Source organism: Ambystoma mexicanum, chromosome 3q (assembly GCF_040938575.1).
Source record: "Ambystoma mexicanum isolate Mex_15411 chromosome 3q, UKY_AmexF1_1, whole genome shotgun sequence".
NCBI lineage: Eukaryota > Metazoa > Chordata > Amphibia > Caudata > Ambystomatidae > Ambystoma > Ambystoma mexicanum.
In genome coordinates this window covers 505567266-505639354 of record NC_090926.1, presented here as the reverse complement: position 1 = coordinate 505639354, position 72089 = coordinate 505567266, and positions in this window count along the sequence as shown.

The window sequence follows — 72089 nt, the reverse complement described above, 5'->3', positions numbered from 1 at the left end:
GCGTAGTGCTCGTGCCCGATGGGTCGGAATTAGCCGCACTTTACTCCGTCGTGCAATGGCGGAAACGCTATTTACGCTATGGCGGTCAGGTCAGTCACTTTCCGCCAGGGTCGTAATGAGGGCCATTGTCTTTTGCTGAAATCCTATCAAGTTATTTTCTGTACTGCATTTCATTCCACATTGCATCCACTTGAAACCATAAAAGTATTGTTGCTATCGTATCCATCCTATAACCACTCATCATTGATTATAACGAAGTGTGCTAGTGCCGGACTATCCATTATTGATTACTGCTCAGATTAAGTGTGATATTCAATTATTAATTTATTATAAAGTGTGATATATATATATATATATATATATATATATATATATATATATATATATATATTGTTTAAATTATCAAATAAACTGTTTAAACTTGCAAAACAGAACTACTTCGTGGCTCAGTGGGGTCAGGGGGATTCCAAGAGAGGGGTGTTATATAGGGGTAGTCATCCAGAACGCATGAACTGGACGTAAAGATATATCAATAAGGGTTTCCATTCAGTATCCCAGACTAGGCATTGACTTAGCTGTAGTGTTGAATTGAATCCACTTACAAATTGGGGGCTCGAGCCGGGATATTCTGGGTTAGATTTACCATTTGTGCAGATTAATACAGTGTGCCAGCTGACCAGATACACATATCCGGTCGGATCACCACGCTGTGTTACGCTGTAAAGCACTCCTCAAAGGAACGCTCTAAGAAAAAGGTCTGTTTTGCAAAAATAAAACACTAATTTCTGTAAGTCAGGACAGAGACCAATCTCTAGAATGACGACCTTAGTAGACATGAAAATAGCCAGAGAGCACTTCTTACATAAGTTATTTGTGAGAGGTGAGTGGACTCACCAGGACCGCATGGTCTGGTTGCAGGCCATCACGCAACAGGTCACTGAAACAGGGTCAGATATATGGAGAGATCAGGGTCCCTTACATGTGGCCCTGAGTGAACTATACATGGCTCCTAAAGCTAAGGATGAACAAGACAAGATGGTTAGGATAGCGGCATACCTGTACCTATATATGGGAGACATGCAGGATAAATGTACTGAAAGCCAAGATCTGGCGAATAAGCGACAGATGGCGTTAGAGAAGGTCCAATCTGACCTGGTCTCTTCTGAGCAGAGTCTGCAGGAAAGCCAGGAGTCCGAAAATGAGAGTAGACAGCACATCATTAAAATAAAGAAGGATATGGATATCCTGCAACAGGAAAAGGCTGACCAGGATACCAGAATTCTGGCTTTGCAGAAGGAACGCCAAGACAGTTTGGACTCCCTACTGCAGAGCCAGAAAAAGCTGGAGCAACAGATCAATTTCAACAGGACATGCACAGAGCAGGTAGCCACCCTGCAAATCCAACCAGACAGAGAGAAAGAGGAAAGCAATAAACTGATCCTGAAAGACCTGGATACCCAGGCAGAGTTTGATCAGGAGCGCCAGAAAGCTGGTGCCTTCCAAAGGCAAAGGGACGACCTGGCGTCACAAATTCAGGCTTTAGTCAGGAAAGGGATACCTTAGGCCAGGAAGTCTGCCACTTAAAAAGGAAAATGGAAGAAAATCACCTGGCCCTCCAGGGACTGGGTGACCTCCAAAAAGAACACCATAACTTGTTGGAGCACACCAGGCAGGTGGAGGATGCTCTGGCAAGAAAGGAGCAGGCCAATAGGGACACAGCTCAGGAGGTAACCCTCCTGCAGCAAAGACTGGCCCAGTGCTCCAGGACCAATCAGGAAACGCAGAGAGAGAATGAGGCTCTCTGCCAGCACAATGATAGACTCCAACAACAGGTAGCGATCCAGGAGAGACTGATAGAGTCTAGTAAGGCCTTACCTGAGGAACTGAAGGCGCAGGCTCTTGCATTGCAACAGGGAGCAGGGGCGGATAGAGACCAGGTTCGCTGGGAAAGGGAAACTCCTGAGCATAACCTCAGGAGCCCTAATACCAGAGGCCTTTATCTCTCTCAGTCCCTGGACTCTGCCACCCCCCTGTCCCCTGGCGCACATGAGCACCGGGCCACAGGGATGGCAGATTACTATCCAGCCAGAAGCATGGGGATCATAGGCCAGTACCTCCCAGGAATGGATGGGCAGGCATCCGGGTATGGGCACCCAAGCACAGTGCAAGTTAGTGGGGAACCCCAGGAGAATAGGCCCATTAAGGGCATCCTGAAAACTTCTGCCCAGTTAGGTCAGTGGGGGGGGGTACCCATCAAATCCTGGCAGCAAGGAGGAATCTGAAGACTCCTCTGAACGGCGCAGGACACAGGAGACCAGGTCCCCACATTCTGCCAGCCATTCCCAGGCTCGCAGAATCCGGGAAAACCTGGAAGATCAGACAGGAACCTCTGGGAGCAGTGCCTCTGAGTCAGAGGATGAATGGACCAGGGTTACCCGAACCAAAAAGGCCAATAAGGCAAAAAGGGCCTTGCTTAAGGACCCATTGAAACAGATTAAGGCAATCAGGAGTGTCATCACGCCTTATCATAAGAACGCCAAGTACTCTGTTTGGGAACACTTGGAGCTCTATGAGCAAATGATGGAGACTTTTCATTTGAAGGACAGCCAAAGCTGTATCCAATATGTAAAGTGGACCTTCTCACCAGAATACTCCAGTTTCTTTGCGGGGTTGGAGGACCAAAATCATTTAAGATGGTCCACCTATAAGGCGGCCATCTTGAAACATTTTTCTGTTCACAGAAATCCACAAGAGGCTCGCAAGGCAGCCTACAATTTGCAATGTGGGGAGGATCAGGCCCCACAAGAATTAGTGCAAGAACTGAAACGTGCCTTTGCGCAGACCACCAGAAGGGTGCGCACAGACAGCAGAGAATTTGTCAATACATTTTTCCATGCCTTGCCCAAATATATAATGACCCAGCTCGTGAGAGATTTTCATGAGAAAAGATCTTTAGAATGGGTCATTGAACAAGCCACCCGCATCTACGAGGTGCAGAAACCGGTGGAAAACAAAAACCAGCCCAAAAACCCCAAAACCAACAGCACCCCTGCTGCTGCCAAGGTGGCAGAGGTAAAGGTTGCCCCCGTTTTGGATTTGGAGATGGGGGGGCCTAAAAACCTACCTGCACCTAATAATGCTAGGCCCAGAAGTTCCTCGGGCCAGTCACAGACAGGGAGCCAAGGAGGCAGCCCCACAAATGGGGTCCCTCGCTCTCCTGATTATGTAAGTCCCCGTTACAAGGGAAATCGACCCATCCTGGGTTATGTGTGGACTCCTCCAGCCCAAGGGGGGGATCCAGCCAAGCACCTAACCCAGGGAACTTCCCTCCTAACTTCCCACCGGAGGGCAGAAATTCTCCAAATCCTGGGCAGAACTTTTTCCCCAGGTATCCACCCAATTTCCAACCCCAAAATCATCCATCCTTCTTTCCCCAATTCCCTGAGCCCAGACAACCTAATCCGGGAGAGGGGAGGCCAAGGGTGGAGGGGTACCAAAATCTTCCCAACCCGGGGTACTACCAGAGAAGGGATAGCTACCCTTCCCGGGCTCAGCCCAGGGGAGAAAATAGAGCCCCGTATCAGCCTGAGCGGGTTTCCCAGTTAGAGCGCCAGGTCCAAAATATGGCACGGGATCTGGGTCACATACTGAGGGCTCAACAGAACCCTCAGATGAGCGTGCCACCGCAGAATGCCCCAAACTCTGGACCTGGTACTCCAGAACAATGACGGGGGCAGCACCCCGATAACACACCGGTTCCTAGGGAGGAGGCACAAGGGGAAGGGAGGTGTAAAGCTTTGGAGGAAGCTTCCTTCCCAACTTGTAAACAGCCCTTGGAAAACCAGGAACCGGAAACAAAATCTCCTGCCCCTGAAAGCCTGCCTCCCAAGGAGCAGAGGGGGGGTAGGAGAAACAAAGGACCCAAACAGACCCACTTTGTGGAGGAGGTACAGGTCTTCCAATTTGAGGGAGAGGGATCCTCAGAGGATCCTGGGGAAAGGACCTTCTCCTTCAGAGATGGGGAAACTCCTCCCAAAGAAAAATGGGTCCCAAGGGATGCCAATTCAGACTGGGGAGATATGGAGACTGAGCTACCGCCGCCCATCATCTCATCCCAGAACCCACAATACCAAAATCCCCTGGTTCAAACCCATCCTGATGACTGCCTCCAAAAAGGGGGGGGCGGTCCAGAACCAGAACCAGGGGAACCCACAATGGCTCTGATCTCCAGTTGCCAACTTTTTCTTTCAGATTCCCAAGGCTCTCCACAGAATTCTGCCCAAATTTCTTCTCTTGCAATGTCCAAAACCAGAAAGTTAGCCCACCAGTTGTCCAAAAATGTGCATTATCTGTGCCCCCTTGAGGAGAAGGAGGGAAGATATTATGCCCCGGTACAAGTACAAGGGCAGGGTACGATTTCAGCGCTGGTGGACACGGGATCTCAAGCTACCCTTCTGTCCAGAAGGGCCTTTGATGAACTGAATGCAGGAAGGGGAGGGAATTACCAAATTCCTCTCACCTCACTTCCTGGACAACTCCAGAACTTTGACGGGAAGGAAATTCCCGTCGAGGGGACGGCAGATTTGGACATTAAAATTGGGCGACACAAGTTGAAACACCCAGTCATAGTAGTGACTCCAGAGGGCACCCCTTGTTTACTAGGGAATGACCTCATGAGAAGGTTGTCACCCCTAATAGATTGCGTAAACAAGGTCTTCTGGACCCAGACTAGCCGACCCATAAAATTAAAACAGAGTGTCAACCATGTTAGTTTAAACGGCACATGCCACATGGTTGAACAAAAATCTGACCAAGTAGAATTTCACTTTCAGAACAACCAAACTCCCGACGTGACAGTAATAGCAGTAGGACAACAGACTGGTGATGGGGGGTCCTCTCTATTTCTGAAAATCAACCTTCCTTCCAGTTTAAAGTGGTACTCCACGCTGGAAGGAAACACTTTAAAATTATTTACTAATCCACAATCAGAAACTCCCACTCCTATAGTCCAGAAAGATGTGAAATCAGCTCAGAGCCTGGCTGATATTCAGCAAATTGGAGAGCAGTTGTTCATCCCTGTTCAGTTAAATGATGGGAAGGACTCTGTTCTCGCTCGAGTGTGTGTGAACAACGGTAAGAGCTTCATCAGCGAAGCCATGTTCCGCCAACTCCCAAAAGATCCAGCCATTCCCACATTCAAATAGATAGACAAATGGGAAATGGACCTGGAAGCACCTAATTCCAAACAGCTCCTGCCAAGCAGGTGTATGCTCAAAATCTCCATTGGCAACAAGAGTATAGTCCATAATTGTTGGGTCGTGCGAGACGTCACTGCCGCCTTTTACTTAGGCAGTGACATTCTCTATCACTTTGCCATTAGTTTGGACCTAATAAACTTCAAAGCTTGGTCCCGATTAGCGGATAATCCCATGTGCTTTGATGATCCAGAAAAAGCATTTAGGTCAGCTCAATTGCTACCTTATGCAGTTGAAATTCAGATTAAAGAGGAAGTCACCATCCCAGAAAGGACCCGACAATTCTCCCTGGAAGTGAAAGTTAAAAGAGGACAATATTTGCAAAACCCTGATGCTTATATACATCTAAATGCTTCTCTCCAACAGCAAGGGTTGGGGGTAAACCCAACTCCATTAGTCAACATAGAACATGACACCATTCTAATAGAGGTGGATAACAGCGACTTAAAGAGTATTACTCTAGCCGCAGGCACCATTATTGGAATGGTGGTTGATGACCGACATTTTTCCATTGATTTAGGTAATGAACTGTTAGGGCCAATCCCCAAGGACTGCTTTGACAGTGACAGTGATGACAATACAACACCAGACAGGATTTTTACCCGCCATGGGGGGAACTTCCTGGTGTACACTTCTTGCCCTTATAGTAAGGAAGATGTGACTTGTGACTTCAGGAGGGATGAGGTGATTTTCCAGGTCCATGAGGGCTGCCTTTCCCACCTGAAGCCTCCAGTCCAAATCAGCACTCTGACCAGGGACTTCTCCACCCAGCTGGAGGAGGCCGCTGAGATAGCCAAACCAGAAGTCTTTCCAGGCTTCAGGCAGATGGTGGAAGAGAGAGTCAACCTAGCTGATGCCTGTGTGACTCTGGAACAAAAGCAAAAGTTGAAACAAGTTTTCTTGGATTTCCAAGATCTCTTTGCGGTAGACTCATATGACTGTGGTCGCACTGACATCCACACAACAACAATCCCCACAGACCCCGGCATGACTCCAGTGTTTGTGAAGCAATATCATTTGCCTCTCGCATCCATGGAGTCCCTTACTGAAATAATTAAGAACCTTGAGTCCCGGGGAATAATCCGTCCCGTCCACAGCACCTTCAATAATCCGGTGCTGGGAATATTAAAGCCAAACGGCCAGTGGAGACTCTGCGCTGACCTTAGGGAGCTCAACAAACGGGTCCATACTTCCCGATGGCCTCTTCCCTACATTGACCAAGGGCTGGCCCAGATTCAAGGGTCACAGGTATTCACTGCAATAGACCTGACCAATGGATACTGGACCGTGCCGGTCAGTAGGGAGGACCAATACAAGCTGGCTTTTACCTTTGGGGGCCAGCAGTATACATGGACCCGGACTCCCTTCGGATACCTCAACTCCGGCAATGAATTCAACATTTTCCTACACAAGGCCATGCCCGACCTGGGTGCAAGGGGTAACCTGGCTTATGTAGATGATGTCCTCATCAAAAGTTCATCTGTGGAGGAACCCATAGCGGAGATCCGTTATGTTCTGACGCAGTTGAGGGCCGCCGGAGCAAATCTTTCCTTTCAGAAAGCACAGTGGTGTAGAACCCGTGTTAATTTCTTGGGGCATGAGATTACTCCTCAGGGTCTCTGTCCCCAGGAAAAGAAAGTGGAAGCACTTCAGAAACTGAAAGACCCCACAACTCTGCGGGAACTAAGGAGCCACCTTGGACTGACTAATTACAGCAGAAAGTTCATTGAGGGCTACGCAGAGATCACCAGACCCCTGATTTATCTCCTGAAGGGGGGGTTCAAGTGGGAATGGGGTCCAGAACAAGCCGAGGCGGTAAAACAACTCAAGAGAAGCCTCTCACAAGCGCCTTGCCTAGCTTACCCTGTCAGAAACAAGGAGTTCTTCCTGGAGACGGGGTTCTCTAATACGTGCTTGACGGCGGTATTATACCAAAAGCATGACAAGGTCAATAAAGTAATCTCCTATGCGAGCAAAACTTTATCCTCTGTGGAGGAAAAATTCAACGATTGTGAGAAGGCACTCCTGGCAACGGTGTGGGCATTGAAGAATTACCGCCCGTTTATCCAGGGGGAACACATCATAGTGGAGACCCCACACCAGCCTCTGCAATATCTCCAAAGTGACAGAATCCGGGCCGGAAATGTGAGTAATTCCCGAATTACTTCCTGGATTCTGTCAATGCAAGGCTTTCCTGTGGAGGTCAGATATGGCCAAAACAAGAAGAGTCCCCTCGCGCAAGGTCTGGCTGACTTGCATGATTGTGCCAGAGAAAACTGTCTCGAGGACGAAAGTCTAAAAATCAAGGACAACACGGAGGCATACCTTAATTCCCCACTCAAAGTCTTTGAAGAAGACAAGTGTGAGGGAATGCCCACTGTCTATGTGGATGGATGCTCTTACCATGTTGACAACGACGGGGAGAAAGAACTGGTGGCTGGCGTAGGGAATGCATGGGTGAAGGAGTTTCCAGAACCCTCCGCTGGATACACAATTGGTCCCCGAAGTAGTCAGGTGGCAGAATTGATGGCTGTGCATCAAGCCATCCTCACTGCTGTCCAACATCAATTCCACGAACTGGTCATAATCACAGATTCTGATTATGTACGGAACGGGTTCGTGGAGCACCTGGTTAATTGGAAAACCAGAGGCATGTTATGTGCTAACAACAAACCCTTGAAACATGGGAAGTTGATCCAAAACATTGACGATCTGGTCACCTCGAATGAGATGACCATCTATTGGAAAAAGATCAAGGGTCATTTCAAAGTAGAGGTACCAGACAAAAGTGGAAATGACTTAGCTGATCAGCTGGCCAAAACCGGGGCCATCCAAGGGGATCTAATTGAGATTGAGTCCCTGTAGGGGGTTTCACACAACACTGGAAATCTTAAGAGAGGTTGCATACTGGCCACACATGGGCCAGGACCTCAACCAATACTTGAAGGGTTGTCTTGTGTGTGCACAATTTCAGCCAACATCCCTCACACACCGGGCGCCTCTCCAAAAGAGGGGGATGACACTGCCATGGTCAGATTTACAAATCGACTTCGTAGGCCCTGTGATTCGCTCGTCTAGAGGAAATAAGTACATGTTGACTGTGACATGCTTGTTTACCAAGTGGGTGGAATGTCTCCCAGCCCCAAATTGCAAGGCAGAAACAGCAGCTGCCCTGATGATTAACCACATCTTTTCCCGTTTTGGTCTACCTCAAAGGATTGAGTCAGACAGAGGTAGCCACTTCACCAGTGAAGTAATGACAAAGATGTGGGAAATACTGGGGGTCAAGAGAAAGCTACACATTGCTTACAGGCCAGCTTCTTCTGGAGCAGTGGAGAGATACAACCGAATCATTGTGAGCATATTAAAGAAGTTTGTGGCAGATTCTGGGCCAAGTTGGGATATCTGATTACCTCTGGTCCTAATGGCCATCAGATCTACCCCTTCATCTGCAACCAAAATGTCACCATTTGAGTTGATGACTGGACGCAAGATGGTGCTTCCTCAGCATTTGCTCTACAGAACCCAAGAGCAAACGTTGATAAATGCCTCCACAACTCATGAGTATGTGGAGAATTTAAGGAAACACCTTCAACATGCTTTTGCTTATGCTCAGCGGAATCTAGAAAGATCAGCTGAGAGTATGAAGACCCACTATGACCTGAAAACTTCCAGGAAGGAATATCAGGTGGGGGACCGGGTCTATTTATACAATTTCCAAAGGAACCAGGCCAAACAGCGAACATTTTTGCCTACATGGAAGGGACCCTTTGAGATTATAGACAAAATCTCCCCTGTGGCCTACAAGATCCACATCCCCAAAGGCGGTTTGGCAGAGGGGGAAGACAAGTGGGTCCACATTAACCAGTTGAAGTGTTGCCATCCCAGGCACACTCTGCAACAACTGGAGGAATCCTCTGGAATCCTAGAGGGTACTGTCTCAGATTAATTCAGTTCTAACTTAAAATATCCTATATATCGCCTATCAAATTCTGAGTTTCTCAATGTGGGTGTTTTCGTTTTTGAATGCAAAAAAAAATGTGCATGTTCATATTGGTTGAGTTCTAAAATATATATGCCACCCCACTATATCAATGGTGGGGGAGAAATGTCCACGAATAGGTATTGCCGCTCTTCCTTTGTCGTCCTAGGAGAAAGAAAACCTTGAGACTGGCCAAGGAGGAAGATCCGGAGACCGGGAGCAGAGACGCAAGGGGCCCAGGGTACCGCCCAATATTCTCATCAGGACCGACGAGGAGAACCGATCGATCAGTACCGGATGGAGGAAAAGATGCTGAACTGTGCCATTTGCAGAATTGGAAGAAGATTATGCGGACAGACCAGTGCGTGGGTTAAAACCCTTGTGCACCCGACTCCCCATCGACTCAAATTCAAAGGGCAGTCACGTGGGGGGATTTGTTGGGTGTCCTGACCCACGTTTGAGCTATCATGCTGCAACATTTTGTGCTGTGGGCTTAGAAAATCCAAGATGGCCAAAAAGCCCACAAGTGCGCCAGAATCCAGGAGAACCACGCAGTTTGTGCGCACACCAAAATGGTTACCTCACTTGCCACCCACCAGTGTAAAGAAAGATCTTTGTTAACAAAATCCACTGTTACTGATGTCAAAAAGTTGCTGAAATCGTGGCTCACCGGACCACTTTAAAGATTCAACCCTTTTGTGGGGTTCCACATAACCATTTTACTGTAAGGAGCCCCATCAAAACAACTTCATTTTAATTGAAAATTAGCCACCTGCTGTTCGCAGAGGCCAGAAGCCTGGGAAACCCTCTCACCTCAAGAGATTCACACCACAGCCCAGGATATCACATGGTCATAATAACCAAATGCAAAGTGACCCCCTGGTCTGCTGACCTCAACCTCCTGGAGACCACACAATAGGCTATTGCACTTGAATAGAATATGTTGATTTTGACTGTTTCCTGTCAACAAAGGCCTGCCTGCCAGAAGACACATGTGATCACTGACCCACCCAAGTCTTGGAGGCGGACTCCAACACTCTGAGAACTGAATTGAAAGCAAAATATATATTTTACAGAAACACTGATAACTCTTTGTAATCAAATGACAGGAATGTATAACTTTGAGAGCCTTCATTTAAAAAATGTACCTTCGATTCAAGCCCAAACTCCAATTTGTGTGATGTTGTGGGGCGAAACCCTGCTATTTATGTATACTACAGACTCTGTGTTTAAGCTAGAGACATGGTAATTTACTGGAGTATGTATGGACAGGCCGTGTACATGTGTATAAATCTGGAGAAAAATCCGATGTTGCAAAACCCACTAAAAAGCACCAAAGGTTGCCATTTCTGAATGCAAGCCCCTAGGAAGAGCAGCTTTGGGACAGAGACTACCTCATGTGATAGGTAATATGTACATGCAATGACAAACCACTATGTATTTGAGAAATGTGCATTTTGAATCAAATATAGATTTGTGGGCAAACTGACCAGGGGAGGATCCTCTGACCCATAAAACCTACAGCATCACTCTGACTCACAGTTCCTTCCCCAATCATGGGAGAGGGGAGAATTGGGCCAATGACAAGTTGAAAGAGGGGCTGGCTAGTGATGCTGCACACACACCCACTTTCAAAACACATAAAAGCAGACAGTCAGGACCGATAGAGACATTCAAATCCATTTGCTGCGGAGCATGCTGCCGGACCATACAACATCCAGAGATCCAGACTTCAAATCCATCAATCTCCAGAACCTGTAGCAGTACCTAGAAAGCATCCAGAGAGGCTAGACCAGCAGAGCAGAGCTGACCCAGACCGCTGTTCGCAGAACCAGAGAGCTGAACCGGAGTCCAGTCCAAAACCTGTTGACCAGATCCGTGGCGAGGCCTATTTCTAAATATATTGTGAGTACCTAGCGGAACTGTGCAGAACCAATCTCTTAGTTAAAATAATATAATCCAAACTATTTTAATATAAGTAGAACTGCCTCCTAGTTGTCACCTGTCATTTGCAAAGCTGTCACCTGTCATTTTCTATCTGCAAGCTGTAACCTGTCGCTTTGAACTTTTAAAATTTCAAATCCGAAAAACTACCTTTATTTAATCGTCCGTATCTCTGGAACCGTTAGGAACTTGGTTTAACTTTCCTCTGAAAGCTTAGAATCTCAGCTTTTCAACAAGCTTAGAACCGACTTGCTACTCCGTATACTTTTGCCGTAATCACGATTCTCGCACTAGCGAATTTTACAGCGATTTGCGATTTGGTTAAAAATCCAGCCACGTGTGAAAACAGCAGCTTCATTGCTTTCCTTTGCCAAAAATTTGTTTAACCTGCTAGTTACTCCTAGATCCTTGCTAAAGTGGGCCTGAACTCATCCCAAGTATATTTCACTCACCCTGAACCTCCTAAAGGGAATTAAAACCATTTTCAGCATATTTCTCACTGCATTGTCACCATATTCAAAGCATTTTGCCTGTGTTTCAAAACTCCTTTCTGTTGTATAAGCTGCTGGGGGGGAATTGAACTGAATTCTATTTGATTGCATTCCTAAGAACTGTGTCATCTTCATCTCCTTACAGTGCATAAAAGGGGGGGGTGAATTGTCCAAGAAAGTGATTACATTGTCTTTTGCTGAAATCCTATCAAGTTATTTTCTGTACTGCATTTCATTCCACATTGCATCCATTTGAAACCATAAAAGTATTGTTGCTATCGTATCCATCCTATAACCACTCATCATTGATTATAAAGAAGTGTGCAAGTGCCGGACTATCCATTATTGATTACTGCTCAGATTAAGTGTGATATTCAATTATTAATTTATTATAAAGTGTGATATATATATATATTGTTTAAATTATCAAATAAACTGTTTAAACTTGCAAAACAGAACTACTTCGTGGCTCAGTGGGGTCAGGGGGATTCCAAGAGAGGGGTGTTATATAGGGGTAGTCATCCAGAACGCGTGAACTGGACGTAAAGATATATCAATAAGGGTTTCCATTCAGTATCCCAGACTAGGCATTGACTTAGCTGTAGTGTTGAATTGAATCCTCTTACAACGCAATGCATCCACCGCAGTGGTCCGGCACATCAGTGCTTCCATGCATTTGGTGTGTGGCCATCGTACCTGTTTACTCCGGCCCACCACTGTCTCCCTGGGGCAAGATTCCAATGCATGGGCATCAGGTTGCAGTTGTGTCACGTTCACTTTCCCATTGATAAATGTCATTCATCTTGGTATGTGTCTGTACAATGCCCACTTGGTGAGGTATTTACATGTATATGTGTCATGGCTGTGGTTTGCATCGTGCCTGGGTTGTTGTGTCTGTTTGGATGTCAATTGCATGTCCGTGGGTGGGGTTGTGGATGTTGTTGGGTTTGCCTTTGACAAATCATGTCTCCATGACTGTTGTTGCTGCTGCACCAGCATCAACCCAGTGCACTAATGTTGTTGTTGATGAAGAGGGCAGAAGGGTAGCTGTGAAGCATGGATGCGTGGAGTCCTCCATCAGACAAAGGGGCAGGCCCCAGCCAATCCCCTATGAGAGCTCATCTTTGAGAGGCAATGTCGCTGAGGTAGCACCTGTAACATTGGGCATGGCAGCTGGGGGTAAGTCCATGGAGGTTAAGATGGTAGGGGACTCCTCAGCAGTGGTGGGACAGGGTGATGGCACACAGGAGCCATCCACGATGGAAGACACCCTGGAGGAATCCAGGTTGATGGAGGGGGAGGCGGTAGAGGTGGCTGTGGCAGCACAACCGATGGGAACAGGTGGGGGTGTTGAGGAGGAAGCGCATGCTGCAACCCTGTCCCGCTGATGTGTCCATTACGGAGCATGAGCTACCCCTGCTGGCGGACTTGACAAGGTGGACCAGAGGCATGCATAATTTTGGACAGGATACTCATGACCAGCTTGTCCATCATCACAATGAGCTGTTCCATGTTATTGCCTTGCTGGCAGCAGACCTGATCCCTGGTGGACTCTGTGGGCTGTTCACTTCTGTAACCTCCTCCTCGGCTTCCTCCTTTATATGTCAGTTGTACTCGGGGTGCCATCCAGGCCAACTACCAGCACAGCCCCCTATGCACTAGTCTCACCCACAATTTCCCATCTGGAGGAGCTTGTATCCCAGCTCGAGGTGGGAGTACTGTTAGAACATCTGAGGCAGTCACCATGCCTACTCAGGCACCGACATGACCACAGGTAATGGAGGGACAGCTGGCAATGCAGCACAGTGCAGGTGCTCCACAGCCCCAATGAAGATCATCAAGTCAGAGGGCGTAGCAACGCAGCATACACAGGGCTCAGCAGCAGCAGGTGGCAACAAGGAGGAGGCTAAGTGTTACAGGGCAGTCTACCACTATGAGGCAGGCAGCAACTTCGGGGCAGGATGACCATGCAGCAGCGATGAACGTGATATCTTCTATGTTCCGTAGGTACCAGAGGTGGCTGTTGGTTAGAGAGGCAGGGGGCATGGGAGGCACACGTGATGGTGGTCAAGGCTTAGGTTGCAATGCGTCGAGAAAGGAGACCTGCCATCCTGGAGGCCACTGACAGGGCAGCGTTGGACGCTGAAATGCATATGCTTTCCACCCTGCAAGCCCTCCAGGAATCAACAGAGGCCGAGCTGCTGGAGGAGGATGTGGCATTTGACTCAGCCCTGGTCAACAGGTTGTGGAACATCAGTGATGAGTACAAGTATGCTGCCTTTGTAAATAGTTCTTTAGGTATACGTTTCTTAAAAAAAAATATATATATATTGACTTTCCTTCCCGTTTTTCATGTATATAGTTATTTATGTATAGGTTTCCTTTAAATTCTCCTCATTTCCCCCGGACTACTTGCACCTTCATTCCCAATTTTTGTGTATATAGTTTCTTTTAATACAGGTTTTACATGTTTTAATTCCACGCTTCATGCAGTTAATTTGTGTGTCTGCACCTTTGATTGTTGACATTTCACACAATGTATCTCTACTTTGCATGCATGTCATGAATATTGTGGCATGCCTGTGTGTGTGATGTTGTTACTGTGATGTTTGAGGGTAGAGGGTTTAAGATGTGCCTGACATGTGAGGGTGGGGCCATTGGAAAACTGGAGACTGCACTGGATGTTTTCATGTGTATTTAAATGTGCCGCATCACAGTGTGTTTAGCGCCAGTGTGTCAGTGTGGTTGGGGATGAAGATTCTGGTGTGTGTGGGATTCCATACATCCGTCATAGGTTGCAGTGATCTGTAAATATGTTTGGCATTATTTGTTTAACTGTTATGGAGGGTGTGATGCCACCTTTTCATGTATGTTGGCAGACTTTCACATTGTTTGGCATGAAGGTCCAATATTGGTCATGTGTCCCCTTTGCACATGTTTGTGATTGTGTATGTGCACACACTCAATTGGCTGTAGTGTGCATTTGGCATTATGGGTGCTGTAATGGGTGGTGGTGTCAATCTGTATGGGTGTCCTGCTCATATCACTTGCAGGTTTATTTTTTCTTTGCTGTGTCACTCCCATGTAATGCTCACAGGACCAACAATCACCCAAAACCTGCTCTCATGTCTTGCTCACCCTCTGCAAATGTACTGCAGTTGTGTGCCATGTTTGCTCTTTCTGTGTGCCAGCCACATTTCCTGTATCACTGAGTCATGCAATCTCTGACTGCCCTCCCATCACCCATGCACAGGCCTGTCATGCTGTTGTCCCTGACAGTGAGTTTGCCAAGCCTTCCACCCGGGGTTGTGATGTTCAATGTGTGACACACCTGTTAGGCAGAATCATATGCAGTATCCTTTAGGAACACCACACACAATTAAGACTAAGAAGTGACAGTGCATTTTCACCTTTGCTACACGCCTGTACTACACAGTAAAGTGGTAGCAATGTCTGAGCAGCCAGACTTATCTCAAGAGTAAAGTGAACAGTATCAGAAGTTACACAAAGGACAATTGCTGTGGTTCAAACAAACACTGATTCAAGGTTTCTGAGTAAAAGGATACAGATCTATTTACACAATCATTTGTAAAACAGATCGCTAAAGTAAAGCAGCAGAAAATCACAATCTTAATATACCACACCACACCCAATGAATTCTGGACAAGTTAAGCTCAAAATGAAGTGTGAGCAAAATGGCACTCCAGCAATTTAAAAAGGGAGGGAAAGACAAGGTTATTCACAATCAAGCAGCACCAACAATTAAGTAGGCAGGGCAATCTAGAAAAGGCTTGCTGCAATGAGGATTCAAATCAATAGGCCTGGGCCAATGTTAATGGTTCAGAGTCTTTGCAGAGGATCACACAGTTCAGAGTAGTTTGTGGTTAAGTATTTGCCAAGAGTTTGAAACGTAGTTGGTCGGAAGAAAAGTTACTTAAACGAGTACAGAAGGGCACGCCCTCGGATTGGCGAAAGATTTCAAACACTTTCACCACAGTCGGACGGAATGAACGACTGGGTTTGCACAGTACCTTAATAGAAGAAGAATGCTGCAGGCTCTCGGTTCCTGAAGTGACTGTTGGACTGACACGAAGGAGGAGATCTGGAGGGTCCTGCACTGCCCAGGGAAGAAACCAGCAGCAGAGCAAAGCGACTAAATAAAAGATGCACTCCTTAAAACCCAAACCAGGTCCAGTCCTCCTGGCTATCCGGTTCACTGCAGCGATGCAAAGCAAATTCGACCAGGGGAGGGAGACCTTGCTTGGTGTTTGGCAAACTGGTTGGTCCCACCAGCTCAATGGAAGTAGATTCCTTGCAGATCTTCTCTGTCGTCAAAGTGTAGGAGATTCGGACCCACAGCAGGGCTTACCCGGGAGATTCAGCAGTTGCAGCAGTCCTCTTCCTTCAGCTTCTCTTCGGCTTTCTCGATCCAGTGGTAACTCTGCCTTCCAAGTCCCAGAGACCTGCTTTTTATGCAGTTTTCCCCCAATCACACAGCCTGGCTGTCAATCAGACAGCAGGGTGGCAGTCCTGGCGGGACAGTCACCTAGCCAATCAAACAGGATTGTGATTTGGGTCTCCAAGGAGACCATGTGCAGGGGGGCTAACACCCCTCCGTCACATTCATCCCACCCAGACTCACGGGCACCTAAGTAGGGCTTCTGAGCAGAAGCCCACCAAAGGACGTCGAACAAAGGAACCAAAACTGGTTTGGCGTGCAAAGTAAAACATGAGAAAGACCTTCACAAAAAGAAATGGTGAATAAACACAGCCGGAACCAAATAAAAGTAATCGGGGTCCAGCTGGTTAAAGTTTGAGGCTACTAACTTAGCCTAAAACAGTACCAAGGCTATTTTCCTACAGTAGATAACACTGCCACCAGCCAAATCTTAAAGAAAGGGGAACAAAATAATGTCCCATGAGAAACAGACAAAAAGCGATAACTATTAACCCTTTCCAGTACTCTATGGAAGTTGGTTTGTACTGGGTCTGCGGATTTAAAAAGACTAATAAAGTAAATGGCAACTTTACATGTTCTGGGGGACAATAGTCAGTCCCAGAAAAATGGAGTTTAGAGTGGGAAGTCTGAAAAAGACAACCCTTTGTCACAGAACTAAAGGTGCTGTGTGACACAGTAAAAAGATGATGATTATGGAGTAGGTGAGGCTCCACAGTCTAGGAAAACAAACAATGTAAAACACCCAGCAAAACACATGTAAGAATGGGAAAAAGGCTCACACTCTTACCAGGTGAAAACAATAAATCTTAGAAATCCAGCAAAACTGCTGAGGGACTCAGTGGGTCAGGGAAATTAGCCATTCTGGAGAATTCTCCCTAAAAACACCTGGTCATTATTAGTGGATCAGGACAATGTTTGATTTTGTTTACTTCTGTACTCAGCACAAATTCAGTGGCTGTGCTTTGATGCCTTTGCAATAACTTATGTCCAATATGCACATGCCACTTCCCATTGCATTCACTTGTAACATGGGTATGGGGTGGCCACTGTGCGGTTTGTGCAATATAGTGCTGTATGGTTATGATGCTGCATATTCAGGTCTGCCAGGGAATGACAGAGGATGCTCCGCTCCACGATTTATTTGCATTTCTTTGAGGTGATCGTGTTAGCAGTGGACATGTTGGAAGGGTTCTTGGGACTAGACCACAGAGGTTCAGGTGAGTTGCAGCCATGCATTTGACTGGTTTTGTTGCTGACTATCAGGATGCCGGAGATGTGGGGTAGGTGCGTTGTCTCTAGTCTTCAGGAGGCTGCCTAGGGGGGTGTCAGAGGTGTGGGCAGTGTTGGGAGTGCAGTCTACTGTCAGGGGGCTGGCTGGGCTAGTGTCAGAGGTGAGGGGGGCTGGTGGGGGTGATTTGAACTTAAGGGGGCTTCCTAGGGGCACATCAGAGGAGAGGGCAAAGTCGGGAGGGGAGTGTACTGTCACAGGGATTGCTGTGGTAGTGTCAGAGGTAAGGCGGGCTGGTGGGTGATTTCTGGGCTTGAAGGAGCTGCCTGGGGTAGTGTCGGATGTGTGGGGGGTTGGTGGGTTATGTCTGGACGTGAGGGGGCTGCCTGGTGTAGTGTTAGAGGTAAGGGGGGCTGGTGGGTGCTGTATGGATTTCAGAGGGCTGCCTGGGGTAGTGTCGGAGGTGAGGGGGCTGGCGGGTGCTGTTTGGACTTGAAGGGGCTCACTGGAGGTGTCAGAGGTTAGGGCTGTGTGGGGAGGGCAGTGTACTGTCAGGGGCTGGCTGGGGTGGTGTTGGAGGTGAGAGGGGTTGGTGGGTGGTGTCTGGACTTGAGTGGGCTACCTGGGAGGTGTCAGAGGTGACGGAGGCTGGTGGGTGGAGTCTGGGCTTGAGGGAGCTGCCTGGGGTAGTGTCGGAGGTAAGGGGACTGCTGGGTGGTGTCCGGACTTGAGGGGAATGCTGGGGTACTGTCAGATGTGAAGGGGGGCTGTTGGGCAGTCTCTGGACTTGATGGAGCTGCCTGGGGTGTCAGAGGTGAGGGATCTGTGGGGAGGGCAGTGTACTGTCAGGGGCTGGCTGGGGTAGTGTTAAAGGTGAAGGGGAATGGTGGGTGGTGTCTGGACTTGAGGGAGCAGCCTGGGGTAGCCTCAGAGGTGAGGGGGGCTGGTGGGTGGTGTCTGGACTTGAGGGGGCTGCATGGAGTAGTGTTCGAGGTGAAGGCAGTGTGGGGCGGGGGAGTATACTGTCAGGGGTCTGGACTTGAGGGGACTGCCTGGGGTAGTGTTGGAGGTGAGGGTGAGTGGCAAGTGGTGTCTGGAATTAAGGGGGCTGTCTGGGGTAGTGTCAGAGGTGAGGTGGGCTGGTGGGTGGTTTCTGGACTTGAGGGGGCTGGCTGGGAGGGTGTCATAGGTGAGGGCAGTGTGGGGACTGGAGTGTATAGTCAGGGGGCTGGCTGGGATGGTGTCGGAGCAGAGGGGGCTGGTGGGTGGTGTCTGGACTTGAGGGGGCTGCATGGAGTAGTGTTGGAGGTGAGGAGGGCTAGTGGGTAGTGTCTGGACTTGAGGGGGCTGCCTGGGGTAGTGTTGAGGTGAGGGGGGCTGGTGGGTGGTGTCTGGACTTGAAGTGCCTGCCTGGGGTAGTGTCAGAGATGAGTGGGGCTAGTGGGTGGTGTCTGGACTTGAGGTGTTGCCTGGGGGGGGTCAGAGGCGAGGGCAGTGTGAGGAGGGGAGTGTACTCTCAGGAAGCTGCCTGAGAGGGAGTCAGATGTGAGGGCAGAGTGGGGAGGCGAGTGTAATGTCAAGGGGCTGTCTGGGGTAGTATCGGAGGTGAGAGGGGCTGGTGGGTGGTGGCTGGACCTGAGGGTGCTGCCTGGGGTAATGTTGGAGGTGAGAGGGGCTGGTGGGTGGTGTCTTGACCTGATGGGGTTACCTGGGGGAGGTGTCAGAAAGGGAGGGCAGTGTGAGGAGGGGAGTGTACTGTCAGGGGGCTGCCTGGGGTAGTATTGGAGGTGGGGGCTGGTGGGTGGTGTCTGGACTTGAGGGGGCTGCAGCCTGGGGTAGTGTCGGAGGTGAGTGAGGCTGGCTGTGGTGTATGGAACTGGTGGGTCTGACTGGGGTAGTGTCGGAGGTGAGGGGGTTGTGGGAAGGGGAGTGTACTGTAAGGGTGCTGGATGGGGTAGTGTCAGAGGTGAGGGGGGCTGGTGGGTGGTGTCTGAACTTGAGCGTGCTGCCTGGGGAGGAGTCAGATGTGAGGGAAGTGTGGGTAGGGGATTGTACTGTGAGGGAGCTGGCTGGTGAGGGGGCTGGTGGGTAGTGTCAGGACTTGAGGGGGTTGGTTTTCTTTTGGGGTATATGCTGGCAGATTGGGTTTCTAGAGTATATGGGGATGTATTTGCAGTTTTGCAGGGGTGCAGCCTTGATTTATGTGGAAGCTCTCGCGTTTTTGCAGGGGTGCTGCCTCAATTTACATGGAAGGCTGTGCATTTTCACAGGGGTGCAGCCTCAATTTATGAGGAGGCTCTGATGTTTTTGTAGGAGTGTCACATTGACTTACCGGGTAAGCCGCACACTTTCACAGGGGTGCAGCTTCGACTCACGAGGGAGCTCCTGCGTTTTCACAGTGGGTTCCACATTGACTTACGTGAAAGGCTGCAAGTTTCACAGGGGTACTGCCTCAACTTAAATGTAAGGTTTCATGTTTTCGCAGGGGTGCAGCCTAGATTCATGAAGGAGCTCTTGAATTTTCGCAGGGGGCTCCTCATTGACTTACATGGAAGACTGTACATTTCTGGACTTGAGAGGGCTGCCTGGGGTAGTGTCGGAGGTGAGGGGAGCTGGTGGGTGGTGTCTGGATTTGATGGAGCTCACAGGGGGGTGTCAGAGGTGAGGGCTGTTTGGAGAGGGGAGTGTACTGGCAGGGGGCTGGCTGGGGTGTTGTCGCAGATGAGGGGAGCTGGTGGGTGGTGTCTGGACTTGAGGGGTCTGACTGGGGGGTGTCAGAGGTGAGGGTAGTGTGATGTTGGGAGTGTACTGTCAGGGGGCTAGCTGGGGTAGTGTCAGCGCTGAGGGGGGCTGCTGGGTGGTGTCTCGACTTGAGGGGGCTGTCTGGGGTAGTGTTGAAGGTGAGAGGGGCTGGTGGGTGGTGTCTGGACTTGATGGGGCTGCCTGGGGTAGTGTCAGATGTGAGGGGGTTGGCGGGTGGTCTCTGGACTTGAGGTAGCTGCCTGGAGTAGTGTCAGAGATGAGAGGGGCTGGTGGTTGCTATCTGGACTTGCTGGGGTAGCCTGGGGAATGTTCAGAGGTGAGGGCAGTGTCAGGAGGGGAGTGTAATGTCAGGGGGCTGCCTGGGGGGGTGTCAGACGTGAGGGCAGAGTGGGGAGAGGAGTGTACTGTCAGGGGGCTGGCTTGGGTAGTATCAGAGGAGAGGGGAGCTGGTGGGTGGTGTCTGGACTTGAGGGGAATGCCTGGAGTAGTGTTGGAAATGAGAGGGGCTTGTGGGTGGTATCTGGACTTCGGAGGGCCGCCTGAGGCAGTGTCGGAGGTGAAGGGGGCTGCCAGGTGGTTTCTGGACTTGAGGGGTCTGCCTGGGTAAGTGTTAGAGGTGAGGGGGGCTGGTCGGTGGTGTCTGGACTTGAGGGGGCTCACCGGGGGGTTTTGTCAGAGGTGAAGGCAGTGTGGGGAGGGGAGTGTACTGTCAGGGGTCTGGTTGGGGAAGTGTCAGAGCTGAGGGGGGCTGGTGGGTGGTGTCAGGACTTGAGTGGGCTGCCTGGGGTAGTGTTGGAGGTTAAGGGGGCTGATGGGTGGTGTCTGGACTTGAGGGGGTTACCTGGGGGATGTCAGTTGTGAGGTCAGAGTGGGGAGCGGAGTGTACTGTCAGGGGGCTGGTTGGGGTAAAATCTGAGGTGAGGGGGGCTTGTGGGTGGTGTCTGGACTCGAGGGGGTCGTTGCCTGGGGTAGTGTTGGAGCTGAGGGGGGCTGCTGGGTGGTGTCTGGACTTGATGGGGCTTCCTGGGCTAGTGTCGGAGGTGAGGGTGGCTGGTGGGTGGCGTCTGGACTTGAGTGGGTAGCCTGTGGAAGGTGTCAGATGTGAGGGCATAGTGGGGATGGGAGTGTACTGTCAGGGGGCTAGCTCGGGTAGTATTGGAGGAGAGGGGGCTGGTGGGTGATCTCTGGACTTGAGGGGGCTGCCTGGGGTAGTGTCAGAGATGTGAGGGGGTTGGTGGGTGGTGTCTGGACTTGAGGGAGCTGCCTGGAGTAGTGTCAGAGGTGAGGGGGGCTGGTGGGTGGTGTCTGGACTTGCTGGGGTAGCATGGGTGATGTGTCAGAGGTGAGGGCAGTGTTGGGAGGGGAATGTAATGTCAGGGGTCTGGCTGGGGTAGTGTCAGAGCTGAGGGGGGCTGGTGGGTGGTGTCAGGACTTGAGTTGGCTGCCTGGGGTAGTGTTGGAGTTGAAAGGGGGCTGATGGGCGGTGTCTGGACTTGAGGGGGTTACCTGGAGGAGGTGAGGGCAGTGTGAGGAGGGGAGTGTACTGTCAGGGGACTGACTGGTGGTGTTTCAGATGTGAAGGCAGAGTGGGGTAGGGTGGGGAGTGTACTGCCAGGTGACTGGCTGGGGTGTTGTCGGAGGTGAGGGGGGTTGGTGGGTGGTGTCTGGATTTGAGGGGGCTGACTGGGGGGCTGACACTGCCCTCACCTCTGACACATTCCCCAGGCTTGCTGGGGTGGCCTGGGTGATGTGTCAGAGGTGAGGGCAGTGTCGGGAGGGGAATGTAATGTCAGGGGGCTGCCTGGGGGGGTGTCAGAGGTGAGAGCAGATTGGGGAGAGGAGTGTACTGTCAGGGGGCTGGCTGGGGTAGTATCAGAGGAGAGAGGGGCTGGTGGGTGGTGTCTGGACTTGAGGGTAGTGTGATGTTGGGAGTGTAAAGTCAGGGGGCTAGCTGGGGTAGTGTCATAGCTGAGGGGGGCTGCTGGGTGGTGTCTCGACTTGAGTGGGCTGTCTGGGGTAGTGTTGAAGGTGAGAGGGGCTGGTGGGTGATTTCTGGACTTGAGGGGGCTCGCTGGGGTAGTGTCAGATGTGAGGGGGTTGGCGGGTGGTCTCTGGACTTGAGGTAGCTTCCTGGAGTAGTGTCAGAGGTGAGTGGGGCTGGTGGTTGGTATCTGGACTTGCTGGGGTAGCCTGGGGAATGTGTCAGAGGTGAGGGCAGTGTCAGGAGGGGAGTGTAATATCAGGGGGCTGCCTGGGGGGGTGTCAGACGTGAGGGCAGAGTGGGGAGAGGAGTGTACTGTCAGGGGGCTGGCTGGGGTAGTATCAGAGTAGAGGGGGGCTGGTGGGTGGTGTCTGGACTTGAGGGGGGTGCCTGGAGTAGTGTTGGAAATGAGAGGGGCTTGTGGGTGGTATCTGGACTTGGGGGTGGGGCCCTGTGTCAGTGTCGGAGGTGAAGGGGGCTGCTGGGGTTAGTGTTAGAGGTGAGAGGGGCTGGTGGGTGGTGTCAGGACTTGAGTGGGCTGCCTGGGGTAGTGTTGGAGGTGAAGGGGGCTGATGGGTGGTGTCTGGACTTGAGGGGGTTACCTGGGGGAGGTGAGGGCAGTGTGAGGAGGGGAGTGTACTGTCAGGGGACTTCCTGGGGGATGTCAGTTGTGAGGTCAGAGTGGGGAGCGGAGTGTACTGTCAGGGGGCTGGCTGGGGTAAAATCTGAGTTGAGGGGGGCTTGTGGGTGGTGTCTGGACTTGAGGGGGTCATTGCCTGGGGTAGTGTTGGAGCTGAGGGGGGCTGCTGGGTGGTGTCTGGACTTGATGGGGTTTCCTGGGCTATTGTCGGAGGTGAGGGTGGCTGGTGGGTGGCGTCTGGCCTTGAGGGGGTAGCCTGTGGAAGGTGTCAGATGTGAGGGCATAGTGGGGACGGGAGTGTACTGTCAGGGGGCTAGCTCGGGTAGTATTGGAGGAGAGGGGGCTGGTGGGTGATCTCTGGACTTGAGGGGGCTGCCTGGGGTAGTGTCAGATGTGAGGGGGGTGGTGTCTGGACTTGAGGGAGCTGCCTGGAGTAGTGTCAGAGGTGAGGGGGACTGGTGGGTGGTGTCAGGGCTTGCTGGGGTGGCCTGGGTGATGTGTCAGAGGTGAGGGCAGTGTCGGGAGGGGAATGTAATGTCAGGGGGCTTCCTGGGGGGGTGTCAGAGGTGAGAGCAGATTGGGGAGAGGAGTGTACTGTCAGGGGGCTGGCTGGGGTAGTATCAGAGGAGAGAGGGGCTGGTGGGTGGTGTCTGGACTTGAGGGGGCTGCCTGGAGTAGTGTTGGATGTGAGAGGGGCTTGTGGGTGGTATCTGGACTTGGGGGGCTGTCTAGGGTAGTGTCAGAGGTAAGGGGGCTGGTTGGTGGTGTCTGGACTTGAGGGGGCTGCCTGGGGGAGGTGTCTGAGGTAAGGGCATCGTGGGGAGGGGAGTGTACTGCCAGAGGGCTGGCTGGGGTAGTGTTGGAGCTGAGGAGGGCTGGTGGGTGGTGCCTGGCCTTCATGAGGCTGCCTGAAGTAGTTTTTGAGGTGAGAGTGGCTGGTGGTGGTGTCTTGGCTTGAGGGGGATGTCTGGGGTAGCATTGGAGGTGAGGGGGACTGGTGGGTCGTGTCTGGACTTCAGGGGGCTCACTGGGGGGTGTCAGAGGTTAGGGCAGTGTAGGGAAGGGAGTATACTGTCAGCGGGCTGGCTTAGGTTGTGTCAGAGGTAAGGGGGTTCGTGGGTAGTGTCTGGACTTGATGGGGTAGCCTAGGGGGGTGTCTGAGGTGAAGGCAGTGTGGGGAGGGGAGTGGACTGTCAGACATCTGACTGGGGTAGTGTCAGAGCCGAGGGGTGCTGGTGGGTGGTGTCTTAACTTGAGGTGGCTGCCTGGGATAGTTTTGGAGGTAGGAGGGGCTAGTGGGTGGTGTTTGGACTTGAGGGACCTGCCTGGGGAAGTGTCAGAGGTGAGGGGGCTGATTGGTGGTGTCTGGGGAGGTATCAGAGGTGAGGGTAATGTGAAGAGGGGAGTGTATTGTCATGGGGCTGGCTGGGGTAGTATCAGAGGAGAGAGGGGCTGGTGGGTGGTGTCTGGACTTGAGGGGGCTGCCTGGAGTAGTGTTGGACGTGAGAGGGGCCTGTGGGTGGTATCTGGACTTGGGGGGCTGTCTGGGGTAGTGTCAGAGGTAAGGGGGCTGGTTGGTGGTGTCTGGACTTGAGGGGGCTGCCTGGGGGAGGTGTCTGAGGTAAGGGCATCGTGGGGAGGGGAGTGTACTGCCAGAGGGCTGGCTGGGGTAGTATCAGAGGAGAGAGGGGCTGGTGGGTGGTGTCTGGACTTGAGGGGGCTGCCTGGAGTAGTGTTGGACATGAGAGGGGCTTGTGGGTGGTATCTGGACTTGGGGGGCTGTCTGGGGTAGTGTCAGAGGTAAGGGGGCTGGTTGGTGGTGTCTGGACTTGAGGGGGCTACCTGGGGGAGGTGTCTGAGGTAAGGGCATTGTGGGGAGGGGAGTGTACTGCCAGAGGGCTGGCTGGGGTAGTGTTGGAGCTGAGGAGGGCTGGTGGGTGGTGCCTGGCCTTCATGAGGCTGCCTGAAGTAGTTTTTGAGGTGAGAGTGGCTGGTGGTGGTGTCTTGGCTTGAGGGGGATGTCTGGGGTAGCATTGGAGGTGAGGGGGACTGGTGGGTCGTGTCTGGACTTCAGGGGGCTCACTGGGGGGTGTCAGAGGTTAGGGCAGTGTAGGGAAGGGAGTATACTGTCAGCGGGCTGGCTTAGGTTGTGTCAGAGGTAAGGGGGTTCGTGGGTAGTGTCTGGACTTGATGGGGTAGCCTAGGGGGGTGTCAGAGGTGAAGGCAGTGTGGGGAGGGGAGTGGACTGTCAGACATCTGACTGGGGTAGTGTCAGAGCCGAGGGGGGCTGGTGGGTGGTGTCTTAACTTGAGGTGGCTGCCTGGGATAGTTTTGGAGGTGGGAGGGGCTATTGGGTGGTTTTTGGACTTGAGGGACCTGCCTGGGGAAGTGTCAGAGGTGAGGGGGCTGGTGGGTGGTGTCTGGGGAGGTATCAGAGGTGAGGGTAATGTGAAGAGGGGAGTGTATTGTCATGGGGCTGCCTGGGGGGTGTCAGAGGTGATGGCAGAGTTGGGAGTGGAGAGTGCTGTCAGTGGGCTGGCAGGTGTAGTATCGCAGGAGAGAGGGGCTGGTGGGTGGTATCTGGATTTGAGGGGGCTGGCTGGAGTAGGTTCGAGTTGAGGGCGCTGGTGGGTGGTTTCTGGACTTGAGGGGGCTGCCTGGGGTAGTGTCGGAGGTAAGGGGGTTTGGTTGGTGATGTCTGGACCTGAGGGGGCTGCCTGGGGCAGTGTCAGAGATAAGGGCAGTGTGGGGAGGGGAGTGTACTGTCAGAGGGCTAGCTTGGGGTAGTGTTGGATCTGAGGAGGGCTAGTGGGTGGTGTCTGGCCTTCAGGATGCTGCGTGGAGTAGTGTTGGAGGTGAGAGGGGGTGGTGGGTGGTGTCTGGGCTTGAGAGGGCTGCCTGGGGTAGTGTTGGCAGTGAGGGTGACTGGTGGGTTGTGTCTGGACTTTGGTCTCATCAGGGGGTGTCAGTGTTTAGGGCAGTTTAGGGAGGGGAGTGTACTGTCAGGAGGCTGGCTCGGGTTCTGTCAGAGGTAAGGGGGGTTGGTGGGTAGTGTCTGGCATTGAGGGAGCTGCCTAGGGGGGTGTCAGAGGTGAAGGCAGTGTGGGGAGGGTAGTGTACTGTCAGGGGTCTGACTGGGGTAGTGTCAGAGCTAAAGGGGGCTGGTGAGTGGTGTCTGAACTTGAGGGGGCTGCCTGGGGTCGTTTTGGAGGTGAGAGGGGCTAGTGAGTGGTGTCTGGACTTGATGGGTCTGCAGCGGTAGTGTTGGCGGTGAGGGGGGCTGAAGGGTGGTGTCTGGACTTGAACAGGTTGCCTGGGGGAGGTGTCAGAGGTGAGGGCAGTGTGAGGAGGGGTTTGTACTGTCAGGGGGCTGGCTCTGGCTAGGGTAGTAGCGGATGTGCAGATGGCTGGTGGGTGGTGTCTGGACTTGAGGTGGCTGCCTGAGGGGGAGGGGGGTGTCAGATGTGAAGGCAGTATGGGTAGGGTAGTGCATTGTCAGGGGGCGGGCTGGGACAATGTTGGAGGTGAGCAGGGCTGGTAGGTGGTGCACTTGAGGGGCCTGGCTGGGGTAGTGTCGGTGGTGAGGGTGCTGCTGGGTAGTGTCTGGACTTGAGGGGGTTGGTTTGCACTCAGGGAATATTCCGGCATATTGGGTGCTTACAGTGTAGGGGACTTTTCTCACAGTTTTGCAGGGGTGCAGCCTTGATTCTTGAGGAAGCTTGTGCTTCCTCAACTTACATGGAAGGCCATGCGTTTTTTACAGGGGTGCAGCTAGATCTACGAGGGGGCTGTGGTGTTTTTTGTAGGAGTGCCACATTGACTTACGAGGTATGCCACACACTTTTGCAGGGGTGCAGCTTCGACTTACAAGAGAGATCTTGCATTTTCCCACAGGGTCCAACATTGACTTACTTGGAAGGCTGCCTGTTTCGCAGGGGTGCTGCCTTGACTTACGGGGGAGCTCTTGCATTTTCGCATGGGTTCTGCCTCGACATACGTGGAAGGTTTCATGTTTTCACAGGGGTGCAGCCTCGATTTACGAGGAATCTCTACCCTTTTTCGCAAGGGGTTCCTCATTGACCTATGTGGAAGGCTGTGCATTTCGCAGGGGTGCTGCCTCGATTTACAAGGCAGCTCTCATGTTTTCGCTGTGGTGCTGCCTCGACTTACATGGAAAGCCACGCCTTTTCACAGGGGTGCAGCCTCGATTTACAAGTAAGCTCTCGCGTTTTCATAGGAGTTCCACATTGTGCCTCATTACGAGGTAGTCATGGTGCTATTAGCGCCATGACTACCTCCAATACCGGTACCGAGTCTGCCCTAGTTCAATAGGGGCTTACCGGTCTATTCTGACCTTTGCAGGACTGGTAAGTCCCCATTGAAAAAGCCATTCCCCATTCTCATTTCAGCCCCTATATGGCTCAATGGGAAGGCACTAATAACGGTACCGCAAATTGCGGTACCGTGATTAGATCAGAAGTCCCATAACAGGCCCCGTCCATAACGCCTGGTAAGGAAGGGACCCGCTAAGGGACCTCGGAATAGGGCGCAAAGGGATTACTGGCACCGATGTCCTTAACAGTGCCCGGTATCCCTTTGCGCCCACCTCGTAATGAGGCCCATTGACTTGAGAGGAAGGATGCATGCTTTCACAGGGGTGCAGGATTAACTTACGAGGGAACTGTAGGATTGTTTAGCGTGTTTTGGGAGCACAGAGCGCAGCACCACTGCACAGGATCAATGTATAGCATGTTTTTTTTTAAGTGCAGCGCCACTGCATGGATTTGGTGCATTGATATAATGTGGTACAGCAAGACATGTGTTATTGAGCATTTTTATGCAGCGCCACTGCATGGGTTTAATGCAATTGCTTCAAGCTATGTGTTGCCAGTGCAACATATGGATATGTAAATGAAGACATGCTACACAGGTTAAAAACAAACAATTTTTCTCATTTAAAAGCGCATTTTATTTTTCATAATCAAAATGCACACCATTTTTTCTTTTCATGTAAATGAAGACAGGCTACACAGATTAAAAACAAACCATTTTTCTCATTTAAAAGCGCATTTTATTTTTCATATTCAAAATGCACACAATTCTTTCTTTTCATCTGAAATGCCTATGTTGCAAGAGACCCATTTGAAGATTAATGAACTAATATAATTAACCCTATTAACATGATTCTAACTTCTTAATAATATAATGTGTTCTTCACTGCAAAATGAGGCAGGCTGAAACTCATTTCAGACTGTGTGCAGATTTTTTTTTTTCCTCTCTTCTGGTTTTTCTGTGCTGCTTTGTCCATAGTAGTTGCAGGAAGCAAGGATTCAAATAGCAGGGAATCAGTTTTGTTACAGTTGCTTACTGTAAAAGATTTCTATTGTGTGCAGAGGGTGGATAGGGCATGATAGAATTTTATTGGTTAGGATCCTTTGGTAGGAGGTAACCAGAGTTTTCTTGTATAATCTCGGGGAAGAAGCTGGGGAGAGGACATCTTGACACAGCTCGGAGAAGGACTGGGTTGATAGCTGGGGATGCCTGATTCCTAAAGCAGATTCAACTTGGTTGCAGAGACTGGGATTTCCAGTCAACAAGTCCCAGTTTGAGTGACAGCAAATGCTTGTCCTGCTGGGTGAACACATCCAGAAGGCGACCAGCCGAAGAATTTCACATGCTGAACAGATTAGGTAATTATACAGTGCAAAGTACGGGGGCAGAGTGTGTGAATGCGAAACTATTCAGTCAGTGTAGAAGAAAGAATTCCAGTGTCTTATCAACAGGTTTAATGTTGCAAATTAGACTATTCTCGCCGCTCACAGATAATGTTGTTACTGTGCTATTTCATTTATTTCTGTAAAAAGGGTGAGATTGTGTTTAAATGAAACTTTTATAATACACAAAAATATATGAAAGCAGACGGGTAGTGTGTTTTATTTTCTCCTTCCTTTGTGCATTTACCAATACAGTGCTGATGATGTGGGGAGATGTTTAGACAGTGCAATTGTCATTTTTAAGGTAGCTAAAAATAAGACTAGGCTGCAGCTGTGTGCACAATTTCATTCAGTATGAGCAATTATAACTAACTGTGTGTGTTATAGCTGGCTACCGGAGGTCTATGAGTCGGCAGAAAGAGAGGCCCTGGACAAATGTCACCAAACGTAAATAAGTTGGTGATAAATACCACATGTTAGCTCGCTGTTGTAAATACTTCAGTGAGAAATTGCCCATGGTGGCACACTAAAAATGAAAATGTGGTGTTCCTGAAATGCAAGCCTGAGGTCTCTCTAGTGATCACACAAACAACCTAAACAAAAATAAGGGGTTCTGGATATTGGGGCCACAAAAAAAACAAAGGAATTATGCTCACCAAAAATACCACCAACCACGCATACCAACCACGCATGTCTGTGTACTGAAATAATGCATATCCACTGTATTATTATTATACATAACCCAATCTGAATACAAGGAGTGATTGTTGCTAAATTATTTTTCGGCGGTAAGAAAATACCGCCAGGCCCCAAATCTACACAAAATACCCAACAGAACTCTCGTGTTTTCACAGGGGTGCAGGATGGTGGACCAGTGCTGGACGCAGAGGTTTGATCTCAGGTTGGGATATGGCTTGGATTTTTATTTGCCTGGGTGTGTGTTGTGGGCGTTCCTCACGCAGCACGTTTTCCCACAGGGTCCCACATTGACTTACGTGGAAGGCTGCGTGTTTCGCAGGGGTGCTGCCTTGACTTATGGGGCAGCTCTTGCATTTTCGCATGGGTGCTGCCTCGACATACGTGGAAGGTTTCATGTTTTCACAGGGGTGCAGCCTCGATTTACGAGGGAGCTCCACCCTTTTTCGCAAGGGGTTCCTCATTGACTTATGTGGAAGGCTGTGCATTTTGCTGGGGTGCTGCCTCCACTTACAAGGCAGCTCTCATGTTTTCGCTGTGGTGCTGCCTCGACTTAAATGGAAGGCCACGCCTTTTTGCAGGGGTGCAGCCTCGATTTACAAGTAAGCTCTTGCGTTTTCACAGGAGTTCCACATTGTGCCTCATTACGAGGTTGGAGGTAGTCATGGCGCTATTAGCGCCATGATTACCTCCAATACCAGTACCGAGTCCGCCCTCGTTCAATAGGGACTTACCGGTCTATTCCGACCCTTGCAGGACCAGTAAGTCCCCATTGAAAAAGCCATTCCCCATTCTCATTTCAGCCTCCATATGGCTCAATGGGAAGGCCCTAATAACGGTACCGCAAATTGCGGTACCGTTATTAGCTCAGAAGTCCCTTAACGGGCCCCGTCCATAACGCCTGGTAAGGAAGGGACCCGCTAATGGACATCGGAATAGGGCGCAAAGGGATTACCGGCACTGATGTCCTTAACAGTCCCAGGTATCCCTTTGCGCCCACCTCGTAATGAGGCCCATTGACTTGAGAGGAAGGATGCATGCTTTCACAGGGGTGCAGGATCAACTTACGAGGGAACTCTCGTGTTTTCACAAGGGTGCAGGATGGTGGACCAGTGCTGGACGCGGAGGTTTGATCTCAGGTTGGGATATGGCTTGGATTTTTATTTGCCTGGGTGCGTGTTGTGGGCGTTCCTCACGCAGCGCAAATCCCTTTGCATGTCTGCTAGAAATGCGCGCTAGGATCCATGAATATGCAGGGTGTGTATTTTTTACTCTGCAGGCAGTCTCGTGCAGTGTCCTTCTCGGTGCGCAGCCCCTGCAGGATTTGTGCACACATTACCCTGAATCAGACCCTTAGTAGTTTACATGTAGAGAACAACTAACAGGTCACATGGCAAAGAAACACAATGTTCAGTGCTATTCCACAAGTAGGGGAAAAGGAATTAAAGAGAATAAATCACATTGATCAATACAGTGTTAGTTTATCTGAAATAAATGCTTCAGATTGCCCAAGTGCAGAACGTTAAATACTCACTATCACATGACTTAAAATCTGATAGCGATTTCACTATGAAATGTGAAGGACATTTTCTTCTTGACGCACCGGAAGTGTAGAGGGCACACACTGCTTGGGTGTCGTTATGCCAGGTAGCAATCTCGGGTAGGAAATCATGCTGATGCGACTGATTGCTTTTAAAAAGAAATGGCTCCAAATCTTATTTAAAAAAAAATGAAACTATGCTCATGAAAGGATGAAGTGTAATATGCCCTCAGCCATTGCCAAAAAAGAAAAAAAAAAGTTACCAGAGCTACAAAGTCCACATAATCTCCCAGGATTACACAAACCAATACACATTCCCCTCAAAAAATACAGCACATGGGCAAGGGCATATGTATGTCATCATTAATCAATATTTTAGAAGATGCCTGCTGTCATCCGTGGGTAGACATGAGAGAAGTATGTGCGTTTCTATGTGACATAATTTCAAATATTTTGTATGTGCATGCACACACACACACACATATTACACATTAATTCACTCCAACTAACATAATAAGACATCTGTAACTGTATTTTTTAGATGAATTAATAGAAACCAAAATGTCTTCCTCAGGCATACATATAAGGAAGCACTTGGAGCATTCAAACACAAATCAAGTACAGGCACAGTTTACTAGATCGATAGGAGAAGTTGTTATTTCATAACCTATTAAAACCTCCAACCATAGCTAACTAGCCCCTCAGTAATATTACCAATGGTTGAAGTGAGTGGGAACAGTCGGGAGCTGTGCTCCACTACTTTTATTTTTTACTGTTAGTAGTTCCATTACTTTTTGCAACCATTTTCACCATTCCGTAAGTGTTCTTTATGAAGATAAAGCACACTTCTCCACCTTAACACCGGATATCAGTTACAGCTAAACTGAAATCTATTTCAACTCAACTGGCTGTTAACCAGCGTGACTGCAACCCTTGAAAAAATGTGTTGCACATTGCTCCTTTCCTTCCTACTCTGTCCCCGCCAGAGTCACAGTTGCACTGCCTTTTTCGTACACTTCTATCACTGGATATTACTGACCTTAGATAATGGTGGTGTACGGCCTGTCTAGGGTGTGGTGATAGAAAGAGGCTGAACCTTTTCTAAGCTACAAAGCTTAAAATACAAAGACATACAACTGTGGGTGTCCAGGTAACCAGTTAACACGAAGGAAAAAGAATATTCACTCTCTTTTGAACTCCAATTTCTAAAATTGTAAAAATGTAGACAAACAAAAATGAATACAGGGTATACAGTTGTTATTTGGATATTCCTTCTTATTTCTAGTCGACCGGTTTCAGTGGCCGTTGAAGCGTTGGCACTTTCTTCAGGACTTTCAAAACATATAATTTAAGGGGAAAAATATTCATGCTCAAGAAATATTCTTTCCTATTCTCTCTGGGCATCCATTACATGTTGGGAGACAGATGCAGGTTGGGGGAGACACAGTGATAGATGTTGACTCAGTCAGCCAGCACTCTATTCAATTTTGAGTGGATTTGCTAGAGCAGGACACAGGCGCTTACCCAATTTGACTGACACAACTCTTGCCTGGGCTCTGGGAGGTATGGCGAGGTGATGAGCTGTTTTGAAGGTACAAGTACAGTGATTAGAAGAGTTTGTTCAAGTGCCAAAGACAGCACGGGCAGGCCCTATGGTTAAAATACAGTAAACCAAGTTTGATGGCGATCCAGTTGATTCAAGGTGGTGAAAACAAGGATTCTGGCTGTCTTGGCTCTCAGGACGCTGTGAATCCCAACCCAGGGTTTTAGGAATAATGTAGGTCTTTGTTCTTGGTCTCCCAAACACAATGGTGGCCGGAACCCACCAGCAGGGGTCCTTCAACATGGTGAATTCCTGGGTAACAGTGTGGATGGCAGAGAGGGAGGCCTTGCTCCAGCAGCTGTTTACCCCCAATGTGCCTTGGTTACAGTTAGGGGCAGAGTTTGCCTCTGTTTTGGACATTCAATCTTCACCTCTGGCAGAAGGCTTTGGAAAGGATATCTTCCCTATCAGAGGCCCAATTAATTCTCCTCAGGTGTTTGTTCTAAAGTGAATTCAAGATAAAGTGGGAACCCCTTATTTTAAAGGTAAAAGTCCACATGTGATTGGACTAAAGCAAGTCTGCTTCAAGGACCCCAATCCCGTGCTTGAGACAAGTGGTATTTGGCATCAGGCATCACACCCAAAGTGCTTTGTGCTAAAGGAAGTGGAGGAGACAAGAAGGAAGGGTACTGATGAATAGAAAAAAGATGGTAGACTCTTCCTCCCACTGGACTGAGCTTCCTCTGTCTACATGGAACCCAACCCCTTCCTTGTCAAGAACATCACAGGCCCTTTTGATATATAGCACGCTGGTGTGAATTTAGTACTTTTGTGAAGGGTGAGCCTTTTGTTATATATGTATATATTGATGTTTCTATGGTGCATAGTGCGGTAATATGGTTCTAGGGTTCCTGGATTCTAGAACCTCATGTAAGTGGAGAGACATTGGTTGTGAGAGATGCACCTGGGGACCTTTGATCTGTTACTACGAATAAACAAGTAAATATTACAGATATTTGTGTCTGTGATTAATGTACAACAAATGGCGACGAGAAACGTCCAGTGAAGGACAAAGGTCCCCAGCAGAGAAAGGCAAGTCTGGACGTACAAACGACCGAATCGCTGCACTATCAAAACAACAAAACTACACAAAGGATTACGGCACAAACGAGTTGTGGTGTGCTGGAGAAAAAGTGAGCCCAGCAATGCGGAGAAAAAAGAAAACAGTGAGTCGCATCAAGATAAATATATATTTCAGATGAAAGAAATACATACAATTAATGGTGACTGCATCTGCATCATTTGAGCGATGCGCGAAATTACAAATCGCGTCATATTAGAGTAAAGAACCCTATACAATTTAAGAAAATGTGAAGCAGCCATTTAATGAGCTGAGGAGTTGCCATGACAACATAAACAAATCGTGCATCAACTATCACACGATCGTAACGAGGCAAGAACATCGGTGCAAGTGTACTAAAAAAAAAAAACACAAAAAAGGGAAAGTGCTACCAGACGAGGAACGCATATTGTACAGTGTGAACAAGGTTATAGTAAGCACGATCCATAAATGAACATATACTGCATAAGAACAAGTGCAATGACAATGAATTGGACAAGTGTCATGACAAATGGGACACATGAAAACCAAAGGAAGTAAATAACTGTTGCAAGTATGAGACACATAAAAAGAGACTGTCAGTGTGCCAAATTAAGGTAGTGTCACTTCTACAAGGAACAACGCATAACCCAAAAAAGATAACATGCAAAACATTTCTGCTCTAATCCAATTTTTGGCAAAACCAGGACATCCGATATGTGCATGGAAACAATGGCTGGACAGTTTTCAGGTATACCTCAGAGCAATAGGAGGAGCCAAATTTAATGATGACCTACTGTGTGGGCGCTGAAGCCCTTAGAATATTCAGCACATTGCTAGATCCGGTTAATGTGGATGATAGTTCCGAAGAAGTAGCTGTAACGCTCACCTGACTCCCACGGAGACACTGACCAGGCCTGGGCTGCTGCAGCCTCTTCTAAGGTGATGCGCAGGACTCGGAACACCGACTGGGCCGGACCCTCAAACCTCGCCTGTCTGATGCGTAGGAAGATCTTTCTGTAGATGGGGAAAAGGATTTTAATCACCTGCAGAGTGACGAGTCGAACCCCTCCTTTCCCCTTTTACTCTCTCTTCAAACCACCTCTGAACCTTCCTGTTAATTCTCACCTTAAGATTTGAAATGACGAGCTCTCCATCCTGCTTCTGGTGCAGGGGTGCAGTAGAATCCAGTTACTTCACTGGTTATCGGACGGGCATTCAGGTCCAGTTGCTTCACTGGTTTTTTGGATGAATAAGGCGCTTTCGTAAGTATATGACTTATCAAGTTCAAGGGTTGTTCTCCCTTCCTTTTTGGCCTTTATTTTCAATGGACTGCTTTTAGTCTTTTAGCGCAGGTGCAGAGCGAAGATTCCACGTAGAGAAGACAATTTGCTGTGGATAATTCAGGTGAGCTTATGTTGGGGTGGTTTTTCTAATGTCTGTATGTTCACCCACTAATGCGCGTGTTCTTTTTTCCCCATAGTGGCCGGGGCACGGTACTGCCAAAAGGCGTGCCGACCCGAGATGAGGAAGGATTCTCCCCCACCAATCGCCAGGTAAGCCTTCTGGCAAATCAGTTTTTTCCCAATGTTTTCTCTGGCTCACCTTTTGTTCTTCTCTTTTCCTTCCTAGGTGCTGGAATGCAGCGGAACGTGCGGATGGTCGTAGGAGTACGGAATTCCTTGTGGACAGGTGAGTTGAGCGCAGCGCTGCAACGAGCAACGCGAGGAATCCAAAAATAATGTCTTTTCCTTTAGGATCGTTGGCGTGTTGGCTCCGGATCCCATGCAATATCAGGTAATGTCCTTTATTCACCTTCTCGTCCTCTCTTCTTCCTTTTAGGTGTTCCAGGACTGAAGAAGGCGTGGCTGGAGTCAGGATGCAGGAGCAGACACGGCGAGCGTCCAGCTGCTAGGAGCAGAGCAACGCGAAGCGTAAGCTGCTGTCTGGGCGTGGCTTAAATAGCCTCCAAAGAAGTCCCAGGTATGTATCCTTCCCCAATCAGGTATGTATCCTTCCCTGACCACGCCCGAGTGGCAAAATAGTCCCACAGGTAAAGTAGTTCCTTTCAGGCCTCAAAGAGGTCTGGATCTGGCAGCATGGTCTGCATCAGGTAAGTCCACCAAAAGCACTCCCTTTATGAGCCTGGCGCCTACGGCGCCAGGACTGATGTCCAAAATGAGCCTGGCACCAAAGGCGCCAGGACTGTGTCCAAAGGGCCTCTATTTGGGGTTGCTGGACCTTCCCTTGGGTACCTGATGTGTGCTTCCGGGGCTGCCGGTCTTGGACTGGCTCTCCGGGAGTATGCATCATGACACCACTCCCCCCCAAGGCCCCTCCCAAGATCGTTCTCTCCGGGGGTCTCGGTTTGTTTGGGAAATTCCGGTGGAACCTTTTGACTAACCGAGGTGCGTGCACATGGTCACTAGGCTCCCACGATCTTTCTTGAGGCCCGTATCCTTTCCAATCTATTAAATAGTACAATTTGGACTTTGACACCTTGGAATCCAAAATGTTCTTCACCTCGAACTCAGGTTCTCCATTTATTCGGATAGGTTCTGCTGGTTTGATTAGTCGGGTTCCAGGTTGCACCGGTTTCAAAAGTGATACATGAAAAACAGGATGAATACGCATATTAGCTGGTAGGTCGAGTTTGACGGCCACCGGGTTGATGATGGCCGTAACTGAGTAGGGCCCCACATATCTTGGGTTAAAAGTTTGAGGTCCCTTGAGCGATAAGTGTCTGGTAGCTAACCATACTTGGTCTCCTACTTGGTATTGAGGTGCTTCACTTCGATGTAGATCAGCATTCTGCTTGTACCTTCTCTTGGCTTGCAGTAAATGCACAGTTGCTTCCTTGAAGGCTTGAGTTATTGTAAAATGTATATGGTTTACGGTGGGCATTTCGAGGCTTTGCGGTGAATCAAGGTCTGAGGTCCGAGGATGATGTCCATATATGGTATAAAAAGGGCTTTGTCCAGTTCCCGAGTGTATCGAATTATTGTATGCATATTCAGCAATCCAAAGGATATCTTTCCAATTACTTTCGGATTGATGCAACATACACCGCAGATATTGTTCAAGGGTCTGATTTGTTCTCTCAGTTTGACCATCGGTCTGAGGATGGTGACTGGTCGACAATCTTACGTCAATCTGCGCCAGCTGACAGCACTTTCTCCAAAAATGGGAAATGAATTGGCTTCCTCGGTCAGAGACTAGTATGGATGGGAATCCATGTAAGCGAACAATGTTTTTCAGAAATTCCTTAGCTAGGACTGAAGCTGAAGGCAAGCCTTTTAATGGAATGAAGTGGGCCATTTTAGAAAATAAATCCACTACAACAAGGATAGAGTTATATCCACAGCAAGGAGGCAGGTCCATAATAAAATCCAGTGACAAGGTGTGCCAAGGTGCTGGTGGAATGTCTAAGGGTTGAAGAAGACCAGATGGTCTCCTCTTTTGTCCTTTGTTTTGGGCGCAAATACCACATGACATCACAAAAGATTTAATGTCCTTTCGCCAAGAGGGCCACCAGAATTGTCGTTTTACCTTTTCTTCCGTTTTGGCAATCCCTGGGTGTCCTTCTATCAGTGTATCATGATAACGAGAAATAACTAGTTCTTGTAGTCCTTTGTGTGGCAAAAATAGGCACCCTTGGAATTAAGGTAGATCATCCTTAACAGTAAAGTTAGATCCCTTTAAAATACAATCTTGCACGGCTGTAGGGTCCAGGAGTTGCTTAACTCTAGTTTGAATGTCCTCCAGAGTTTGTAAGGTAATCATACCCAGAATTTTTTGTTCGGGAATTATTGGTACTGGTTCTGCGCTTGTATCTATTTCACCCATTCCTATTCGGGAAAGGGCATCAGCTTTACCGTTCTTGCTGCCAGGACGATAGGTGATTACAAAATCGAATTCAGCAAAGAACAAAGCCCATTGGAGCTGACGTGATGACTGAGCTTTGGCAGTTTTCAAATATTGCAAGTTCCGGTGGTCTGTGATCACTGTGATGGTATGTCTAGCGCCAAGAAGATAGTGCCTCCAAGCCTTAAAAGCGGATTTAATAGCCAATAACTCCTTATCGGTGATTGCATAGTTAACTTCAGGTGCTGAGAATTTTCTGGACCAAAAGGCTACGGGGTGTAGTTGATTAGATTCGGGATCTCTTTGAGACAGAACAGCTCCCATGGCTAAACTGGATGCGTCGGTCTCAAGTATGTATGGAAGATCCGGGCGCGGGTGTTTCAGTACTGGTGCGGAGGTAAATTTGACTTTCAGCTCCTGAAAAGCCTGTTCGGCTTCCCCAGACCATTCGAAGCGTTTATTTTTCTTCAAGAGTGCAGTGATGGGTTGAACGATCCGCGAAAATTCCGGGATAAATCTGCGGTAAAAGTTGGCAAAGCCAAGCATGCTTTGTACGCCTTTCACAGAGCTAGGCGATGGCCATTGGAGGATGGCATCCACTTTTCGTGAATCCATTCAGACTCCTTTAGGTGTCAGGATGAAACCAAGAAACTCGACTTCTGTGGTATGGAAAACACACTTTTCAATTTTCGCAAATAGTTTGTGTTGGCGCAGTTTCTCGAGAACTGCCTTAACATGCCTTATATGTTCAGATTCCGAAGAGGAGTATATCAGAATGTCATTGATATATACGACGACACAAACATCTAGGAGTTCTCGAAGGACATCGTTCATGAAGTTTTGGAAGGCAGCAGGGGCGTTGCACAATCCGAAAGGCATTACTTGGTACTCGAATAGTCCATATTTGGTACGGAAAGGCGGTCTTCCATTCGTCGCCTTCTTTTATTCGCACCAGATGGTAAGCCCCCCGGAGATCTAACTTGGTATATATGCAGGCCTCCTTTACTTGGTCAAGAAGTTTGGGGATCAGGGGCAGAGGGTAACAGTTTTTAACAGTTATCTGGTTCAATGCGCGATAGTCGATACTAGTTCTGAGGTCGCCTTCTTTTTTTGGCACGAAGAACAGGGCAGAGGATGCAGGAGACTTTGACGGGCGAATGAAACCATTGGCTAGGTACTGATCTAAATATTGTCGCAAATGAAGATTTTCAGGTTCCGTAAGAGCATAAATTCTGCTACACGGGGGTTGCGCACCCGGCATCAGATCAATTTGGCAATCGTATGACCTGTGAGGGGGTAGTGTGTTGGCCTGTTCCTTCTGGAAGATGTCTTGAAACTCCATGTACTCCGCCGGTAGCTGTAAAGTGACAGGGGTTACTGTAGCAAGGCCTATCTTTGGATAACAGGTTTGTGCGCAATCAGGAAAGGTTATCCTCTTCGCTCGCCAATCAATTTGAGGATTGTGTGTTTCTAACCAAGGGATTCCTAGAATTACTTGAAACTGCGGGGCCTTGATTACGTCAAACACAACAGCCTCCCGATGCCCGTCCTGACCTACTAGTGTCACCTCTGCAGTGGAATGTGTTACTGGCCCAGAGGCAATTTCGGATCCATCGACTGTGGTGATGACTTCTTTAGTGGTTTTTGGACGAAGAGGGAGGTTGATCCTAGAAGCCAATTCATGATCCACATAGTTCCCAATAGCTCCACTGTCGATGTATGCCTTTATAGCATGCAACTGTCCAGGCTGTTCCGGATTCACAAGAATCATTGGCATGATGAAGTGCGAGGTCTGAGAGTCAGTTTTCAGGCTCGACAAGTAGACCTCTACGCTTGTCGGGCGTGGTCTTTTCCCGAATCCGGTTCCTTATGATTCTTATCCGCGGCTCCTACCGTTTTCTTGGGTGGGTTTCACTGGGCAATCTCGTAAAAAGTGTCCAGAAGCCCCACAATAAAGACACAATTGCATCTGTCGTCTTCTTTCACGTTCCTTTTGAGCTAACGGTCCTTTAACCCCTCCAATTTGCATAGGTTCGGTAACATCGGCATTCTTGGGGTTAACGTGGGTCTTGACTAACACGCGAGTCTCAAACTTGGACCGATCTGCTTTTCTATTTTGAAGCCTATGGTCTAATTGGACCACTAAGTCTATATATTCCAAACAGTCTTGGGGTGGATTTACAACTTGGGCTAGAACATCTTTAAGTTCCCCACGTAGACCTCGATGAAATAACGTGATTCTCTTATCCTCTGGCCACCAAGTCTCCACTATCAACCTATTGAAGGTTGCAATATAGGCTAATAGATCCTGGTTACCTTGTCGTAAGGACAGAAGTTCGTTGTCCAAGGCCTGTCCCTGAGAGTGCTGAGCAAATAATCTTTCCATGCGTGTCTGAAAACCTTGAAAGTCTCGGAGTATCGGGTCGTCTTGAGTGGAACCGACCAACCTGCAGCGCAGCCGCTGAGATATGATAATACGAAGGCTACTTTGGTTTGGTCATTAGGAAAGGCCCCCGGTCTGCAAAGGAAGTGTAATCGGCATTGATTCATGAATACAGCAAATCTTCTGGGGTCCCCCGCAAAACGTTCAGGTGGGGCCAATGGCATATTTCCCGGTAGATTAATTTGCACAGGGTTGCTTGAAACCATTGGGGCGGGAATACCCCACGAACCTGGTAGAGGAGTTTGTCCAGCTTGACCTTGCAACAACTGCCTGGCAAGGTCATCAGTTCGTTCCTTAGATACAATTAGTTCCCTCCTGAGAGCGTTTGTCTCCTGACGTGCGGAATGCACTTCGACCCGTAATTACCCCAATAGGTGGGCCAGCTGATCGGTTTCGGAAGTCTCCATAGCGTCTGGGTGGGAAATTGTAGGAAGGCTTCGCGTTCTGTAACGCTCACCTGACTCCCACGGAGACGCTGACCAGGCCTGGGCTGCTGCGGCCTCTTCTAAGGTGATGCGCAGGACTCGGAACATCGACTGGGCCAGACCCTCAAACCTCGCCTGTCTGATGCGTAGGAAGATCTTTCTGTAGATGGGGAAAAGGATTTTAATCACCTGCGGAGTGACGAGTCTAACCCCTCGTTTCCCCTTTTACTCTCTCTTCAAACCACCTCTGAACCTTCCTGTTAATTCTCACCTTAAAATTTGAAATGACGAGCTCTCCATCCTGCTTCTGGTGCAGGGGTGCGGTAGAATCCAGTTACTTCACTGGTTATCGGACGGGCATTCAGGTCCAGTTGCTTCACTGGTTTTTTGGATGAATAAGGCGCTTTCGTAAGTATATGACTTATCAAGTTCAAGGGTTGTTCTCCCTTCCTTTTTGGCCTTTATTTTCAATGGACTGCTTTTAGTCTTTTAGCGCAGGTGCAGAGCGAAGATTCCACGTAGAGAAGACAATTCGCTGTGGATAATTCAGGTGAGCTTATGTTGGGGTGGTTTTTCTAATGTCTGTATGTTCACCCAATAATGTGCGTGTTCTTTTTTCCCGGTACTGCCAAAAGGCGTGCCAACCCGAGATGAGGAAGGATTCTCCCCCACCAATCGCCAGGTAAGCCTTCTGGCAAATCAGTTTTTTCCCAATGTTTTCTCTGGCTCACCTTTTGTTCTTCTCTTTTCCTTCCTTGGTGCTGGAATGCAGCGGAACGTGCGGATGGTCGTAGGAGTACAGAATTCCTTGTGGACAGGTGAGTTGAGCGCAGCGCTGCAACGAACAACGCGAGGAATCCAAAAATAATGTCTTTTCCTTTAGGATCGTTGGCGTGTTGGCTCCGGATCCCATGCAATATCAGGTAATGTCCTTTATTCACCTTCTCTTCCTCTCTTCTTCCTTTTAGGTGTTCCAGGACTGAAGCAGGCGTGGCTGGAGTCAGGATGCAGGAGCAGACACGGTGAGCGTCCAGCTGCTAGGAGCAGAGCCACGCGAAGCGTGAGCTGCTGTATGGGCGTGGCTTAAATAGCCTCCAAAGAAGTCCCAGGTATGTATCCTTCCCCAATCAGGTATGTATCCTTCACTGACCACGCCCAAGTGGCAAAATAGTCCCACAGGTAAAGTAGTTCCTTTCAGGCCTCAAAGAGGTCTGGATCTGGCAGCATGGTCTGCATCAGGTAAGTCCACCAAAAGCACTCCCTTTATGAGCCTGGCGCCTACGGCGCCAGGACAGTGTCTAAAGGGCCCTATTTGGGGTTGCTGGACCTTCCCTTGGGTACCTGATGTGTGCTTCCGGGGCTGCCGGTCTTGGACTGGCTCTCCGGGAGTATGCATCATGACAGTAGCCTCAGGTTCTGAGAACAACAAGAAGTATGATTTAGCTGTAATTAAGGTGACAAAACATTTTGGAATCAAAAACAATATTGTACTAGAACAATATCATTTTTTTAACACAATGGCAAAACAAAGGAGAAACTGTAGACACATACATGGCTGCTCTAAGGGGCCTAATATCTACGTGAACATTTACAGGAGTAGCAGAGGAATATTTGAAAGATCAATTGGTGTTAAGGATCACAGATTCTCGGATACAACAACGGTAGTGGCAAGCAAAAGACCCAACTCTGGAACAAGCTATGGAAACAGCTAGGCCAATGGAGTTGGGAGACAAATGTATGAAGGAAATGCAAACCAAGATAGAAAATGGGGAAGTAAGATGCATTCAAGAAATCAATGAAGAAAATGCGGATAGAGAGGAAGACAATCCAGTTGCAATGTTTAGGAAAATGTCAAGGAACAACCGTAGGAAAGAGAGAGAACCAAACAATAAGATACAAAGTAAATGCTACAAATGTGGCAGATACAGACATAATAACAATGAGAGAGAATGCCTGACATATGCAGCAGAATGTTATAAATGTAATTTTGGGAAAGTGTGTCAGAATGTCAGAGGAAGAGGAAGAGCTGGAACATATCCTGTGAATCAAATGCAAAGAGAAGGAAATCAAATTGCAAGAAACAGCATGCCGAGTATAAGAGCATTAGAAGGCATAAATGAGCCCAATGGCATAATGTCCATTGTTGAAGAGATGGAAGAACAAGTACAAATCCTGACTTCATCAACAAATGAAGGAGGCATAGGATCATGGGTGTCCATGTTAGTAAATGGTGTGTCATTGAGAGTAATGGTTGACACAGGTTCACCGTATTCCATGGTGGATATAGAAACATTTGAAAAAGAATTACAAGGAAGAACAGAAGATTTGAAAGACATTAGAGTAAGAGCTACTGGTAATGGGAAGACACCCATAAACATAATTTGATACTCATGGGTGCACTTATGTTTCAAAGAAAGGAAGACAAATTGTAAATGGATTCTCAATTGGAGAAAATGTTCCCATTTTAGGTATTATTGACAGAAGTTGTGTAGACAGTGAAAACTTAGCAAACATGTTTCCAAAAGTGTTTAATTAAGCCATTGGTACACTAAAAGGTTTTAAACATTGTATAGTGTTAAAAAGGGGTGCCAAACCAATAGTTCACAAAGTAAGGAACATTCCAATTGGAACAAGAGAAGCTTTGCAGAAGGAATTAGTGAGATTTTGTGAACAAGACATTATGGAACCTATTGAAAGTTCAGAATGGCTTTCACCCATTGTCATTATGCATAAACCAGATGGGTCAATAAGTATGTGTGTGGACCTAAGAGATTTGAACGCAAACATTTGGGTGGATAGACATCCACTACCGAATATAAGCAAGATGCTAATGACAATGAAACCAGCAAAAATGTTTACGACACTGGATCTATCATCAGCCTATCATCAGGTGGTGCTAGATGAAGAGTCAAGGCACCTAACATCTTTTATCATTCCATTAGGAGCATTTAGGAACAAGAGGATGCCTTTTGTTTTGGCGTCGCCAGCGGCCATATTTCAGAGGTTAATGCACCAGTTGTTTGATGGACTACAAGGAGTTCATTATTTTCAAGATTATATACTTATATCAGCAATAACTGAAGAGGAGCACAATACAAAATTATTAGGAGTTTTACAAGTCATCCAAGAAAGAGGTCTCACGCTCAAAATAGATAAATACAAAATAAAGAGGAATTAAGTTCCATAAATGCAGAAGGCATAGAACCAACGAAAGCTCTAATAAAAACAATCCTAGGTATCCTAGGTATTTCTGAACCTGCAAACAAAGATCAACTTCGAAGTTTTCTAGGATTGATCGAATACTATTCAAAATGTGCACATCACTTTTCAGACAAAACGAGACATATGAGGCAATTCATGAGTAAAGGTACACGATTCATGTGGTCCGATTAATGTAAAGGAGAATTCACACAGTTGAAAGAGATCATCAACAAAGCTCCAACCTTCAAAATGTTCGACTATGGCACCAAGAGCATCATTTCCGTGGATGCCAGTAGCATAGGTTTGGGTGGTGTACTTGAACAGATACAAGAAGGAACTTTGGTGCCGATTGCTTTCGCCTCTAGAATGTTGAGAGGAGCAGAAAAATAAATACTCCACCATTGTAAGGGAGGCGTTGGGAGTAAGATGGATTTTGGAACATTTTAAAAGTTTGATTTGGGGTATACCTATTCGATTGAGAACTGATCACAAACCATTAGTTAACATGTTGAGTTCTAAAAGCACACAATTAACATCACCACGGATTAAGAGATGAATTTTGGACATTATGCAATGTAATGTCATAGTGAAATATACCCCAGGAAAGTCCAATGTAGTGGCAGACTTTTTTTCGAGACTACCTTGGGACAGTGATATTGAAAATATGTGCTGAAATATGGATATTGAGGAACAAACAACAGAGTGTGTGATAGCGCAAGTCAACCCTGGTTTTGCAAGAGAAGAATGGACCAGAGCAATGGCTGAAGATATTAAACAAATATGTTTTAAAAAAAAGCTATCAAAAGTGATTGGAAAGACGTTGACCAAAATATTAAGGTTTGAGACAAAATGAGAGATGAAATCTCATGTGATAATACATGCATATACAAGGTGATTGCATCATTCCACCAATATCACTGAGAAGGAAAATAACGGACATTGCCCACGAAGGTCATGTGTGAAGGAGTCTGACAAAAAGGAGAGTGGGAGAAGTGTATTGGTGGCACAATATGTGGAATGAAATGGAACAGTTAGTAAAGGAATGTACAGCATGTGCAATAAGTGATAAAGGAAAGAAAACACAGCCAACACCTTTACAACTGGTGGAAGTTCCTAAGACTATATGGACTAAGTTAGCCATTGACATAACAGGACCTTTTGAAATGCTTGGACCACAGAAGGTGTATATTATAGTGTTGATGGCTTATACATCTAAATGGGTAGAGTGGGGTGTAGCAGAAGATACAATTACTGCTGTCAAAGTAGTGAAATTCCTGGAAGATATTTTCAATAGAGAAGGTGATCCTTAGGAATTAATTTCAGACAATGGTATCCAGTTTGGGTCGTCAGAAGTACAAAAGTTTTTGAGAGAGAGGGACATTGACCATAGAACTACTGCTTTGTATCATACAATGGCAAATTGATTAGTTGAAAGAATGAAGGGATTTATAAAGAGTATAATCCAACTAGCAATCGCAAATAATTTGCCATGGAAAGAAACTTTAAAAGAAGCACTGAACAATTATAGGGTTACCCCACACTCAGTAACGGAAGAAGAGCCTTTAACACTCATGAGAGGCAGACCTGCTTCAAATAGGTTGAGACCTGCTTGGCTCATGTTAAAAAAAAGTAAAGAAATGAATATGGAAGAGATTATGAGGAAAGTAAAAAGGAGTCAAGCTGAATATAAAAGATATTATGATGACATGAAACATGTGAGGAGAAGAAGTGTTGTCAAAGAAAGAGACTGGATTTGTGTCAAGGAACCAAGGAAAGTGTTAAAAGGAGAGTCTAAGTACAGGGCTCCAAAAAGAGTGGTGAAATGTCTGGCAAGTCTATAGTCCTTGATGATGGCAAGAGGTGGTCGTGTGACAACATAATACCATCAAACCCAGGAATTCCTATGTAGAAGGGTACATAGTAGAAGAATTCAAGGATAATGCTGGAAGAAGTGGAATGTCATCGAAAAAAAGAAGGATTATACAAAACTTTAAGAATGATTTTGTATACTACTGAACTGCATGTGGAACTATTTATTTCACATCCGAATGCAAGGTTTGGACACTGGCCCTCATTACGACCCTGGCGGAAATCGAAAAACGATGGCAGAAATGCAATACCGCCATCGAATAGCGCTCGGTGCGATTATGAGCCGTCACCGTAAAGTACGATGCCATTAGCGACACCGTAGTGAACGCCAACGCTAACTGCACCAAGTACGCGCACGCGCACCATGCCAAACCGTAATTACCACCATGGCGTAATGGTACGCGAATTCCGATCCAAGCGGACATGTACCTAACGCCATCAAGCATGGCGAAAAGTACCATTCCGCCATGGTGAGAAGTACGGCTTCGCGAATCAACCGTAAACGGCCCTACTGAGTGCCTGTACACCACTCCCTGGCCACATTGCACAACTCCTCGTAGGTGCAATGAAGACACAAATGCAACCAGTGAAATGTACAAGCCACCCATGCATGCCAACGAACAAATGAATCTAGGGGCTCCAAGTGCCTTGTGAGTGGCCATCCATTTATGCCATGGCACCATTGCCGCACTGATGCAGCACAGGCATGTGAAGGTTCAAGTACAGCAACATGAGCAGAAAAATGAGACAAACAAAAACAGGCCCCCCCATCGACTGACACCAGTGTAAGGCAACATACAAAGCAGAATCCTGAGGGAGACTGCACCAGCCCTGTACTCCTGCCAGTAAACCAACCAACCATCAGCATAAGCATGTACCACACAAGTTGGCAGAGTGACTGAGCAGCCAGGCTCATCTCAAGAGGGGCCAATGGGAGCTGCAGGGCACAGATGGCAAGAATACAGAAGCTATTCCAATGGACATGACCTCAGTCTCCCTCCAAGAAACGCACGCAAACACAGGCACCTGTGACCAGCCATATTCTGATAATCACATCATTCCACCAATCCACCTGGCTGACCGGCATCTGTTACACAAAAGCAAATCCCCCGCCCATGAGCAGGACATCATTAAAACAGTCACAATGGTAGCCCCTATCCCTGACCACACTGGGCTTCGTAGGCAAACGCGGCCAGTACAGTACCACGCAACTATACTCAGAAGCCGGAACCCAATGCAGATCTTCTCACAAAACATCGCACCACAAATAGGAATATGCTACATTACTTGCAAAGAAGAACGCTACACGGTTAAAATCAGAATAGACATTTAATGCACCACAAAATCACCAAGCCCATACAGCCATTAGGTCATGAACCCCAAAATACATTTCATCATTGTGGGCTGCATCCGCAATAAATGACCAGCTTCTTCTTGTGTGACGCCCTGTTCCTTCATGGTACACAGGGGCTACATTCACGTTCAAAAAGGCAACATGGAAGCGCCTACAACCGCAGGGCCGTCCCATTAGGTAGGCACTAGTCCAGCTGAAAGCTCGAAATGTTGCTCCTAGTCACTAGTACTGCGTAAGGGCATGTGGTCCATTGGCGATCGTCCCATAAGATCGTAATGGTGCTCCACTGATTAACTCGAAGCAGCAGGTGCCGGGAGTAAAAGCCATCTGCAGGAGTGGCATACAGATGGCAGCGGCAAAAGGGGAGGAGATACCTGTCACCCAAATGAAATGAAAAAGAATAGTACGCCATCAGAACTTGATTCGTATTACTCACTTCAATGATCACACTAAATCTACAGCCATATGCATGCTAGCCCACTCCAAAGGATTATTCCCACCCAAAAATCACTTGCGAATCATAACTATAAAAATCGAGCTGGGAACACTATTACACACGAGTGCTTGTGTGCATGCGTCCATCAAAACAGAATCCATTCGATGGGATTAGTAACGTGCATAGACACAAGTGTATGAAGGCGCGTCAAGACACGGAGGGTACAACAAGGGCAGATAGACGATGGTCCCACTATGGCAGCTCTGCATCACATAGCGCAGGGGAGGTGGATAGATTCCAAAAAGCCCTGTACATGACAAACTCTCCATTAAATCATCTGTCCATGGATCCATACATCATTTCCTCATTTCCTCATCCCGGTATGAAAACGCATGATTATTTACTCACATCACATGTGAAATTTCCATTGAGTCTGTGCGTAATGCAGTCTGCAAAATGCACTGTGCTCCAGGCCGGGATTCCAGCGTTGTGAAGTAAGATGTATTTGAGAACGTCCTGCCTCATCGTCCACTACGCTATTGCGCATCCCATACTATTCATATCAATCATTGCATTCTCGCCATGGCCCCTGTCCCAAGGACACTAAACAATAGAACGTTATATTTGCAGTCAGACCTGTGGGCGTCTCCTCGCCGCTAGCTGAAGACCGAAAGCGCCGTCCTTCGAATACCTCATTTGCAACATCACGTCGAAAAGGCATCTGTGACCGCTTGAAATCACAAATTCATCCATGTAGTGCAGCATTGTGTGTAAATGCAAACTGGCTTCACTCACAAATGGGACGCCCCGCCCGTCGGTGAACCGCGGTACAGTGCTGCATGAGGGTCCACCGTTAATCGAGTACTACATTCCACTGACCCTTCACAAGTTTGTTCTCGACTGCAAAGATAGTATGTGAAACAATGGGACCATAGCAGAATGAACATATGAACCAATATTTCACTGCCATCGGGATCATATACATGATTGTAATAGCAAGATGCCATGTGTCGAATTGCAGCGTTGTGTGCGGGACGTGCTCGCCCAAAGGGGATTGCAGCTTGCACAGGTGGAATGAATCACCACAGGTGGAGGCAATACAGCTTGAAAACACATAAATTGCACAACCAACCCCCTCCCACACCCACACCAAAATGCTACCGGCAGGACTAGCGATGTTGGCCCTGGGGGACCTGATTGCACTGCAAGTACTCCAACTTCAAGAAGAAGAGGAACAGCAACTACTACAACAACCGGCCGCACAGAGGAGACGCAGGAGGAGGAGGAGGGCAAGGCAGGGCCAGCAAGGCCCGCCAGCACAGCCACTACCACCACGCAGGCAGCCCGCAATCCCACGCCTCCGAGCACATCCGTTTGACCTCACGGATGAGCAGATCCACACCCTCTACCGTTTGGACCGGGACACCATAACCGCCATTGTGGAGATGACACAGGCTGACCTTGTCAGCATGATAGATAGCCCAACCGCCATTCCACCCCTAATGAAGGTGGTGTCTGTACTCCACTTCCTGGCCACAGGCACCTACCAGCACACAGTCCGACAGTTGCATGGCATTTCACAGCCAGTGTTCTCACGGACACTATTGCAAGTGCTCGATGCCCTCCTGAAGCACGCAGACGACTACATCTCTCTACCACGCTCGGAGCAGGAAATTACGAACACAAAAGTGGGATTCCATGCACTTGGCGGCATACCGGGTTGCATTGGTGCCATCGACTACACCCATGTGGAATTGGTCGTCCCGCATGCCATGGAGGCCCAGTACCGCAACCGAAAACAATTTCATTCTCTGAATGTACAAATGGTGTGTGACTCCAACAGGATCATTACACATTGTTGTGCCCGATTTCCTGGATCAACCCATGATTCTATGGTTTTGAGGAACTCTACAATACCACGCTACATGGAGCGACACGCAGGGAACAGATCCTGGCTACTCGGTGAGTCTCATTTCATGCATGATAATGTGGGGTATGTGATGCGGCAATGACCTGGCAGGAAGGGGGGGGGGGCCGTACGTAGCAATGTCATTCCACAAACATCCTTTATTGTCCACATACAGGTGATGCCGGGTATCCACTGAAGAGATGGCTCCTTACACCACTCCGGAACCCACAGAACCAGCATGAGGAGGACTACAACCATGCCCACTCACGTATCCGTGTAGTCATAGAACAGGCATTCGGCCTACTGAAGACTCGTTTCCGCTGCCTCAGCAGGTCTGGCGGTGCACTCCTGTACCGCCATGTGAAGGTGGCAAAGATGGTCATGGCATGTGTCATGCTACACAACATGTGCGTACGTAGAAATGTGCCCATGCCCCCTGACGCAGAACTGCAAGCACCTGAAGATGGTCATGATGAGGGTGGGGATGTGGCAGCACCTCAAGGAGTCCGCGAGGCACAGGAGGGCCGAGACATTCGTCAGATTCTCATAGATTCATGCTTCTAGCACTCACGCCTGGTGGCTGATACATGGACACGGGACTTGTGGCAATGTGTGTGTCTGGAACATGCACAATATGGACTGTACGCCTATAATGGCCTTGTACACAAAGATCAATGTCCACACATCTCATTGGATGATAGTGAAATGTTTATCGCATATGTGAAATTATGTTACACACCCCATCGACCCGCCACCCAAGTGAGCCCAACACACCCCTCCACCCTCCTACCTCCCCCCCGAACACCAGTGTCCAAAGATGCTCATTGTCAGTGGGCAGACGCTATTGCAAGCCCCCTCTGCGGGTATCAGGGGCACCCCTGCCTGTGGAGCGCAGGTTCCTCCCAGATATACGTTGGGGGCTGCCCTGGATGGAATTTGCAACTGATGATGTCTCTGCCTGCTCACGTCCATGCATGTCCCTAAGGGTTTGTGAGAGCTCAGTGAGCACACGGCGCACAGCGGCAAGTTCAGCACATACGTCTTTGGACGTCGCATGCAGTTCCCCCCTCAGGCTCTCGGTTCTTCTCTCCATTTGTACTCTCAGGCTCTCGGTGCTTCTCCCATTTGTGCCCTTAGTGTCTCTGTACTTCTCTCCATTTCTGCCCTAAGTGTCTCAGTAGATGTTTCTATGGCTGACTTAGTACCCCCACATTCATCAGCATGGTCCTTGAGGAGCGTGGCCAGTTGCTGCTGTTGCACGATCACCTGGTCGAGGGACTGCTGCCTCTGCTGGGCCATGGCCATTTGCGGTGGTGTCACAGAGGGGCTGGTCACCTCATGTTGCCTTGCCACAGGGCTTGTGGGGGATGGCCAGTCGTCGTCTTGTGGGTGCCCCTGCGTGGTATCCTCATGGTGTACGGGATGGAACAAACAGGGGGATTGAGACAGGTCATGGATGGATCTTACTTCGACATCCCCGTTTTCTGAGTCGGAGCATGCTGCCATTAATGCAGTGTCACCTATGGTGCTGCTGCCACCAGAAGCAGTGCCTTCTGTGGCATCCATTGGGGGGACCTGTGGTGGTGCTGTTGTGGGCATGCTGGCTGCTGGGGTGCCTGTTGAAGTTCCCTCCTGTGTGCTGTCACTTGATTTGTGCTGCTGCCGTGTCTTGATGCGTGCAGCTGAGGTGGAGGGTCTTTGGACGTTGGTCTTGGCCCTCTTTGCAGGTGTGCTGGTAGGGGTGTCCTGGAGCTCGTCGTTTGAATCGGACCCTGTGGTGGAGTAAAGGAGGGCGAGCGTTATTAATGGGTCTGTTGAAATTGGAATGGCAATGTATCACATGCATTGGGGTGGTACCTGAGGGTGATTTGGGTCGGGGCCTTGGAGGTGGTTTCATTTTTGTGTGGATTGAGGATGCAGTTGTTTTGCAGCCTGCAGTTAGGGTGTGCATGCTGCACGTGTAGAGGGTGTTTTTAGGGTTTTTAATTATTTATGTATTTATTGTGAGTTTTAAAGTGCGCTATCAGGCCAATGTATGTGGACGTTCTCCTGGACATGTGTTACTGTTGCACTATGTGGACACATGGTACTTCACATGATTGGACATTGTGGATTTAGCATTGTTTTATTTGGCCCACCTACCTGATTCTTCGGATGTCTGCACTCCTTTCTCCATCCCTCCGACTCCCTCTATACTCTCCATTCCAATGGTGGAGGCACAGATTTCTTCCCAGGGAGTCAACTTGATGTGTGATTCCGATCCTCCCCCGGTAGCTGTGGCAATGTTTCGGTAGGCAGAAAGTATGCTCCGGACGCGTATCCGCAGGTCGTCCCATTGCTTTCTGCATTGCTGTGGGTTGCGGGGTGCGGTCCCCACCGCACTTACCCGCTGTGCCACCAGGGCCCATATGGCCTTCTTGTTCGCAAGTGCCGTCCTGGTCATTTGCGTCGAGAAGACGACGGCAGCATTCTCCTGGAGGGTCTCTGTGAGCACGGTGAGTTCCTCACGGGAGAAGTGGACCTGCCGCTTGCGGTCGCACGCTTTTTTCGCTACTTTTCCCATTGTTATTGTTTTCACTAGGGTGGATGACGGGTTGTGATGTGTCTCAGGGTAGTATTTTTAATGGTTGTGTGGGAATTCTGATTTTATAGGTGTACGGCGTGCTGTTTCCCGTTCCGGGACCATGTTTTTACTTCCGTTTCCGTATATTTACGGTCACCGTACTTTCCGATTGCCGCTCATTACGGTGTCCGCTAAGATGGTTGGCGGAATTGCACCTAGGGCGCCGTACGACGGCGGTGGGGGGCGTTTTGGGGACATTTCCGCCATCGCGGACATTGCACTTCCGCCATGGAGTAGTGCTCGTGCCCGATGGGTCGGAATTAGCCGCACTTTGCTCCGTCGTGCAATGGCGGAAACGCTATTTACGCTGTGGCGGTCAGGTCAGTCACTTTCCGCCAGGGTCGTAATGAGGGCCACTGACATTATATCCTTTAAATATGGAGCAGTGTTTTTTTTTTGGTAAATGTGTTCTTTCTTTAGTTGGTTAAACATTTCATGCATATGAAAATGTTTGTTTGGTGGAGGGGGAGCTGTTGTATATTTATATATTGATGTTTCTATGATGCATGGTGAGGTAATATGGTTCTAGGGTTCCTGGATTCTAGAACCATATGTAAGTGGAGAGACATCGGTTGTGAGAGATGCACCTGGAGACGTTTGATTTGTTACTACAAATAAACAAGTAAATATTACAGATACATGTGTCTGTGATCAATGTACAACACCATTTCATTCCGATTCCCAGGACAGCTTCCCATTGGAGTAGCTGTCTCCATGGAAAGGGTGTTACCTGCCCTTACCAAGGACCAGAGAGCGGCAAATCCCCAGGGCTTTGATCTTGCTGGGAGCAGCAGATGCAGTCCGGCTGGGTGGGCTCACAGGGAATACACATGTGTAATATCAGATTGATGTGGCTTGGATAACTACGTGAGATTCTCGCTGTCATACCTCACACTCACATATGGCTTACATTTACAGTTTAACGTGGCAACATAATGGCAACTCTCTTGGGTATGAAGTTTTTGGAACAGAGTTTTATATCTTAAATGGTGCCCAGTATTGCAAGGACTTGGCTGTCACTGCAACTGCCAAGATGGCACCTGTGACCTCTGGACCTGCTCTTTGCCACTGGAGAACAGGTGCTGCAAATCAGGCTACTGATTCAGCGGGACACATTTGTACACAATGCTTTTGGCATGGCACATATGAAAGGGGCATCAGATAAGCAGATTACACTTTCTAAGATGGAATTACCTGCATCATTTTATAAAATAGTTTAAAATAGGAAGGGCTTCTACACCCTTACCAAATGGAAATTCCTCTCACCATGTAACTCACTAGTCCCTGAAAATCCAACACCCACAAAACCCTACACTGTAACAAGCAAGTCTGCAGACTCAACGAGCAGAGATGCATCTCAAAACCCAACCTTAACAACGGAAGAGTGTCAACAACCACCAGCCACCACCTTGACCCTGTTGCCTGGTAATCGGATCCACTTGTAAAATATTTAGGCAGTGGTTATAAGAAGAAAATGATAAAGACATGAGCAGAATGAAGGAAAGAAATGCACAACAATCAGGTGGAAGGGAAGAGTAAGAAAACTGCAGGAAAAGGAGAGTAGTAATTCACTGAGGGTGGAAGCAAACAAATAAGGGGGATTCATGAGATATGAATACAAAAATAAGTCAATTGACACCAGATGTCTAAACAAATGACGATGAAGTCGTAGAAGGCATTATAAATCTATACAATTACAAACAAGTTTTGACAACCTGAACATTATCCAGTGTCACTTGTAGGAACATGAAATACTTCAAATCTTCAAAGAACTCAAAACACAGATATGCAGCACAGGAGTAGTGGTTTCTATATATGTCTTCAAGTATAGAAGTTATTGGAGTACTTGTGGGGGGAATCTTTAGCTAAGATAAAATCATAACAAAAGTTGAAAACATTTCTGAGAGGATGTGATTTTCTCAAGCACTGATGGCTGCAACTGAAGGCTCTCACAGAGTTTTGGACTAAGACTCACTATTGATTATTATGGCTAGGGCTGATGGAAGATGTACTCAAACACATCTCTAGAGCCAAAGGTCAGAGAACCACTTAACCCAAAATGAATGTGTCAACCCAAGCTGCAATTATGATACAGTCCTCTGATTGTTATGGTTGTCTGTGGAACAATTAGCAAGTTTAAGAAATGTTGGAGTAGAGGTCATCTATCTTTTTATGATAGCGGTTTTTTGAAGTGACAACATTGCAGAGCACATATTTAAAGTAAAACACCGTGGAAAAATGTGAGAGAAGGGTTGGACAACCAAGTGGCGTATAAGAAGTGGTGGGACCGAGTATCCAAATATGCGCCAGTGCGAAAAAAGTGTCAAAGGTACTTAGCACAAGTGTTCGTGCTTGTTCTATATGGAACAGCTCCATCATTTTGTCTAAATCAATATTGTTTGCAGAGGGAGGGGAAATTATGAGGCATTGTGAGTGTGTGATATGTTGTTTCTTGATGTAAAAAGGAACAGATTTGCATCATAGTCCACATCTTTTAAAATGGAAGCATGGAGCAAAATGTGTGTGTTGTTGCTCATTATGTAACAAGAAACAAAATAAAAAATCAGTTTGTCTTCTCAGATTTCTTGACTTGATTGAAAATGGTATGCAGTAGGTCTAGAAATGTTTGGAGAAAGCACCATTTGCTCTTATGCTTACCACACAGGCAAAAACAATGGGCAAAAGCATTTCTCTCGATCGCAATCATCTTTATGAACAAGCAGTTCATAAACATGTTGCTAATTGCATCTGCACACTTTTTGGAATTGGTACAACGATTGGAAAACCTGCCACTGTCGAGAGAGTATATGTATCAGAGACTGAAAGACTTGAATATTTATTTACCCAGCACAAATGTTTACTGTTGTTAGAGGCACCTGAAAAGAAAATTCATCTGCATCTCTCCTACACTGCACAAGCTTCACTGGCTCATCATACCTACCAGGATCATATTCAAAGCTGCATGAATCATGTTCAAAATAGTCACTGATGGACCACCAGCATACCTGGTGGCTAAAATCCACCCCCCTGGAGGTTCTCATGCCTCCCGAAGCATACCTATCAACAGGTTGTAGTCTAAGCCTTTCCTCTGAAAGACTCACAAGCAGTCCTTCTCCTGCCACTACCAGACCATCTGAAACTCCAATCCCAGCAGAGGCTTGAAAAGCCCCACCATCCTGCAGTTCCACAAAATGATAAAAGCGTGGCTCTTTCAATGATACCTGCCAGAGGAATGAAATCCCTCCCTCCACCAACAGTACCAAAGTACTGGATAAAATGCCTAGCGCACTGCTGGAACACATGTATTGAAAAGTGCTCCACTGATATTGAGCTAGGTTTGCACTGCAAGCGATATTGACATAAAGCAACCGTATATCAGTAACAAGGAAAACATCTCTTAGTCTTAGAAATAGGCAAACATATACCAAATTACACTAAGAATTAGTCTTAAATGACTCCCTCAGAAAAAGTACAAATACTCTTTATTACAAAAAGTAAAAAAAAATACTTGCACATTTATAACACTAGAGTTGTGAAAGTGCATACAACACATGCCAGGTACGATCAAACAATAAAAATGCTATGCTTTCTAAAGCACAACTAGCACTATTCTTTACATGTAAACAAATATGTTGTTACAAAACTGTTCTTTGACAATTATAGGGTCTTGTAACTTCTTGTGGGTACTTTTGACACGTGACCCTGCAGAACAGCCATACAAGTTTTAATCCCTCTTAAGAAGGAGTGCTGGAATCCTCTTTAGTGGGTAAACACTTTGTACGGTGCAGGGTATGTACAAGAATGATAAAGGATGATAAAATAAAGGTTGAGTGGGGGAGACTCTTTGCTGAAATGTAAAAAAATGTTTGCTAATACGAGGAAGACCGATAATGAGTCTTAAATTGAACCAGCTCTGAGCAGCAATTAAATACTTTAGTTTGGCATGTGTTGAAAGGCGTAGTAAATATTGTTGCCTTCTAGCCACAGGCAACTTGTGGTTGAGGGACTAATTCCAAAAGACAGACATGTATATAGGGGACCCCCAACTTATCATCTTTGGCATCTGTAGACTCAGGCACTGGAAATAGGACACAATCAGAATGACGAACATCCGGGTGTTTCACGGTCATCTTTCTTTAATACAGATTCAAGAGACAACTGGAAGGCTTCCTACAATCAGTTTGCTTTTATATACCTTTGACCTATCACATAATGCTTTAATATAAGGCTCCTTGTCTTTGATTGGTTGGCTTGCTTGTCACTCAGAAAGCCACATTGGCTCATCTTGGCAAGCACTAGTTGACTGAAACATAATCTGATAAGATTGTCTGAGATCCAGCCGGACCTCATTATGAATCATTAAATGCCTGCCAAGAAGCAGCCGTTATCTGATTCTCGAGACCTGCCAAATCTACTGGTCAGGTTATACTGTGAGAAACGTCATGACCTAATCTTATTTGTTGCTAGTTGAGCAGATGCGCTGCCCAATTGTTAGCTTTCCCAGGCCTTTATCTGATCTTCTATCAATCACTGTCTGCTTTTCTTGCCAAGGTTTCTAAATATACCAACCCAGCCATAATGTATCTCACAGTGAACAGTTGCCAAAGAATATTCACACCATTTTGTCTCTGGCTTCCTTCTTAGAATCTATCCCAGTCTGTTTAGCCTAGATACTCGGCCATGCTACCAAATAGAGAACCAATCTACTTTTGTACATAACTCATTTTCTATCTAGTTTTCAGACTGCGTTTTAGATATTCATATTGTCTAATACTTGAGACAGCCTTTACTTTGTGAGTCATTCTGACACACACAAAAATATATGTCACCCTTTATGCACTCTTTGTCTTAAAAAAAACACTACAATTCTGATTTTTACAGTACTGGAACCACTGATCAGCCCACCATGCCATCCGTACCCAGCTTGGGGTGGAGGGGTCTGGCACTTACTCTACACACCCCCCTCTGGTCTGTATTCAGAAACCTAGTCAATACATGACCACGACACCCAATATGCATCCTCCCCCATATTCAGTGTACCTATGCATCCCTGTCCGAGTCACCTCCCCTCACTGCAGTGCTTTATCTCAACATGGGAGGGATCATGAACACATTTCTATGAAATCAACAATAACTTCAATCATATTGCATTCTCCTAGTTTAAAACATATGCATCTCCCTTTCTATATGTTATGCTTGTATCCTTAAATAATACCTATGTTTGTTTCTATCTGGATCCCACCTCTATTACTTAATTACATATAAACTAATCATACACAACAGGCGATTTCAGCCACCACGAGAATCGAGAGAAATCATTCCTTGCGGGAACCCACTAGCCCATTTCTTAATTTGTCCACGAGAATTTTTACTGCACTTTCCTTCCTCCCACCCCACAACATGTCCTAGTTTCCTACCCGCTCTTCATACACATTTCAATGTTTGTTTTCCTTTCATTTTTCTTCCATTGACTCATGTTCCACCCGATTCATCTTCTTTTAGTTTATTCTTCATCCATGGACCATCTTTATGGTAAGTCCATTTTTATTTGTCTTTTGGGCTGCTTTGCTGCAAGTCTCTCAGGCCATTTAAACGCCTACGCCAGTAGTTCATTGTTTTTCATATCACAGAGTACTCAGACTCTTACAGGCCAATTCATGGAATAAATCTGCGCTGAAATTTGTGGGGCAAACTGACGCAAGCGTGAAAAATCTAGCACACGTGTGCGATTCATGGAAGGCCCTGCGCGTGTTTTTCCTGGGATGTGCGCCAAATCCGCGCATGGCGCACACGGGTGCTCACGTCACTGGGACATCCCGAACGCTGTGCGCGATGCGCACAGCGAAAGCATACAACGTGTAGTGCACACAACAAAAAGGGGGTGGAACAACCGGAATGGGGAACAATGTGTGAAAATGAGGGCGTAACTGGGTAGGAACTGCTGGGAAATACACGGAACGCCCAGACGCACGCGAACAATGCGTATTCATGGAATCGATTAGGGAAAACCTGCGCATGTCAAAAGACACGCACAGGCGTAAACACGTCCGCCACACGAAGGCAGGCGGAAGCGTCCCTGCACAGTATAAAAGTGCGCACAAACAACAAACACGTATACACAGCTACAATGAATGTCCCATTTCTCGCAGCACTGATTGTGGGACACCGACAGAGGAGGAGAATAGCCAGGCCCCACATTTTTTTGCCCAGGACCAGCCTTTTTGGGATGCCTGATGACCAGGTCTACGGCAGGTATAGGTTTCCACCTCATATCATCCTAGAGCTTGTCACTGAGTGGGAGCATGAGCTCACATCACCCACCTTGTGCTCCCAAGCATTGAGCCCATTGGAAAAGGTGGTCAATGTCCTGCATTTTTTGGCCACTGGGTCATTTCAGCCGACAACTACCATAGTTGGGGGTGTCTCGCAGCCCACACAGTCACGCTGCCTACACCAGGTGTTGGCAATCATGACTGCGCGTCCCTCAGTCCGCAGGCATATGTACATGCCCAGAACACCTGCAGAAAGGCAGGCCATGGTCCAGGACTTTTACAGGGTGGCACACTTCCCCAAAGTGCTTGGTGCCATAGATTGCACCCATGTGGCCCTACATCCACCTAGGGCCATTGAGAACATCTACCGCAACCACAAGCACTGGCATTCCATAAATTTACATTTTGTATGCAATGCCCATGGAATCATCACCTCTGTATATGCAAACTATCCTGGGTCTACCCATGACAGTTCCATATACAGAATGTCCGCCCTGAGTGTGGACCTGGAAGCTGGGAAGCATGGCGCACACAGACAACTACACAAACCCAACTAATGACAACCACCCTCACCTCCTCAGGGGACAGTGCCTACACTCTGAGCAACCACATGATGACACCAATACGGAGCCCCACCACACCACCCAAGGTAAGATACAACGCTGCCCATATTGCAACCAGGGGCATAGTGGAGCGCACGTTCAGAGTGCTCAAGTCACGCTTCCGCTCCCTTGACCGCTCTAGCGGGCAGCTACTATATGCACCCCCAGTAGTGTGCAGGATCATTGTGGCAGCATGTGTGCTGCACAATATTGCAACACGGCGGGGCGTACCGGTGGACATGGTGGTGCCCCCACATCCCCAACCACAGGCACAGGTGCTGCTCATGGGAGGGGAAAGGGCACATGGCGAGGCAGCCTTGACCCAGATTGTGGCCACATTTTTCACCTAAACTCCCACCCCTGCAGAGTGCACACAGGCCTGGCAGATACCAGGTCACAATTGATGATGATAAAGATACAGTCAACTGTTACAACCTTACCACCCTGATAATGTTGCCAGGGAAGTGCCACATTGTGTGTATCCCTAGCAACTTAAATATAACCAATCCTGTGTGACCAAAAGGAACACATGCAAGGTGCATATCACATCATCCCCCTGAAAAACAGGCCATGAAAATCACTGGTATGTCACCCAAACCCGCCCAGCCCACATCACCCTTGTCGGCCACACCATGACATGACATGCAACAGCAAAAGAGCAAAACAAAAGCACAACACATGAGCAATTAGATATGAAGTGACATGTGATAAATGGAAAGAGGCCTGAGACAATCACACCTGACATGGAATCAGATGAAATGACTGACCAGCAACCTCCCACACACACAAAGTCATACACAAATGCATGCCACCAGCGGTACCATCAACAAAAGACACAATGCCTGTTGGCATGCACATTGGCCAATCCAATTATGCTAATCCCAAACCCGTGTGCTGTGTGTGTCTCCTGCAACAGACCGCTCAGCACACAGCACAGTGAGCAGCCATTCTTTTGGGGATACACGTTGAGCATCATATAAAAAGGACAAGCAACAAAAATAACCCAGTGATGCATGTACATGATCCCCAAATGGTAAGTGATCATTCACTGCACTGACACAGCATGCCAGAGAAGGCAATCTGAGTGCACGCGTGGGCATGGAAAGGTGGTTGTATGTGTGGTGGAGCATTGTGTAAGTGTGTGTGTCAGTAGGGACATGCACTTAATACATGCATGTGAAATGAAGTGGCCATCAGTGTCCTGTACACGTCACATGTGAACATTGCCCATGTGGACACCCCAGTATGTCAAACCACAACAATCCCCTGACAACTGAAAATTAAACCCAACACAGGAACAGCCATTGAGCAGCAGAACACACCATGTACATAGGACCCCACAATGACAATGACAGAGAGTGCCCAATCACTGTAGCCCAAGCGTTCTGTCCGACAACAAAAGTGCTTCCCTCATTTACTCATCACCATGACCTTCACAAGAACTGTGTCTGGGGTCTATCGGCTTCTTCCTTGTAGTCTACCTGGCTTCAGGATCCCCCTTCCCCTTGGTTTCCTTGTTCTTTCTTTTGTGTAAATAGGGTCTTGCCCCCTCAGAGGCCACCTTGACTGGTAAAAATACCAAATCACAGAGAACTCCAAGGAGACAAACCCCCAAACCAGGGATAAAGCCTCTAGGCACCAAAAAACCCTGGAAGAGTCTCCAGTAGATGACTTGAAGTCACAGAATATGGCCAAGCACATGTCCAAGCAGAATAACTACCAAGGTAGCACAGTAGAACAATGGTTCAACAGGATGGGTAGCAATTTGAGTACACAATAATCAATGAGGAAGGCACAACTGATGGGTAGTGTCACAGCTCCGGTCTGCAGGCGCAGGAGCGTTCATGAACCAACCGCCCCCTCCATGGTCTGGGTGCCTGCAAGGTAAAACTTACACAGGCCGCCGAGACCCCGGCGGGGAAAGAAGGTTAGGGATACATTGTTTGGGTAGGTATTGGTATTTAGGATAACCGTAAAGAGGGTCAGGAGAGGGGAGGTGTATGGGCAAGGGTAAGTAGGAAAAACACAAAATACAACAATTGACAATTACACATCCAAAATCAGAGAAACCATGTTCCTCATGCACATTGTACTAACTGGCTCAAAGGCGAGCCAAAGAGAGACTTATCTCTGGGGTGAGTGCTGGCCTCCTGCCTGCGCACTCTCAGGTCCAGTAACAGGGGCAGTTCAATGCTGCAAAGAGACCATGAGTTACTATTCTGTGGGTGTTGCCTCATACACACATAACACCATTCATGCCTCGAACTTAGTGACTACTCCCCAAACAAGCACTCTTGTCTGCTGCTTCGTTCATATAGTTTAGCATGCCCACATGATGGTTTACACACTGTTCATGCAGTAAGGTAGCCGCACGTGGCTCAGTTGTAAATGGAAGACCATGTGTTAAGAATCACACATGATAGTATGGGCCTTGGATGTGCTGCTAGCCACGTGTGGTAAGGTGCGACTTCAACGTGGACAGGGTTTTGTAGTTCTTGGCCCGGTGTCTGCTGGGAAAGGTAGTCTGGAGGCTCCTTTTCCTGCAGAAAGGTCATAAAAGCCTTTTATAAGGCTTGAATCTTTTCCGTGTGTGTTTCTTTATGCTGCTTGTTATTGGGCCATGTCTGAGACCCACATCTGGCCTCCTCCCACACAACCCCAGGGTTTGTACCCTGACAGGTAGAGCTAGAACTTCATTAGACAATAACCAAGGAGGCTGGAATAACTGGATGGTTGGGCTGAAACACAATCAATCCTTGATAGAGTGAATGAAGAAAGGAGGAGACAGCACAAGTCTAGAAAGGCACAGTGAAAGGGAGATAGCCTGAAACAGCTGACAGCAAGTTAAGAGCCACAACAGTTGAATAGCATTGTAAAAAAAAAAAATTAAAACAAAATCACCATAAAGGCATGGATGTAATAGATGAAAGACAGGAGGAGCGACAGAGAGATGCTGTGAAACTTAAGTGTACTGAGGCAAACTGAGGCAGTGTAAGTGCCACAATCCCCATGGGCTGAACTCAACACGTAACAACTTGCCATTGTCTCCACCCGGCCCACTTCCACCATCAGTTTGACTTTCACAGCTAAAAGATGCAGGCTACCGTCTACAGCATGAAGTGCATCAAGCACGTATACAGGGAAGAAATGAAAATACATCACAATCAACATCAATAAATGGACAGTTCAAAAATGTACTCACCAAAATTGATTGCAAACATGCCGTGGAGAAAACATTCATAATACCCACCAAGGGTGTAAACACAAGTAGTACAGCAGCAGACAGGCCACAGACAAAAGTCCAATGCCCTTGTGTAAATTGTCATACCAAACCATCACAGCAAGCCCATGGAAAGGGGAAGTAGGAGTGGCATATGTGTCAGGAACCCAAGCCACAAACACATACACAAGACAAGCGTGAATGGGCCCTGCTGGAACAGACAGTGGATGCTCTGAAAAGCCACAAAGCACCACACCGTCACATGAATGCACAATAGACAAACAATTTTAAACTAATTTAACTAATTAAACTAATAAAATAAAAAATTGCCACATACGACCCTGGAGTTAGGAGCCACCCAAGAGAGGGGAAGTACAGGGTGCACCTCAACACCCACATGCGATGATGTTGAGATAAAAAAAAAACCTCCATGGGCTCAACGCCTGCACGGCCCAACCTGTGTGGGAGATAAGTCGTCGTCCTGCTCACCCTCTGGATGGAAATCAGAAGGTGGACGTGGCACAGTACCCTGAACAAGCCTATGCACAGCTTGCCCCTCGACGGCAGTAAGTATGCAGGACTGGTAAGCCTGGTCCTGTGCGGCGATGACACGTAGGTCAGCATGCAGCACCTCACGTGATATGCGTGCTTCCTCTTGCAAGGTAGTACGTGTAACATGGAGTTCTGCATGCATGGCCTCGCATGACATCTGGAGCTCCTCCCGGCATGCACGTAGCTCAGCCGAGGTGGTATTCTCAAGCTGCTCCAACCTCTCCTCTGACCGTTTCCTCTGGGACATGTTGAGCACACTTAGAGTAGATTTGAGGGATTGATGTCATCCCTCAGGGGCTTCTTGTGTGCCTTTGCATGAGCAGCAAGTACCTGACGCAGAGACACCATTTCAGCCCGGCATGCCCTGTCTGAGGCCGCCATGACCAGCCTGAGTGAGCGGGCCATGGACTGTGCTGCCCGCTGCTGGAGATCCACCTGCCTAGCAGGGGGAGCACGGATTGGGCCACACGTTCCATGCGCTGAGTGATCTTATTAATAGATGCCCCCTGTTGTTCTGAATTGACATATATGGATTTCTCCCACTCAGTATACCCCAGTGGCACACAGCCACCGTGTTGCTGGACTCGACTCACGCGGGGCCCAAAGAACCGTGGTCCTCGCTGGATTGACACCACCCGCGGCTGCAGGACTAAGTCCCTCCGTTCATGTGATGCCCCAGGCACATCAGCAACTGTATAAATTGCATCTCGCATTACTATGAATCTGTATAAGTTATTTCTTGCATCTCTGCCTGCTTCTGTGTAACCATAAGAAGTCTGGTCACCTGTTTATAAATCATAAGTCCATCATCATCTTCTTGTAACAGCGCCTCGATGCCTTGTGGGCTGCAAGTGCGCTATACAAATGTGAATAAATAAATAAATAAATAAATAAATAAATAAATAAACTGGGGTGGAGTGTGATCGTGCATCCCGATCCACCACAGGCGGAGGTTCCAATACCATCTGGCCCCTCAGTGAAGGTGTCGCAGACAGAAGATCATCCACATCAGAATCACCAACCATCGACAAATGGACATGACACGCATCCAACTCAACATCGTTGTCAGAGTGATCACCTGGGCTAGACTGATTGCCAGCCCTGGACATGATGGTCTGGAGCACAAGTGGGTTCTCGTAGCCTACCAACCCACAACCCCCACTTGTGCTGGGTTGCTGATGCAATAGCAACCCTGTGTCAGGAAGGACATCACCATCCTCTGGCTCCATTGCGTCATCATCTGTAATGTGGAAAAAACAAACATGAGTACACATGTCAGAAGCACACAACCCACACACACATATACATCACATCGACAGCCAACACATGAAGCAGACATGTCACACACAAATTAAATTCCGGCATGCATCCAGTGGCATTGATATGCAAACACATCACAAATGCAGACATGCATGTGTTTAAATAACAAAGCCTACACATGTACTGAATGTAGTAAATCACCTCCATCACGCACCACCTCTGTCAGGCTCATGTCACAGGCAGAAATGACAGATGGCAACAAAGAGATGGCACATACCATAAGCATGTCTGAACTGCCAAATGGCCAAAGCTGCAAGTGAATCCAAACACACTCTGACACGCGTGATATGCATGTACGCATGTATCACTAAATCATCATCACCAATATAGCTACATCCATCTGCAGCTCAGCCCGTATCGGGCTTCATGGGCCATAGTGAATGTCCCGAGCAAAGCGAGGGCCTGCAACCCGGCATGAGGGACCATAACGCCCAGTATGGTCCGAGCTGCCAGCTACGAAGCCTCCAGAACACCCTTCAGGGCCTGATTGAGCACATTGTGCATTGTTTATTCTCTAAACCATTATTCAGTGTGTCAAATCATCACGGCCAGGCCCCACCAGAATAGCTTAGTGGGCCTGGGCGTACACATAGTGCACAACAGTGCACCTTCAGGATTGTGCCAGTTGAACATAACGGGCGCAATGCTGAAATCTCAGCAGCATTAACGTTAACCAACTACATATTAGTCATTCAACAAAAAAGCTGCGGAGGACACGTGTAAATGAACACTATCACACATACATATGTGTGTAGCTGCAATGTTGCACTACACAACATTGAAGCTGCTTGCATATGTACATGTGAAAGTGTTCAAAAACACCTGTGTCCATATAGACCCATATGGTGATTATGAACAGCATCCTATACAGCAAAGCAAGCAGCTACAACGCTACTTGCTTTGATGTATGTGAAAGTGTACACATACACACATGCAGGCAGCTCCACAGTCATTACAACCAGATTGGCAGACTATAGTCAATCTGCAGCCTATACCAGTTAGTATAGGCCACAGATTGACCAATCAGCTTTGCTAAACACCCGCTAGGGTGTTCCTATACTGAGTACATGTGTCACAGGATGCACCTGTGCCTGTGTCTTTCATGACAGTGAAGGGATGACAATCTGATCATACATGCCAGGTCACTTTGACATTGCAGCAGTGAGTCGGCATGTAGAACGGTGTAACATGGCTCAGAAGTGGGTGAACATGTGTACGTAACCGACTACATCAACAAGTACATTATGATGTCTATCAATAAACATGAAGGCAGTGTAAGGGCAAGGTCAGGCATCATGTGCTATGTGCATACAATGGGTTGCATGGCTGCAGGCAAGACCCCCCTCCATAGTGAAAATGCAGAAATGCAGGGAGGCATAGCATGGCAGTGAAAGGTTTACCAGAGAACTGTGTATTGGCAGAGAGAGTTGAGTAGCGTCAATGCATCATTAGAGTCAACTGACAACACAACAGATGAGAATGGGACAGTAAGCAGGACACATGATGAACCCTATGTAGTACACCCATTTGTGTAGAAGTCACTACACCAGTGGGACAGAGTCAGGGGGCCTGAAACCGGGGGAGGCCTGTGCCCCACACAGACCATGACACCCTAAACATGTGCGTGATGCAGGATTTAGCCAGAGTGGGCATGGAATGGATGATCAAAACCCATTAAATGTATTTCATCCTGGACACGTACTACTATGATCATCCTGCCAAGGACACCTAGGGGCATGCATGGAATACACATGGAGCATGAATGGGCACTCATGTCCCTGCAGAGCATCTGCCATCTGTAGAGTCCGAGTGAGACACCCTGCATCAAGGAAAAAAGGATGTACCCCACAGTATGTGTCTGGCAGGTTGGCAGGGGGATTTGTGAATGTAGACAGGAGCGTTGAACAGGCCAGTGCAGTAGTCCAACATGTTACTCACCAGTGCCATGGTGAAATTAGGGTGCAGGGGGGTGGAGGGGCAAGGTAGCATGCCTACGTTGAGTACCCGCATGCAGGCAGAACACACATGCACGTCAGTCATGCGATGACACAGTCCAAGTGCTGAGTGGAAAGACACCCCAGGCTACATGCAGAAGGGCCAGTGAGCTGGAACATGGACCAGAGGGGCAGCTGGGTGACTAGCATGTGAGTAGGGTGCAAGTGTGGTGATGAGGATAGTCCCTGTCTGCACTACAGGCACGCATTAGTGAAGAATTGCATGACTCGCACATGTGAACCATGTACACATGGCATGTATTAGCAGTCAAGCACAACACATCACACAAGCAAACCAAACATGGCCTGGACAAAAACGCAACACTCACTGGACGGGGCATCAAAATACAGCATCTCTCCCACTCCTTCATACAATTCTGCCGGGATGAACTCCACAGCGATCACCTCATACAGAGTGAATTCTACCTCCTCAGGTGGTGGCCCACTGCCAGTCACCCGAGTCATGGCATAATTGGAGGCACACTTTTGCTTAGCACAGCGTCGGAGGTCATCCCAATGCTTTTTGCACTCCTGAGCTATGTGCACCTCCTGTCCGAATGCACTGACATCCTCTGCAACATGCTTCCATTGTTCCGAAGGCTGGGCAGGTGTAGTGTGACAATTTGGGCCCACTAGCATATCACGGTCGTGTTCCGACATGTAACCCACAAGGAAGTCCAGTTCCTTCTTGCAGAAAGGCTTCTTCCTCGACGTGCCGGAGGCTGGAGTCGTGTCTGGGTTCCCATCTTCTTGTGCAGGTGCAACCTTCTTCCTCTTGGGCAGTGATCCAGATCCTGACTGTCAAATGCCACCCTGATCAGTCGGGGCAGAGGCGCTGGTGGATTGAACCAAGGGAGTGGCAGGTGGAAGTAGGACGGAAGCCCTGACTTGCGTCAGTGGCTGCTGGGTGCTCTTGACTGGACCCAGTGCAGCAACAGCCACTGTGCCAAGGTCATTGACTGAGACTGTCCTGGCCGGCAGACTCACAGCCGGGTGCATGTTGACTGCATCTGCCCATGCAGTTGCCAACACCCAGATGCTCGGGGCAGCAGATGACAACACTGCCCAAGGGACATGTGCCTTGGTCAGAGCAGCCCTGCGTGCACTTAACACGTGCCTCCTCACCACCTGAACATTATCCTGGGACTCTTCAGGTGCCAAAGCAGCATGCGCTGGCTGACCCTGAGCCTGGGTGGTGGAGGCCACAGCTACATCTGCAGCTACCACTACCCTTGGGCCCGTGGCTGTCAATGAAACTGACTGCCGGGTCACATGGGTGCCATTTTCAGATGCAAGAGCTGCATCTCCCAGAATCACAGGAGGTGGTGTCATGACTGTACCAACATGTGGCAAAATATCCTGCTGAAGTGGCGTACCCCTGCCGCTCCCCCCTCTGCAGCCACCCTGGACACCCTGGAGTCCCCTTACTTCCTGGTCACCCCGGCCACCTCCCGACCATGGCTCAGATGTAGTAGTGCCAATGGGAGGTGTACACAACAACTGTCCTGGGCAATTGGGGTGAAGGGGGTGGGGTACTAGATGTAAACAGCACCCCTATGCACCTGCACGACTGTATGTGACCCCGGTGATAAAGTGACAGGTCATGCAACGCTCAGGCACCCCAAAACTGCAGTAAAACCATGTACGCAACCCCCAATAACCCACGTGTGTGGAATAAACCTCCAGCAGTACGCAGTGACAACCAGGGACACGAAAAACACATACACGTGGGACACACAGGCTACTATGACCGTGAAAACGGGTGCGTGACACACAGGGGGAACCGCAGTGGGTAAAACAGCATACGCGACTCACCGTCTGGCTAGCATGATAATGAAAATCACACGTGGCCGATACCCCCACCAAAAGAAGAGATGCATCCTTGATCCGCTGTAAAGTGGAGATGGCACGTGAAACAACTAGAAGTAGCAACACACGCATTGGTCTCCACAAAAAGCATGTACAGCGAACTGCTGGCCCCGCTCACCTTTAACCTGTGCCGGGAAACGCCCGCGCGTGTCACGTCACGTACACACTTAGGCAAATTCCTCAAATTACACGCATTAACACACTGACGTGCTGTTTTTGCACATGCAGATTCACTATGCGCCCGTGCCAAGGAAATCACCTGCGCACGTCACGTTTTTTCACGTGCAAAATCACTCTGCATCAAGCTGGCCACGCCACAATACACGGAATTCCACGCTCCTGCCCAGAAGACCATTTTCTTGCCCTCGAGAGCCCTGAGCCGACTCCCACCAGCAATGTGCTGCTGCCTGCCTACCTGCTGGCCACGTGCCCTGCTATTTGGTGCCTGCACGTCAGCCATCTGCAGGGGTCCAGTTGCTGTGACCACCCCTGCTGGAACAGAAGACTCCCGACTGCAGTTCCATCGCTCCACAGCCCAGCACCAGGCCCAGTTGCCCACCCACACCTGCCTTTGGGTTGCTATGTCAGGGGAAACACCATCTGATACCACTGACAACCCCAGTCAGAGAGGCAGAGGGCTGCCAGCTTCACAGCAGGAGAGGTTGGCATCCTGGTGGAGCAAGTCCTGGTGCATTATGTTGCCCTCTTCGGATGAACACGTGCCGACAAGCATGGACGGAGGAGTATCTAGAGGGACATTGTGGTTGCCATTAACACGGAGGGGGTGGCAACCTGCGACCTACCACATGTCCATAAGTGCTGGGAGGACTTCAGGTCCAGGACCCTCATGAAGGTCCGGTGCCTCTGGGACGCAGTGGATGCAGTGGGGTGCCAGGTCTGCCTTACCAACGACCAGATGAGGGTCCTGGAACACATACGCCTATCGCGTCACCTCCAGGTCCTTGAGAGGCAGACCCGTCTGGAGTCGAGCAGTAAGTGTCCATGCATACTGATTGGATGCAGTGATGTGGAGGTGTGCCAGGAGTGTACAGCTTGGACATATGTCTGGAAAGGCCCATGTATGGATGTGTATGTGCAGGGACATGTGCCTGCTGCATGTGAGTCCAGTCATGTGTGATACACATCAATGGTGTATGTATTCCAAAGCATGATGCACAAATGCATGTGGAGACGCACAGATGTTAGCATTTCTGTGTATGTACTATGCCATGGTTGGGGTGTGACACATGGATGCTGGTTCCACCTTCATGTATGTGCACGGTGTACATGTGTGTGTGTGTGTGTGTTTGACAAGTTTGCGACTGTGATACGCCATGGATGCATGTGACATGGACATGTAGGAAGCCGATTGGCAGATGTGACATAGTTGCCGATGATTGCACTGTGACAGGTGGTGGAGATGTACAGATGCATGTCTGTCTGGTGGCGTGTGTGCATGTGTTCGGCACTCCCCATGTTGCTTGTGACATCAGGCTAACCTTCGAATGTTCATGCTGTTGTGTGTGTATGGATGCTGCTGCCTGCTGCACCATTCCTGTTAATTTGTGCATGTGTGTGGGTTCAAAAGATATATGTGTTGGGGAGTGTGATGCCATCTGTGAAGTTTGACACTGCCACTCATGTGCAACTGTCATGTGTGTATCAGACCATTGTACAGTGCCCTGATGCCTGTGTTCTGTCTCTCCCTGTCTGCAGCATCGACTGATGAAGAGGGCGGAGATGGTGCTGTGGAGCACAGCAGCAGGGATCCCACCTGGGATACGCAAGGAGATGCAAGGCCCAGCTCCCCTCCCGTGTAGTCATCTCTTCGGGGAGTGAGGAGTCTGGTGCTGCATCCATGGCCGCAGCTGTCAAGGGAAGGCCCAATAGGCAGAGTTTGAAGGTGGACTCCTCAGCAGCAGTAGGGGCAGCTTAGCCCCCACAGGGGCCTATGGAGGAAGAGGGCACATAGTCATCCAGGTTGGAGGGGGGTTTGGTTGAGGAGGAGGCTGTGGAAGGCCCATGCACGGGGCCTGGAGGAGGGGATTTCGCTGTTGCTAGTGGTGCAGTCCAGGGGCAGGGACAGGAGGCAGCACAGGCCACTGCGGAGGTGCCTATGTGTAATCTTGTCCCGATCCTGTGACTGCATCATCCAGCACCAGCAGGGATGCCTCCGTCCAGACCCGTTTTCATGAAGGGAATGCGCATACAATAACTGACTTTCTCTCCCTGCGGACGTTGCAATCCGTGACCGTATTGAGCCTGTCCTAGCTGGGGTGGCATTGCGCCAATGTGGTATTCGGGAAGACGGGCATGGTTCCCATCTGGACAATTCACATCAATTCGAATACCTCTTTGGCCGCGTCGACCTACTAGGACAGGTCGTCGGTACTGAGTTCATCCGTGTGCTGGAACTTCTTCCGATCCTCTCCACAACTGAGCCCCCTATGCATCAGTCGTCCTCCGTGCCATCTTCCGGCCCAAGTATCACCTGGGACCCCTGTGGAGCTGCCCCTGAGCCAGTAGCCAGGCTGGTGGAAGACACATCCCTGCCACAGTCGGGAGTCGGATGTCCAGCAGGGCTGGCCACCCCACCAACTGGACCCCAGCAAGAGGAGGACGTGCAGGTATCAACAGGCAGGGCACGTACACAGCAGCAGCAGGTTCAGGGTGGAGCAATCATGGCTCAGGGCCATCAACATACCTGGGGCAGGCATCGGCCGTCGGGCAGGAGGACCCAGGATTGGGAGTGTCTTCCGCATGGAAGCGGTTGGGCCGGCAAATAGATGCGGAGCAGCGGCAGGCAGAGATGGCACGGCTCACAATGGTCAGGGCAGAGAACTCCATGTGCCGGGCGTTGAGGCGGGCTGCGTGCCTCGAGGCAACTCGCAGGGAGTTGGAGGAGGCCATGGTTGCATCTCTGTGAGACCTCAAAGCCAGGGAAGAGGCCCGCGTCTGGGACATTGAAGTGGAGTTCGATGATGCCCTGGCCCGGGACATCAATGAGTGAGCCGTCGGCCTAGCCTGCCGCCTTTGTAAATAGTTATGTAGGTGTAGGTTTCCTTTATTTTTTATTTTTCTTTGGGATGCATGGACTATGCCCAACCTTTTTGTATATAGTTATTTATCATATAGGATTTTGGTTAGGTTTGCTTTGGATTGTTGGGCTCATGGACCCTTGGATATTCATTTGTATGTAGTTATGGACCTGGATTTACTTTCTTTTTTGACCCATGGTGGAATACTTTGCTTTTTTTGGAACTTTGGATTTTGTTTAATGGAGGGACGCATTGGAGCCATTTTACTTTGGATTTTATTGGTTACAGCATTCATTTTTGTAATCATTTTTGGACTTCCAGACTTGGATTTTTTTTTTGTGTGTGCTTTTGTTTTATTCATTTAGTTTATGATTTAATACATTTCTTTTCTCTACTTTACTTGTGTGGTGTTCTCTCATTCGTTTTGTGCATGTTACAATGTGGGTTTTCTCAGTCATGTGTTACCATTGTGTGGGTATGAGGGACATGCATTCAGGGGCATGCTGGTTATTTGTTTTTTATCATGACATGGGGAATTCAATGTGGAGTAGATGGAATGCTTGGTTGGGTGTTTGGATTGGGGTGGCGAGCGGTGGAATTTGGGTGGCCATAAGGGCCATGGCTCTGGATTGTGATGACGTGTTGGGTGGATGGACATGATTCGGGGCCTGCTGGCAGGTGCCTATTACTGGGGGTGGGGTGGGGGACATGAGTCGGGGCCTGCTGGCAGGTGCCCATCACTGGGCGTGGGGTGGGGGACATGAGTCGGGGCCTTCTGGCAGGTGCCCATCACTGGAGGTGTGTGGGAGAAATGAGGCGGGGCCTGCTGGCAGGTGCCCATCACTGGGGGTGGGGTGGGGACATGTGTCAGGGCTACCAAGTGCATGGTGACATGTGGCCTGCCTGCGGTGCATGCCAAGGAGTGATGGCCGGCCTGCAGGGCATACCCAGGGGTGATGGCCTGCCTGCGGGCCATGGGGAGGGGGACCACACCCGGGAGGGCCCACACTGCCAAATCGCATGTAAAACTCCCACGCACTCCTTGGAATACATGTTCCCCACTTGCGCCTAGCCGATGGTGTGTAAAACTCCCTGCGCACTCCCAGAATATGCATATCCCACTCGTGCAAGGCTGATCGCTTGTAAAACTTCCTGCGCACCCCCAGATTATGCGTATCCCACTCGCGCAAGGCCGATTATGTGTAAAACTTCCCGCGTACGCCCAGAATACGTGTATCCCGCTCGCACCAGGCTGATCGCGTGTAAAACTCGATGCGCACCCCCAGAATACGTGTATCCAGCTCATGCAAGGCCGATCGCGTGTAAAACTCCCCACACACCCCCAGAATATGCGTACCCCGCTTGCGCAAGGCCAATCGCTTGTAAAACTCCCTGCGCACCCCCAGAATACATGCAAGCAGCCCATCCACCTTCCACATGCCCCGCAGGCAGCCCATCACCCCGGACCATGCCCCACAGCAGCCCATCAGCCCTGGGCATGCCCTGCAGGCAGCCCCTCCACCCACCTCATGCCCCGCAGGCAGGCCATCACCCCTGACCATGCCCTGCTGGCAGCCCATCACTCCTGAGCATGCCCCGCAGACAGCCCATCACCCCTGGGCATGCCCTGCAGGCAGCCCATCCCCCCTCCCCATGCCCTGCAGGCAGTCCATCACCCCAGACCATGCCCCACAGGCAGACCTTCACCCCTGGGCATGCCCTGCAGGTAGCCCATAACCCCTGGGCATGCCCTGCAGGCAGGC